The sequence below is a fragment of the Eublepharis macularius genome, chromosome 4 (genome assembly GCF_028583425.1).
Source record: "Eublepharis macularius isolate TG4126 chromosome 4, MPM_Emac_v1.0, whole genome shotgun sequence".
Classification (NCBI taxonomy): domain Eukaryota; kingdom Metazoa; phylum Chordata; class Lepidosauria; order Squamata; family Eublepharidae; genus Eublepharis; species Eublepharis macularius.
Window position 1 is genome coordinate 62220898 of NC_072793.1, and position 72089 is coordinate 62292986.

The following is a 72089-nucleotide window of genomic DNA, read 5'->3' on the forward strand; positions in this document are numbered from 1 at the left end:
ATATATATATATATATATATATAATGTGTGTGTGTGTGTGTGTGAGAGAGAGAGACTAGATTATGTATATATGCAATCCTCTTTGTACAAACCTGAATTGAAAGCAGCTGTTTGTGCAGTCTGAAATCAATGACTCAAAGCAAGTGCAGTTTAGAGGAAGAATTGTAATAGAAACCAAAAGAAGCAATATAATGACTGAAATTCTATATATTTCTCTAGTTACATGGATATTTGACCTGGGACCTTTTCAGACATTCAGTTTATATGCAGCAAATGTGCAGAAATCTTCATTCAAAGAAGCACATCTGTTCATGGGCTCTTGCATTTTCCTGGCTCTCAAACTGCAAATATATTGTTGCTGGGGAAATCCTTATTTTACCAGCTCCGTCCACTCTGTACTGTTATTATATTTTGGGTTGAGTACTATTCCCCAACCTGCGAAGAGAAACATGCATATTAGAAACTGGCCAAAATGGGTAGCCATGTTAGTCTATCTGTAGCAGTGAAAAAGAGCAAGAGTCCAGTAGCACCTATTTTGTTGGGATTAAATTCCAGCATATTCATCCTCATCCATCCCAAACTGCCTCCAGGCACCTTTTCACAGTTTCCACAGCCTCTTTGGGATTTTCTGGTACCACGAGATAGAGCTGAGTGTCATCCACATATTGATGGCAACCCAGCCCAAATTTTGTTAGTCTTATAGGAGAAACTGACCAGTGAATTGTAAATTTGAAACGTCCTAAGTTCCCTCCTGTCTCAAATGTACCTTTCTTGAGCAAGATGATTGAAGGAGTGATGGCTGAAGAGCTCCAGGGATTCCTGAATGAAGCAGATTGTTTGAAGCCATTTCAGTCTGGTTTCAAGGCTGGGACAGAAACAGTCTTGGTTGCTCAGGTGGATGGCGTGCCATGAGATGGACAGGGGTATGCGACCCTATTAATTCTTCTGGATCTCTCAGCAGCTTTTGAAACCAACAATCATGGTACCCTTCTGGATTGTCTTTCGGGATAGAGACTGGGAGGCACTGTTCTGCAATGGTTTCAGTCAAACCCTGAGTGTGGTGCTGGGGGACTGTCCCTTGGCCTCTGGCCTATGGGAAGCCCCAAGGTTCCACACCACCATGCTTTTCAACATCTATGTAAAGCCACAGGGAGAGGTCATCTGGAGATATGGGCTGGGTTGCCATCGATATGTGGATGATACTCAGCTCTGTCTCATGGTATCAGAAAATCCCAAAGGGGCTGTAGAAACTGTGAAAAGGTACCTGGAGGCAGTTTGGGAGTGGATGAGGACTAATATGCTGGAATTTAATCCCAACAAAATGCAGGTGCTATTGGTGGAGAGAAAGTTTGACCCAGGAATTAGGATATCTCCTGTTCTGGATGAGGTTGCACTCCTCCTAAAGGAGCAGGTTCGTAGCTTGAGGATGCTGCTGGACCTGGGCCTCTTGTTGGATAAAAAAGTGGCAGCAGTTGCCAGGGTACCTTTTATCAGCTTTGGCTGGTGAGCCAGCTGCAATCCATCCTGGGTAGGGACGATCTTGCCACTGTAGTGCATGCTATAGTAACATCTGGATTAGATTACTTCAATGCAGTCTACATGGGGCTGCCCTTTAAGACAGTCCAGAAGCTACAATTGGTACAGAATTCTGCAGCCAGAAAGGTGACCAGAGTGAGTTGTATGGACTCTGTCACTCCAGTCTTCTTCCATATTAACAGGCTCCAAATTTGCTTCTGGGCCAAATTCAAGGTGCTGATACTGACCTTTAAGTCCTCATATGGCTTGGGGCAAACATACCTTAAGCACCATCTTCTCCCATATGAATCTACCCATTCATTCCAGTCATCTTCAGAGGTTCTGCTTCAGGTACCCCTGCCATTTGAGGCTAGATAGCTGTGGCACCAAAATTTTGAAACTCCCTCCCCAGGAGATTTGTCTGTCTTCCTCTATTGTTGTCTTCTACCAGCAGGTGAAGACTTTTCAAATGTTGTCTTAAATTTTAAAAAATGTTTTAATGATTACTGCTTTGGGAACCATATTTGGGTGGAAAGACAGCATACAAATGTTTTAGAATGAATGAATGAATGAGTAAAATAATTTCTTTCCCATGCACATTTGGGAAGCAGTCCTCTACTTTGGCCAAGGACTTTGCCATGAGACAAGGATTTTGCCTTGAGACAAATCAGGACCACCACTTGAATGAGTTCTGCCCTTGCAAATAGGTGCCCTCACTCTTTAGATCTAGCCTTTTTTTAAATAAAAGGAGGAGGAGAGACAACACACTGTAGCACAGCTGTACTCATCCACTATACCAGGGAGGCCCATCACAGGGTCCCCAGTGCTGCATGCAGCCCACCAACACATGTGGTGTGGCCTGCAGCTCCCACCACCAGTTTGATGACTCAGTGAGCATTGCTGGACTTCATGTCCCTGGCTGGTTGCAGCCATGAGAAGGGGCCAACTCAGCAGTGGAGGGGGAGTCTGGGACAATGGAACAGCACCAAAAGAGATGGGTGGCAACTCTTAGGCAAACGACCAAGAGGTACAGATGCATGGGGTATTCCTTCCCCTTTAAAATGCTAACAATCGAGCAGATTATCAAATTTTGGATAGTGAAACCAAGTGGAGGTTGAAGGGTTAAACCCCTTCTCTCTTACCTGCACAATCATGAACAACTTGGAGCAGCATGAGCCTGCAATTTTTATACAGAATAAGATGGAGATCCGTCTCATCTTTTTGAACCCTGGTGCTGACAAATTCCTAACATCCCAAACCCTCAAATGAATGGAGTAGCAATGCCCCATGATGACATGGGGTGGGGACTGGTGATTCTGTACTTTCACATCGTGTCTGCTTAGTTCCAGGAAAAAATCAGTTTGGCCCATGTAGCTATTTGTTCACACTTGCTATACAGCAAGGTTATATTTCCTTTACTAAGGCTATTCTCGATCCACTTCATGTGGAACATAATGTTATCTTTATATAATGATGTACAAATAGTGATCAGGTGAAGGCTAAAATGCAATATGAGTACCTATGCATAGAGTTTTTCATTCCTGCCCCATGTTTTTATTCTGTAGAAAAGTATGATTAAAGGTGAAGTAAGAGATTCATTGCTGAAAGATCATTTACTACTTACTGTTTGTACACAGAAACTCATATAACCACCTTGGCTTAGCCTCCAACATACCTTTCACTGGAAGGCTGTTTGGCTGAAAAAGAAAGGTTGTATATAACAAGGTGAACAAATAAATAATTACTCCGTTAACTCATTCTCCCCGCCCTGGAGGAAAAGGCCGCTGTGAAGTGCAATCTGTCTATCACAAAACCAGTGCGGGTGGGGGCAATACTTGGTTCATGACCGGAGGCAGGGTTGCTGGAGGAAAGAGGAAGTTCTCAAGCATAATCTCTAGTTTCCATGTGTTTAAATGTAGTGAAGGGACCTTCCCCTTCATTGGGTGTCATCTTAAGATGGGCAGGCTGATTCCACTTTGTCTAATGGCTGCACGTCTTTCTTTCCCTCCCCCCGAAAACCTGATACACGTTGTTGGAATTTCCTTTAAATCTAAGACATTCATCTGTAACCTAGAATTCCTTTCTAGTTCAAGTGACATTCTAATTGCATAAGTATTAAGTTTTCTGGGAAAGTCTTCTTTCTTACCTGGCAGTCCTTAGATGGGAATGGCTCTATCAACTCATTCACAGGTGCTTAGCCAGAATTGCGTTCCTTCACATTATTCCTTGTGATTGGCTATCTTAACTCTTTCTGTCATTGGCTAAAAAGACATGCTTGTCAGCCAATCCAAAATGTGAGATTTTAGGGCCTAACTGCATAATACATCGCTCCCAGGTCTGTTCCTGGGTTCTACCTGGGGCTTGTCAAGCAGATGTGTGGGAGTTCCCAGGTGAAAGTTAGATTCTCAGAAACATAGGGGCCGATTCAGTGTGGACTGCAATGTGTTGTGGGAAGAGGGGACTTATGCCTGAAATGGCCCCTGGCCAGAAATGGCCCCAGGGAGCTACTATTTGTCCCATTGGGGGCTACTTGTCTACAGATGGTCTCACATAAGTTTCTCTAATGGGGCAAATAGCAGCTTCCTGAGGGCATTTTCAGATCAAGAAAATGGTGTGTGTGTGGTGTTTGTATGGGTGTAAGCTTAAGCCCTCTCTCTCTACACAAAATACTTCCAAATTGGGGTGAACATATACATATAAGAGCCCCATGGTTCAGAGTGGTAAGCTGCAGTACTGCAGCCCAAGCTCTGCTCACGACCTGAGTTTGATCCTGGCGGAAGCCGGGTTCAAGTAGCTGGCTCAAGGTTGACTCAGCCTTCCATCCTTCCAAGGTTGGTAAAATGAGTACCCAGTTTCCTGGGGGTAAAGTGTAGATGACTGGGGAAGGCAATGGCAAACTACCTCATAAAAAGTCTGCCAAGAAAACATCGTGATGCAACATCCCCCCATGAGTAATGACTCAGTGCTTGCCCAGGGGACTACCTTTTTACCATACATATTGGGGTGCTGAATGCCTGGGATTCAGTTTAGGTGACTTTCCTCCCTATTAGGATGTGTTGAGATAGTTTTATTAACTTATAATTGCACGACTGGAAAGTGCGAAGTCCGAATATAGCCCTGACATTTGAAGCACTCAGTTTTATGAGAAGTATTCTTGACCCAGAGAAAACTTGACATGGCTAGTAAAAACCTCACAGAACCCTGCCTATGACATGTTTAGGATGCCAGACAGTCTTGCCATGGCAGACATATTTTATATTTATTCTTTATTTATTGATAGTTATGTATTACCTGCTTGACTTTGGCCTTTGTCTGCCCCTCAGGAAAGCCTCCAGACTTTCCAGCAGCCCAGTGGCCCTAAGAACTTATTGCTTCATCTGTCACATACAATGTGATGGCAAGAGAATGACAGAGTCATCCTAAGAGCAGTCATACTATTCTAAGCCCGTTTGAAGGTAATGAGTTTGTAAGTGTGTAATTCTGCTTAAAATGGCACTGAGAGAGACTGAACTATACTAAAAAAGCAGCATCTTTTGTTGTAATAAATGCCATACATGTTCAAATCAATCTGAGAAAGATTTGATGTGAACTAGCACGTTTTCATCTGTGTGACTGCCTTGACAGAGCTTTCCTTTGTGAATTCACAGGATAAATGCTGTGAGAAATACATTGTGAAGTATGTGGCACAATCAGTCACAGCCACTTTGGATTCCAAATGGGTAATGGTATTAGTCTTTTGTAGCAAAATTTACACAAAGGTCACATAGCATTTTAAAGGCTTACAAAATGTGAGCTTTCATGAGTTAGAGTTCACTTCTTCAGATGCTTGAAGTTTACAACCACTGGGCCAGATTTTATATACTTTGTGTGTAGACTGTGTGTGTGTGTTATAATGCTCTGTACATTGCTTCTTCCCTTTAGCATTTACTGTGTAAAGTGGGAATTGCACATATTCTCTTGTTGTGAGATGTGTGAGCGCCACCTGCACACAAAGCATAGGCTTGCTGTGGGAAGGATGTATGGTCCTCTCTTTGCCCAGAAAGGGTGAAAAAAAGAGCGGATTGCATTCTTAGGAAAAAACTATAACAGGTCAGCATTTTTCTAGTCTCCATTTTGTTTATCATCAGATATATTCCTACAGTCTTATGAAAAGAACACCATTAAAGCTAAAAGCCACACTGATTTAACAACTGGCCTCTGGTTTGTCGCTAGCAATGGTTGTGACAGCTGAGCAGGGAATATGGGTTAAGCATAGGTTGAAATCATTTATGATGTGGGACCATTGGCATCTGGCTTGCATATCACTGTGGGAACATGAGGGCAGCAAGTGGGCAGTTCAACAGCTGGACTTGGAAGGGGATCTTCACTGGATGAATCTAGCAGAGGAAACTGTAGTGTTCTGGCACATAGTTTGCATCTGGCATGACTTCTTCCTAATGTATTAACTTACATAAAACCTTCTCTTCCCTAATACTGTTAAACACTTTGCACATCCGTTCTGTCTTTTCTACACAGACAGGCAGAGTGGGCTTTGCTTACAAAGCGGAATGTGCAGGGTCATATCTGCACAAACAGTTGTATACAACTGAAATGGATACTGCTGCAAGAGCATTCAAGAGAACTTGTTCGTCAATGGACTACGGTAATGATGGCCATCTGGAGGAGATTTGCACATCACTTATCAGCCTTCCCAGTATGTTACCAGCATTGTTTGGTCTGATGATCTAAGTCACCATAAAACCCATTTTGTTGTGATATTGGAAGATGAGCTAAGAGCTCTCATACAAGACTTTGATGCTTTGTCCCATTGAATATGTTTTATCAGCTATTAACACAGAAACTTGTTTTTATCTCTTTCAATAAATGTGTGGACCTTTATTATGTATAATATATTTGCAGTTTACATCATTTTTGGAAGAGCTGAATCAATTGTGTTTTGCCATAATGGTATCTTTGGGACAATTTCCCGAAGAATTTCCCGAAGAAGGCCACAGGCAAAACAAACAATTCTGCATTTATTGTCATGACATAAGGGCCTAACTTGATGTTACATTTTTAAAGTGTGCCTGGTCTGGGATCCCGACCTGACTCGCTTTCCCCACAGCCAGAACACAGGAAAATAAAATTTTTGTTAGCAGAGTAGCATATAAGATGCAAGAATGTGCAGTGAGTGCTAAGGAACAAACTCACACATAAAACATGGTTTAAGTTTTAGAAAGAAATATGAGCTCTTTATTGCAAGAACTCCATTGAAGATAGGAAAGAGTAGAGATAGCTTTTTATTCTATCCATCATAGTCCTGCTCTGAAACATGAGACTAGGAACAGTGTGAAGTCTTACAATGTTTAAGCACCTCAGGTATCCCCTGGTGATTGGCCAACACCAGCAGGCAACCCAAGAAAGTGTGCACCAGGCACATTCTCAGTGAGGCACGATGACATCACTTCCTGAAGTGATGTCATAGCTCCAGCTGAGAGTGTGCTCCTGTGCTTCGCTGGGGTCAATTTTGGCTCCAAACTGGTTGAATTTGCCCCGCGCAAAGCATAGGAGTGTGCCCATGGCCAGTGTGATGATGTCACTTTCTGAAAGACTCTGGGAAGTACGAGAGAAGTTCCAGGTCCCCCTCTCCCTACCCAGGGAACTGAACTTGACTTATTAAAATGTGTAACATCTACTTTGAACCTAAGACAGACATAGTTCGGGACGGGTTCTAAAAGTCTAAGGACCTGGTGATGGGGAAGCTTCCTGGCCTCACAGAATGGTAAACCAGACAAGGTGCTGGAAGAGCTGTGATTAACACAGCTCCTAAGCTGAGTTATACCCTTTTAACTCAGTTGGAGTCAATGGACTTAGAAGGGTTCAGTTCTGCTTAGGATGGCACTATATATCTCCAACATATATATATGCACACTTATATATGCACACTTATATATGTTAAGGTTGCATCTGTAAGAGGCCCCAATTCAGACCAGGCCCAAGGGCAAGGGTGAGAGGCTTAAGGGTGAGAGAAGGTAGGGTGGGGAGGCATGCCTTGAAGGTAGGGTGGGGGGAATGCCTTGAAGGTAGAGTGGGGGGAATGCCTTGAAGGTAGGGTGGGGGAGTGCCTTGAAGGTAGGGTGGGGGAGTGCCTTGAAGAAGGTAGGGTGGGGAGGAATGCCTTGAAGGAAGAGTGGGGAGGAATGACTTGAAGGTAGGGAGGAATGCCTTGATGGTAGAGTGGGGAGAAGCACCTTGAAAGTAGAGTGGAGAGGAATGCCTGGAAGGTAGGGTGGGGAGGGATGCCTCGAGGGTGGGGTGGGGAGGAGTGCCTTGAAGAAGGCAGGGTGGGGAGGAATGCCTTGAAGGTAGGGTGGGGGAGTGCCTTGAAGGTAGATGGGGGGAATGTCTTGAAGGAAGGGTCAGGGGGAATGCCTTGAAGGTAGGGTGGGGGAGAGTGCCTTGAAGGAAGGGTTGGGGGGAATGTCTTGAGGGAAGGGTCAGGGGAATGTCTTGAAGGAAGGGTCAGGGGGAATGCCTTGAAGGTTAGGAAGGGAATGCCTTGAAGGTAGGGCGGGGAGAGTGCCTTGAAGGAAGGGTCAGGGGGAATGCCTTGAAGGTTAAGGGGGAGTGCCTTGAAGGTAGGGTGTGGAGGGAGTGCCTTGAAGGTTAGGGGGGAATGTCTTGAAGGAAGGGTCGTGGGGAATGTCTTGTAGGAAGGGTTAGGGGGAATGCCTTGAAAGTTGGGGGGGGAGTGCCTTGAAGATAGGGTGTGGGGGGGAGTGCCTTGAACGTAGGGTGGGGAGAGTGACTTGAAGAAAGGGTTGGGGGAATGCCTTGAAGGAAGGGTCAGGGGGAATGCCTTGAAGGTTAGGGGGGAGTGCCTTGAAGGTAGGGTGGACTACTGAAAATTCTCCTTTGCTGGAAAGTGGAGAGCGGTGAGATTTTCAACTTTTTGTACTCTTGATCTATTGTGTAAAGTGTAAAAAAAAATGATGTTGGAAACAGATTCTCCAGTTGAATCCTCCTCTTCTTTTAACAATATACAGAATCAAATTGCACCATGAACAAAGCAGTGATAAACAGAAATGATGATAAAATCATTCAACTGGAGGACAACATTGAAGAATTAGATAAATATAGAACATGCCTCAAGTTAAGAGGAATGAAAGAAAATGATGGCCCTAGCTCGCTCAATCTCATCAGGTCTCAAAAGCTAAGCATGCTCTTCCCTGGCTAGTACTTGGAAAGGAATACATTTTTTGGTATTGTAGGCTCTGAATACACTGAAGTAGTGAAATTTAGGGTTAATTCTCATATTACATGAGATAGACAAGTCTGTTGTAACTTTGCTATAGCCTTTGAGTTGGTAGTAACTCCTGAATTAATTCTTGTGAAATTATGAGATGAGCCACTAGAGTTAAGTGGAAGGACTGTACGTGTATTTTCTGACATTTTTTCAGTTACCCTTCAGAAGAGGAGGAACCTAAAATTCTCCACTGATAAACTAAGGAATAATGTAATATCTTATTTATATTGTTTCCCATTTAAATTACATGTTCAATTTAAAGGCAAGAATTACTTTGTGAAAACAGTAGAAGCAGCAAAGGAAGTAATCAAACAGATCGTCTCAACTTCGTTTAATTGCCAGGTTTAGGTGGATTTTTTTAAATAAGGTGATCATGGGATTAATACAAGTCTTTTATCTTAAAGTAAATGGGGTAAATGAATCTTGTAAAAGAAAACAATTTAATTTTTTTTTAAAAAAGAAAAGACCAGTGGTCTCTGTATCATGCATCTAACGAAGAGAACTTGATTCTCGAAAGCTTATGCTACAATAAAATTGGTTAGTCTTAAAGGTGCTACTGGACTCTTTTTGATTTTGCTACCACAGACTAACACGGCTAACTCCTCTGCATCTTTGATTCAGAAGATGCTTATTAAAACCACACAATCCTACAATCAAGAGTTGGAACACTGTATGTATCCTCAGGGCCAAGCTACAAGTGACGAATGACACTTGCCTGGCAAGTGAACAGACTCATGTGTATTCCTCCCTGTTCACTTGCCATTCACTTGCGCTCCACTTGATTAAGTGGAGCGCAAATGAATGGCAAGTGATCAGGGAGGAATACACGTGAGTCTGTTCACTTGTCAGGCAAGTGTCATTCGTCACTTGTAGCTTGGCCCACAGACTCTCAAAAGAACCAGGATGTGGCTGCTTATATTAATAATGAAAATATCAAGATAACTGACACTTGCTCAGATCCAAGAGTTAGACATTTATTTCATAGGGGTACAAAAAATGGACAACTCATTACAATTGGCAATATTTATGATACCACTCACTTTTCTTTTTTAAAAAAGAAGTTATGTTGTCCTTAGCTATTACAAAAATCTTTTGCAGACTACTTCAGTTAGTAATGGATCCTGTGTATCCACACTGGAGGAAAGATCTGGAATTAACATTTCCTGGTTTAGATATCTTCAGTTAAAACGTCTGATCACTAATCAGGTCCAAGGATTTGCTTCGGCCACTAACCCCATTTGAGGAAATAATTTGGAATGGGAATGATGGTAAATGGGGCATAATTTCCACCCTTTATAAACTTTTACTAATGGCAATACATAAGGATCCTTTACCATACCAAAAAAAGTGTCCTGACTCCTTAAAACTGGCCTTTTTGGAATCTGATTGGAAACAGATATGGAATGCCCCCTCCAACAAATCCCATTGTTGGAACATTAAACACCAATTTTACAAGTTGTTGTCCAACTTGTATTCAACACCACACAAATTGAGCCAGATGAACAGGTCTTTGAGCCCATTATGTTGGTGATCTTGTAAGCAGGAAGGCACGGCTCTACATATGTGGTGGGAATGCTATCTGGTTCAGGATTTTTGGAAGGCGGTTCATGAGGAGATATCCAACATGATGGGTCTTTCATTGCCATATTCCCTGGAATTTTTGTTATTAGATTTCTGGGCTGATTCTCTGCTTGATAAAAATACTAAATCTTTGATTTTGATGTTGGTTGCCTCTGCTTGTTTGATTATTGCTAGGAACTGGAAATCCCTCACGGGATCATTGCTCAAAAAATGGTACCAGAAAATCTGGGAGCAATATTTGATGGGTAGGATTGTGCATAATCCGTTCTTTGGGGACTTACATATGGTAGTTCCTTTATTTGAGTATGATAAAATATAGAAACCAGCTCTGGATTTTATATGTGCTAAAGGTGTAATTCCTTCAATGAAACAAAGTTTAGATGTTTGTCCATTGTGATTCTTGGGTTTGTAACAGATTGTGGTTTCTTTTACTGCTTTCCATGGTTTAATTTTATGATTTTTTCCATCTCTGTATCTCATGGTTTTATGGTTCCCTTTGGTTTGTATCATTGTTTATATAATTAAATTAATTTTTAAAAAGTAATGGATTCTGTGTAAACAATCTCAGGCAAAGCAGATACTGCCAGGACACAAATGCCAAAGGAGGATCTCTCTCTCTGGATCCTAAGCACAGTCGCATGGATATAAATTCCAAACAAACAATGGGATCTGGACCTGATTCATCTGTTGGAGGAATGACGCATGTCCTGCTCCCCCTGGCTTCGTCCAACACTATTTCAGCTAACATAACAATTATAAAAAACAATGCAGGATAGTCTGGATGGCATGTGAAAAGACTGGGTTGGAGGCAGGGGGACGATAGATTCCTAGAGGTGGAAGGGCCCTTATAGGCCATCTTACCCCTGCTTAGTGCAGAAAATCCAAATAATTTCTGACTGATGGCTGGACTGTCTCTGGTTGAAGACCTCTAGCAAGAGAGACCCTCCCCCAAGGTAATTGGTTCCACTGTCTATGTCCTTATCATTATAAAGTTTCTCCTTCTGTTCAACCAAAACCTGCCCTTCTGTACCTTCAGCTCAGAGCTAGTCTTGCTGACTGGAACAACATCCTTGTAAAAACTCTTCAGGTATTTGAAAAGCATGATCATGTCTCCTGCAGATTAGCATACCCAGCTCCTTCAAGCTTTCCTAATGTGTTTTTTTAAAATCAGGTGGTTTCTCTATTTTTACATTACAAAGAGTAGAGCTCAATGGGGTGGGATGCGGGCAGGCGGGGGGGGGGGAAACATGCTGCTCATAAGAACTGGGCTGTGTTTTCAAAGAACAGATTTGGAAGCATGATGTTGGCTATGATCTCTTCCCCTACCTTTCATGCTGTAGCTCTTCTGTATGTCTGAAGGATTATTTAACAGGGATTGTCAATTGATAAATGCTTTTCAACGAAGATGACAGGAACATCAGTTTTCCGAACCTGCAGAGAATCAGTCCCTTTATGATGCAAAATAGAACTGTGGATCAGTAGAGCCAGTCTGCATTGTTTACACAAAACATTTGCAGAGTCTGTCTCAACTTAAAGTATTTTTATTATGTTACATAACTTACAAATGTGCTCCAATTCAGCAAGTTTGATTCCAGACATGCTCAGTAGCACAAGCTGCTGGAGGAAAAACAGGCAGACACTAAAAGGGGAGGGGGCACAAACCCTAATCCACAAAGAACAAGAAACAGAACTCTCAAGAAAATAGTACATTTAGGGGGGAAAGAGCCATATTTGATGGTGTTCAGGTCACAGACAGTTCTTCCCTTCTGCAATATGTCTTTCCTGACATAAGTTCTAGAACTTTTTTTCCCAATCCTGATTTTGAAGTTTGCTTGCTTTAAAAAAATTAAATGTTCACAAGGAATATGCGAGAATGTTTGCTTTTGAGTTCCACCTTCATCTTCACTGTTTGCTTTGGACAGCATTATCAATTTCAAAAAATCTACTGAGTTAGACACCATTGAATTTTCAACCCATCCCCTTGGCTATTCTTAAAGCCCAGTTTTCTCCAATACTTTTCACTCTAAAATGACTAGATACAACACTGCTGTTTTAAGTTTGGATTCCTTCCTTATGGCCTATAGCACAAAAGTGCATCTGATGAAGAGGCTGGCTTCTCATCACATTGGTAGCAAACTCATTTGGTCCCACCTGCTGGCAAGTAAAAGTCTCATTTGGAAGAGGGCTGTTTGAGACAGAGTGGATATAGTGGCCCAGCCAAGAACTAGGAAAGCATGAAAAATATGGTTAAAATACTGAGGGCTTGAAAAGTTATCTCTTCAAAACAGCGTCTGTTTTAAGAGGTGGAGTGGGAAAGAGAAAAGCTGTAGCTCATTAAAGGGACTGAGAGTGACATTTGACATTTCTAGGAACAATGCTGATACATTGGAGCACTAGCAGCAGCGCTGGAAGATGTGGTGATGGCTTTGGGTTTCTGCTTGCAGGCCTTCTCCTCATTGTCTATGTACACCAGCTGGCATTGGGCAGGCTTGAGTGGATTCACCAACAGGGTGAGCAGAAGAACCTTGTAGAGGTGCAGGTCAAGCAGCATCTAATGCAGCTGGTACAACCTGGAGTTGACGATGAGGATGCTGTTGATGCTGCCTGTGATGCTTTTTCAGAGGCAGGTGATGGATTTCTGCAATGAAAAAAAGATTCGTGTCAGCAAAAGATTATCTAGGGAAGCTGTATGTAAAAACTGAAGCAGTATGAATTTAATGCCAGGGTAGGGCTGAAAATAGTCTGACAGCTATTAGGAAGGTGGAGAACAGGTCCTGGACCAAGAAAAACAGGCTTTAGACATGCCAGAAATGGAATTGCACCTGGAGGAGAGAGGAATGCATCAGAAAAAAATAAGAGCTACTGCCTACATGAGTGAGAAGAGTCAGGTCTTAGCCTATGGTGGGGCTGGATGTGCCATCACACATAAGCACCTGCACAAGAAAAAGAAGAAAGAAGCTGGGTACTCTTGCAGAATCAGGCCAGTGACACAGACTGAAGAATCCTCCCTGTGCATCTTTTTAAAAAAGGCTGGAATGAAACACAATTTAATCTCAAGTGGCAAAATTCCCCCAAGTACATAGCTCCTGCATTAAAGCCAACTACAGACCAAAGAATCACTTGGTCAAAGTCACTGTGTGTGTTTGTGTTGAAAAAAAATCTATTTTTCAGTCCTGGAGACACTAACATAAGAAGAGCCCTGATGGATCAGACTAGTAGTCCATTTAGTCCAGCATCCTGTCTCACACAGTGACCAACCAGTTACTCTGAGGGCCAACAACTGGGCGTAGAGGCTGAGGCCATTCCCTGAAGTTGCCTCCTGGAGCAGGTATTCAGAGGTTCACTGCCTCTGAATGTGGAAGTTCCCTTTACTCATCATGGCTAGTAGCTACTGGGAGACCTATCCTCCATGGATCCTCTTTTCATTGATCCTCTGGTTGTAAGTTTGCTAAATCTGGCTGGGTCCCTTGACTGTCATGGTTGGGTCCTGGTCTTCAGCTCGCCAAGTTCTTGTTGAATTTTCTGGTACTGATCCTTATCCAAAAGAACCAATGGTGACAAATTTGCAGTGGTTGGTCCCATGTTTTAAAGCCCCAAGGACTCTTCCTCTCACAAATCTCTTCCACCTCATTAGTGGATAAAAAGCAGAACGTTTTAAAAGTTATTGATTTATTTTCTTTTGAATTGATTGATGCACTTTCCTTATATGAAGGTTTCTGATTAGAGATGGGCATGAACCAGGAAAATTCTGAACCATGAGGTTCGTGGTTCCATAGCGTTTCACAAACCACAAACCATGAACTTTCATGACCTTGCCCAAGTTTGTGAACTGGTTTGTTTGGTTTGTGAAAATGTCACTTCTGGGTCGGCAGAAGGTCTGCAGAGACCCCATCCCCCTGTTGCCTAGGAAACTGATTGATCTGCACCAGGCTGTCTGCAGCGACGAACTGAAATACGAAGTAAACAAACTGGGTTAAAATTTGTCACGGTTCATGAGAAATGAGCTTCCACGAACCACTGGTTTGTGAACCATGAACTGGCCTGGTTCATAACAAACTTTGGTTCATATTTCGGTTCATGCCTGCCTCTACCCCTGTTTCACCATGGCCCTTGCTGATTAGTCTTGCAATACAAAGTACATGTGGGCAACTGCACAGCCAATGTATCAAATACAAGCCATTTAAATGATCCCTACTACTGCACAAATGCAAATGGGGAAAACTGAATGATCTGCATGTGTCCATCCTAAAAACACTTTCCTGGGAGTTAACTGCACTAAGTAGACTTCAGTCAGATTTGGAGTAGTACTGCTTAGGATTCTACTGTAAAGATCTTGATTGAACCATGACCCTGAGAGGAGACTGATTTAACCTACAGCTCAGATGCAGAAATGGCCACAAGTCATACAATTTATTTAGCATGGCTATTGCATAGCTGCCCAGCTTGGTGCTTGAGTTGACCAGCAAACAGCAAGGGCACGACAATCTGATCTAAGCTCAATTTGTGAGTCTACTGCAGTGGTCAAATTAAGAATGTTTGCTTGGCAAGCATGTTTGCTGTGAAGTTCTTAGCATACTTATTTCCTATGCAACACTGAAAAGTATACACATAAGTAGCAGACTAATATGGTTGCCTCACTGGAAATTTTAGACATAATATGATTAAGAATGTGTCTTGCGGCAAGCACCAAATTAGTTTCATTTCTGTTTGTGTATTAGAGAGTAGAATTATCCCATTGTCAGGAATTAATTTCTGGACATGTCACCAAAGAGAATCAGCCTTTTTTTTTGAGCATCCTAAACATGTCCCAGAACCTTCATATAACACAATGTCCTTGTGTTATTCTAATAACAGAAAGGCAGAATATACATTCTTTAAAATAATGAATATACTGTGATGTGTGGCAATTTTCTCTTTCATGAGTTGGGTTGCAGGTTTTCCTAACCTAAATCTCATTATTGGTTCAGAGCAGCTTCTGGGAAGTACATTCCCAAATGCCCCAGTTTCATGTGCAAGTCCCCAGGGCTATTGTAGTTCAGGAAAATGGCATCGGTGGCAAGCTGAAGACTTCCTTCCCATGGCCTCAACCTGGATTAGGCCCCTGCAGTGGTTGGGACCTTAGTTCTCAGCTGCCACCATTCATTTATTTTATTCAATTTATACACTGCCCTCCCCACAAATGGGCTCAGGGCGGCTAACAACATTAAAAATACATTAAAATCACAAAAACATAAAATCAACAATAATTTTTAAAAAATCATTAAAGTAGTCCAGGAGCAGGCTATTTAGACAAATATTGGGAGTCCATATACGGGCATAGCAGATGGCCGAGGGCAGCCCCAAAAGAAGTGGTGGTCTTAGATGGAAGAAGGAGGACACCTGCTGGCACTCAGCCAAAGGCCCGGTAGAAGAAATTAAAATGGTAAACTATGAAGAAATTAAAATGGTATTTTTCTGCCAACTTTCATGTATGTTGCCTTAAATCAATTTAAAGAATTTGGTTCTAATATTTAGTATTTCAACTTTGTATTCATCCAAAACGTGTAGATATTTTGGCACCCTCTCTCACTACATTTTTCACAACTGAAACTGAGAATTTGTATGGTAACTATTCAAGTTTCAGGTAAAACTGGGCTGTCTGTTCCTAAGAGAAGATTACTGTCAATTTATGTGTCTAATTTTTTTTTCCATAATGTGAATACATGATAATTTGTTCAGCCTTCTGAACAGAACATATAGTTCTTCTCATTGTGTACTATTGAGTTGTATTGACTACTAGGGATAGGGTGAGTGCTGTTTCGGTACCGGTCAAAAACCAGCCTTCCTAGAGTAAATAAAATTGTAAAAATCTGCCATTGGCATAATGTTTGCGTCAATAAAACCTGATCACTCAAATGTTCATGGCAAAGGAATCTCAATGAAGCTAATCATAGCCAGAACGAATCCATTCAAAAATTCACATGAACATTCACAAGATTTTTTTTGCCCTTTATTCAGACTTTTGAAAACTTTTTTTCTCAAAGAATGAAGAAACACGAATCACTCCAGCAAATGAAAAAATGAAAATTGCTGCTTCATTTCAAAACAGTGTATTAATAAGGTAGTAAATTTTTCTTGTAAGGTAGTACATTCTTCCTTTCCCATACAATTATGGCTAAATGACTTGTGATTCAGGGGATCTGTGACTGTTTCTCTAGAAGTATATTTCAGCTACAAAAATCAGTGTGGGGAGAGGGAAAATACAGTGTGTGGTTGTAGTGCTGGAGAAGGGGGGTTAAATATTCCTTCCCATATCGTTTCCCTGATTCTATATACCTTCCCTGGCTGATTTAAACTTGGGTGGGAGGGGGAGGCACACGATTAGCACCTGTCTTCTTTTCCTCCTAGCATTTAAAGCAACTTGGGGGTGGGGGTGGGGGTGGGGGTGGGGGAATTTCGGCTCAAGTGAATAATGCGGGGGGAAAAGTTAACTACACCCTTTCCCAGCCCTATAGCATCTATCCAGATGGTATGAAGCTCACTCACACATTTGGGGATCCAATATAGATATCTGCATCATGTATAGTTTGGCTTTTAGAGTGCTCCCAACCATCCACACTAATAATATTTGTGAGGCAACAGACAGCATACACATCTTCCATTGCCTTCTATTAGGATCCAACAACTTTTTCAATGCTAGATGAAAAGCAACACAGACTGGGAAAACACTCATATAAATAGGAAAACTTTAAAAATATAAAAATAAACAGGAGTCCTGTGGCACTTTAAAAATGAAAAGGTTTTATTGTAGCTTACACTTTCATGGACTAGGGTCTACTTCATCAGATACATGCAGTGATGAAGAAAAACAGGTATAAACAGTGGTGTGAAAAGCCATGAAATGTAGGAAGTACAAGGTGAGATGCAATTATGCAAAAATCAAACAATCAAGAAAAGTGCAGAGACTATTTACAATAGCAGAAAATGGACATTTCCCTAGTTTTGCTAGTCTAGCTAACACCCGTACAGACTCAGGAATTCCAAGTACTTTTTAAACTCTTGGTAAATGGTATCCAACTTAATGGATTCTGTTTCAACAGTCTTGTGCTGAATTTAACATCTGCATTGGTTCTTTCATTCCATGTTCTGTCCCAGGAATCTGATTTCCCATGTTGTCTCTTGGAGTTCCACCTTTTCTTTTTTCACTTTGAGGATTGCAAAGTTTGTTTTTGATGAGTGAAGAAAAGCAACTGTAAATACATTCCAATAGGCAAAAGTCTTTGATCCCAGACACAATCAACGTTGTGAAGGCAAAGGAAAGAGTAGGGGAAGGCACCAAAGTTCCTAAAATTCACTGCTCTTTTCATACCTGCACTCAAAACAACACACAACCTCAGCTCTGCTGAAGTTACCTGGTAGAATCACAGTGACAGCTCTTTAAAATGAATTGCCTTTAATTAAAAAGCAAGTCTGCATGATTTGTAGTATTATATACTGGAAACTGGGCCAGTGCTGGCTGATTTCATTGCTGGAGAAGAATGTAACTTTAGTTTCTTGCCAGTTTATACCATTCTCCATGTCCAGCCATAGATAATTTCTCATGGCCCCAAAACTTTCAACAATACTCCATTATGTCTCATGACTCATAAAATGGGCCGTTGCCCATGGAAAGCCATGCATCTTAGGGCAGGCTGTACTGCTCCCTCCAGCATGTTTGAACGGGTTGTGCAGCTTTCAAGAGCGAGTGTGGTTTATTATTCTCATGATTCGCGTACTCTCTTTGCTGTCGGTAAGAGCTTATTGCATCAGAAAAGGAAATAAAATTAAAGGCTCTGATGCATCTCAATGGGAAATTAAATGCTCAGTAAAATCTGCCACAAGCAAACGTCAAGCAAATAAAACCTGGATGGAAAACAGTAGAGAAAAAAAACCCACAATCAGTCCTGTAGAGTGTCTTTAATTCCATTTTGTCTCAAGGTACTTTGCTCCCCCCTGATTAGCACAGGTCTCCTTGTATAGGATGAGATTAAACTGAGCTAAGAATAGGTGGCTTTTTTTTGCTTTTATAATCTTGAGCATAAACATGCATCCTGATATTCATCGTTCTTGCAGGATAGCAACTGCAACTGCAACTTAAGATTTCATCATCTGCATATGTATTTAAGGTTGAATTTATGCAAATGATTCCTCTTACAATGAGTAGTTTGGTACATTCAATTTATTTCCCGATGATGATTCTTATGAGTGGTTTGTATATTCAATTTACTTCCTGTTGATTGTGCAAATTAAACTTTGTGACTTAACATCCGCCAGTACAGTAATTGCTGTCACAAAATTTACATTTCAGATACCATAATTTGGCATTTTCTATTCAATATTCTAGACCAATATTCTGTGCAATATTCTAGAAAAGCCCTGTGGCGCAGAGTGGTAAGCTACAGTACTGCAGTCCAAGCTCTGCTCATGACCTGAGTTCAATCCTGGCAGAAGCCAGGTTCAGATAGTTGGCTCAAGGTTGTCTCAGCTTTCCATCCTTCTAAGGTTGGTAAAATGAGTACCCAGTTTCCTGGGGGTAAAGTGTAGATGACTGGGGAAGGCAATGGCAAACCACCCCGTAAAAAGTCTGCCAAGAAAATGTCATGATGTGACATCTTGGGTCAGTAATGACTCGGAACTTACACAGGGAACTACCTATACTTTTTAAAAAAAAATTCTAGAACAACCATCTTCTCATGTTCTTTGCTTGCTTGTTCATTTTGGTTTTTACCCAACCTTTTCCCATGGACTCTAACCAGACAACAGTATATTTTAAAAATGTATCATGGAATTATATTAACGGGTGGAATAAAATTGGAAAGTGTATCTCTTTTCCTAGTATCTCCTGCTAATAATCTTTTATTACATTCCTTCAGACTGGATTATTATATGCCAAGAATTCACCTTCTTGGGACTCCCTTTGACTCTCCCTGGTAAGTGATCAAGAGGGCTTAGTGTTCTGGATGACTCCTGTCAGACCTGATTCAGATATAGGCACGCAGTTAAGAAGCCCAGAAAGTCTAATTAGCCTTCCTATATCAAATAATTTCACGATTATGGAGTCTCTACTTCCTTTTTATTCTTTTATTATTACAACATGCCTAAGTATACTTAATAACAACGTAATCAATAGAAAATTATACCATCCGTTATAACAAAGACCATTAAGGACAGCAATTACATGAGTCCAAAAGGTATCTTACCCAAAGGTAAGAAGGTAACAGACAAGGAGCTCCTTCAATGAAGAAGCTCGTTATCAGATGAGCTTGTCATATTTATAGGGTTTCAGAACCTTTTCTTAACAATAGCTGCCTCAGAAACTCAAATTCTTGGTTATTATCTTATCATTTCATACACCAAACAAGATTATCCATATCTGAAACATCTTGAAACACATAAAAATAGCTAGTTCATTCTTGTTTTTTGTTTTAACAGAGTCTGTGTAGAATTAGTGATTACAAGTTTCTCATACATCAAAGTATCTTTTGGCTCTCCATCAATATGCCTATATTATTGCCAGCTGCTATGAAGTTAGACATTCTTGCCGTTCTCAGATATTCCCTGCACCTGAGCCTTGGTACATTGAATGTGTTAGTATGAGTTAGATGGCTCTTCCAAACTACACATGGCAATACAACTGTGTAACTCTATTGTTTATTTCCCTCTCCAAGGTTGTTTTATTCTAGGCCTCTAGGCGCTTTTGGCTTATCTAATTATGGGGTGGGCTAGCCAACTCCATTAAAGAGATCCTTTCTTTCCTAACCTCCTTGTTGTTAGTCTGTCTGTAGAAGTAGACTAGAGCAAGAGTCTAGTAGTGTCTCCCTGTTGAGGCTAAGAAGCTGTTCTTGGGTAGCCTGCCACCAACTAGAGTCCCTATTTTTGCCCCCCTCCCCCCGTGCTCTGGTTCACTATAGATAGGGTATATGAGAAGTTACTCAAAAGAAGCCAAAAACAGAATAATAAGTAGCTAATCCTAAACTGACCAATGCAGTACCTCAACATTTCTTTCCTAGAAATGGGTGCAAGACAGCAGAAACTTTAATGAAGACTGTTCTCCAACACTGGCACAGGATTCAGTCTTTTGTTCCCCCCAGTTCCTCTCTCTTGGCATGAATTGCAGAGCCTGGCAGATAGTTCTTCTTCAGCTTGGGAGTGTTTTTGTGGATACAATCAGACCATTATGGGTTCAGCTAAATTCTTCCTTCCAAACTACTACCAACCATCATCCCAAAATTGTGATTAGGATTTTTTTGATGCCTGAGCTGGAAATGACAAACTTTCCATCTTGATTCTTGGACAATTTTGGCCCAAAGCCAGTTTGAGCTGCCCAATCCATCCTGTCTCCCAGCTCATCTGTCACTCTAAAATGGTTTCTCTCTTCTTCTCCTTAAATTCCTCCTCATCTCAGTCTCTCCAAGAAGATTGTATGTTATTTCAAGGCATATTTCTTCTTTTTCCATCCTGAGCCTCAGCGAGAAAAGCAGACTAAAAATGCTGTAAATAAACAATAAATATATATAAGACTTGAACTTGTAACCTCGTGGATCACAGCCCATTCTCTTATCTACTATACTACATCAGCTTTGCACTACCAGACTCTTTCAGGGCAATAAAATGCTGCAGGCCTTGGGGGTATTCCTGCAGCCAGCTACGTTCTAATTAGGGGTTTCAATAGATATGTGGCTGCCTTTGCTCTTTGTCGAATACAATTTGAGATGTGATGTCATTGTGCTGTACATTGCCCTGTTCCCTGGCTGTCAGCAAAGAAACTGGGGCAACACAAATTGTGATGATCTTATGTCATACATTGATGCACTCAACAAGACATTACTAGTGTGTGTGTGTGGGGAGAATATACAGAGCAGTAGCTCCTCATCTTATAACATCAAATTAGACCAGTGTTTCCCAATCTTTTTCCAGGGAGGAACCCCCTAAATTAATTTTTTAAATCCTGAGCAACCCCTACCTATGAAAACATTTACAGGCCAGAAAAAGGTGACAGTGGGGAGTGCAATTCAATTACTGCTAAATTGTCATTTACATTGTCAGTTCTCTGTCACAATCCAAACTAACAGAGTTACAATAGAACTAAATATAATTTAATAACCATGATATTGTGAGGGATACATGGAATGTTTCATGGTATTTCAAATTATTTATTCCATGATTTCTCGCAGAACCCCTGACAATCTCCTGAGGAACCCAAGTTCCATAGAACCCTGGTTGGGAACACCAATTTCCTCTTTGCTTCCTGAAGGCTCTGTCAGTTTCACCTCCTGTTCTAGGAGGTGAAGAGGAAATTAACAAACACTCTGAGGAGCAAGCTCCCCTGCTCTGAAGAGAGGGGAAATTGACAAAGCCTTCCGATCTCTTAAAACTCAGCTTCCCGGCTAACATTGCAACTCCCTTCATGTGCAGTCCTTGTGTAATTTGTCATTTGTAGCTGTTAGTCCCTTCAAGATATTTAACATAAACTGAAACTGGTTTGTCTTTGGTGGGAATATGTGTATCCTAGACTACAATTTGTATTTGAGATATTTTCTTTGTTTAACATACTTATTTTGTGTCTTAGCTGGAGTTTAGGAGAGATGTGATTGGCTGCTAACTCACTTGGTATCCTAAGTTAAACTGTGATTGTGCAGGCATGGTGGGAGGCAGCTGGGAGACTTTATTTTTCATTGCCATTGAGCTCAATGAGTGTGCTTATACTTTGGCAAGTGTTTTCACCAAAATTACTTTAGTAAAGGGGCACATGGGCAGGATGTAGTATAAGAAAGTTTAAAATACCAACTCAGCCTTGCCTCTCCCTTGGTGTTGCTTATTTTGGTCTCCTTTATGTGCTGGTGCTGGGTTTACAAAAGTGTGGCACCAGAAGGTTTTTGGTTAGGTTTGCCACCATATCCCTGAATTACAATAACATTGCTATCCTGAGCAGTTCACAGACTGGCTTTAGGATAGCACTGTTAAGTACATAACCATATAAAAATGACTAGCAGTATCTCTTCCACTAGCAAGTCACCTAAGGCAGCAGAAAGGATAAAAGTTATGAAAGAAAAAAAAAGATACAAAGTTCTTTCCAAAACTGGAAAGCTGTGCAGAAAATCTTTCCTTTACCCTGAAATATTAGAGGCTAGCATGACATTTTTATTTCTTGTTCAGATATTTTAATCTGTGGTTTGTTTTTGGTTTCTGCATGACAAAGTAAACACATAAAGAATATTTCTGTTTGTCGTGCATTAAACCAAGAAAATGATCAGGATTATGCGTTGATGAAACCAGCAAGGGAAGCATTACAAAACTATTCCTTAGGACAGGGGTGGGCAAATTGCGGCCCGAGGGCCACATGCGGACCCCTACAGATTTTTTTGTGGCCCGCCAAGACAGTCAGAAAAATCCGCCTTGAACCGAGATTTCCTTCCCGTGCACGACCGAAGATTCGTCTCGTATTTTCCACTAGGACGGCTACGTCAATACGCATGTGCAGTGTAGATACGCGCTTTTCCGGTTGATCAGGTTAATTTGAATTTTGTCTTTGCAACAGTAAATCTATAAATTTCCAACTTTAGTGAAACCATGGACCCTCTGAAAAAATGTAAAATTGGTGATGAATGTCGTGTGTTTAATGAAGAATGGACAAACAAATATTTCTTTGCGGCCCTCTGCTAAAAGGTGCGGCCCTCCGCTAACCTCCGCTCCCACAAAGTGGCCCCCGAGCCAAAACAATTGCCCACCCCTGCCCTAGGACCCTTCTCTTTGTGCCCTTTGCATTCAATTTAAGTCACAGAAGATATCATCATGAAGAAGGCACCCAGGCTTCTCGAGGCAGTGAAATCCTGCAGTAGTACAATTGTTTCAGATTAGAAGTGGGCTCTAATTTTAAATGGTCTCTCGCATAAAGAAAACTTACTGCAAGTAGAAACTAGCAAGACAGTCCTTGGCCAGAAATATCCCCCATGATGCTATGGATTTTAAGTCACATGGAGGTTTTTATGTAGTGAAGCATTAAAAGGAGTGACACCTCAAAGTCTGAAGAGATACAATTCACCCTACAAGCCAGACTAGATAAAAGCCTGTATACACAAGCCGTTTTAGAAACATATACTAACTCAGATTCATGGAAATGTATTTGTATGCTGGAAAACAATGCATCTAACAGATTTGGTACTTTATATTTTTGCAGATCTTTATTTTTTTCTGCTGTCCAAGGAAAACTGCTGGAAACCCAATCTGATCAGCCATTAGCTGTTTTTTTAAAATAAAAACCAAACCCTCTTCTCAGAAAGTTCACAGAAGTAAAGCATGTACAGATCTGTTATGATTGAGAATGAATAATTTGCTTACCTGTGAGCTAATGATTACTTTCAAAATGATGCCTTCTGCCAACTGAAGAAATAGTGTTAGAATCAAATAATCTCATATATACTTTGCAGAAGATTAAAAGATAGGAACCAGTTTATGGCTTGTTCACATAACCTGGAGGTTATAACACCTCAAGATTACAAATAAAGTTATAAACTTTCTCAATATTCATTATTTTTGCATTACCACCAACCAAAGTTAAAAGAAAGTAAAACTTTTGTTTGTTTAATAATAACAACAAAATTCAATGTATATACCACCCTTCTGGACTACTTAATGCCACACTCAGATCAGTATACAAAGTGTGTTCTTATTATCCCCACAACAACAATCACCCTGTGAGGTAGGTGGGGCTGAGAGAGCTCCTAGAAGCTGTGACTGACCCAAGGTCACCCAGCTGCATTCAAGCGGGGGAGTGGGGAATCAAACCCGGTTCTCCAGATTAGAGTTCTGCCACTCATAACCACTACACCAAACTAGAGTATATATATTCATTAGAATAAACATGGGGTTCAAGTTAGGATTGCCATATTCAAGTTCCCCAAATCTAATTTTATGCAAATTATTTGCAAATAATGCAAATCAAGCACATTAATTGCTGCATTATTTACCAGTTGCTCTTGTTAACTATCACAAAAAAAGCTGGGTAAGGACTATATTGAACTTTTCTACCTGACCCTTTGCCTGCCATAAGTTGCTCAAGCTCTCTTCTCCGCTGATACAATAGCAAAGAGAAAGATGGAGAAAGCAACACCTAGTGCCCTCTGGTCTCTGATTTTGCCAGCAGTTCACTACTTTATTTCTGTATAGTTAATGTGCAAGAGAAGTTCCCATGCAGGAATTTTATCTGATTTTCCCCAGAGCTCAAACCCCCGACAGTTAAATTCCACCCCCATCCCACACACATATGAGCTGGTAGCATTTAGCCTTTGTTTGTAGAAATGGAAAAACCTCATAGTCAGCAGAAGATACACTTGGCCTGCTATTCTGTACTGTATTGAATTCAGTGAGATTTCATTTGTTTCTATGAAATATGTTGTCAATATAGTGTGAATGGGACCTGTACAACCCTAAAGCTTAATCTTAATTTACAAGAAAATCCCATTATTTTAAATGGGACAGATTTCCAAACAATTGTGCATAGTATTTACAGGCTTAAATATCTCACATATCTCCCTACAGTTATACTAGCAGCCCAATCCTAACCCCCCAGGCAGCGTCGGTGCTCATGTGCCGGTGGTCCCGGCAGCACCTGAGTGTGGCAACGCGAGATGCAGTGGCCCCTGGGAGGGCCCGCCCACCATTCCCCTGACACCCCCCCACACCAGCCAATGGCCACACCCCTCCCCTGGCATTCAGGTGAGAGGCAACCAGCGGCGCAGTCAATGGGGAGGGCCAGGCTGGTGGCTGCAGCTTGGTGCACCTGCACATACCCACCGCCGCTGCCACCACCAAAAGAAAAAGGTTCCCCCTCCCTGAAAAGTAGGGCCAGATAGTAGGGAGCTGATCTCTGTTGCCTGGAGAGCAGTTGTAATTCTGGGAGACCTCCAGCTACTACCTAGAGACTGGCAACCCTAAATAGTCCCTAGGTTCTGGAGAAGCGGGGAGGGGGGAGGCGGGGCTGTCAATGAGTGACTGGAACACCCATTGGGAACCACGTGGGATGCTAGGAGGCTGTTTGGAAATGCGGGGAATGAAAAGCACACTCAGACTTGCTGCTGCGCAACTTGAACGCATCACTGCATCTCTACAAAGCGAGAATGGGGGGCGGGGGGCGGACCTTGACAGCCATGTCCCAGTACTGAGGAGATGCCCCCCCCCCGAGTGAACTGACAGACCCTCCCCATGCTGAGTCCATCCCTGCTTCCCCAAACACAACCCCCACCCCCTGGCAGCAGCTTTCCACCTGCAGCGACCATCTTCCTGGCTTATCAGATGCCAGCAGCTCATACTATCAGAGAATGAAAGTCCTCAGTGCCTCCCTTCTCCCCGCAGACATTCATGGGCCACAGTTCAATTCCCACCCCTCTGCTTGAAGTTACATTGGGGGGAGGAAGGGGGCAGGGAGATTGGACAAGGTGCCGCTTGATACATTTGTGGGAATGTGTGAGTGGACATGTGTGACAGGGTGTTGAGAGAAGGGCTAATGACAATGTCAGTCAGGCATGCAAACACAGAAGTTTGTTGTTTTTTAACTCATTTTATTAAACTGGAAAAAGTGCCATTGTTTCCAGGCTGGAAAGGGAGCCAAGGCATTTTGCGTAGCCCTCCTTCTGCGCTCCCAGGGGCGAGGCTGAGATGCAGACTGCTTTGAGATATTGCTTCCTGGGCTGGATCTGAATGTCACTCGCAGAGGATTATGGGGGAGGGGGAGGAAGCAGACATGCTCAGGACATGCCTGCAAGAGAAAGACACACATGTGGGCCTTGCCTTGGTCCATGGCCGAGGCAAAGCCCACACTCCAACATCTGAGAAGATGCACATAGTAGAGAGCAGTAGCGGCAGTGACCAGCTGATGCAAGATCCTCTGACGAGGATGTGCTCTGCCTTGGGGTGCTTTTACCTTTAAGGGAGAAAGCGAACAGGTAGTTACAAACACCTGGTCAAGAGTAGTTTTCTGGGCAACTGCCTCTGGGGCAGGCAGGGGCTGCTGCCACCATCCTCTCCCCCGCCAAGGCTAGTGGTCAGGCCAGTTCAGGTGATGGGGCAGCCAGCACAAATCAGCCAACTGGCTTAGCCACTGCCCCATCTCCTTCTTACCAGAAAGTACTACCTCAATCCTTACTGAGATGGAACTTCAGAGTCAGATAACCTACAAGGAAACATGAGTGGCTATTGTTAGTTAGCCAGACAGTCTGGACTTTGCCCTTCTTCCCCTGAGTGAGTGCAAAGTTCTCCCACTGTTCTTGCAAAGTCCCCAAAGTGCACTCAGTGCCTGCCACCGTGGGTACCATCTCTCCCACCTTGTGTTCAAAGTACCCATGACAGAAAGCAAATGGGCAGAGCTTCCAGCCGTGTGCTAACTTACCTGAGGTTGGGCAGTGCGTCCAGATGCTTTAAAGGGTGTGTCTGCAGGTGATTGGGTGCGAGGAGGGGGGCTCATCCATGGCAGAAGCACACTTGGATTGGCCCCAAGGTAGTTCCCATCCTATACTCCTTCAGGCCGGGGGGGGGGGCTGGGTGCTCAGAGAGGGGGCTGAGTTTTCCCCATTCAATGGGTGCCTATGGGCTATGCTTTATTTTTTCTTGGCGTAGCTCTTTTGCGCTGCTGTGGGCATTCCTGCTTTTGGAAGGGCTTAGGAAGCAAACTACCTCTGGTCCCGCCCTCCTCCCCGCCCCCTCCTATGCCGGCATGGGGCCCTGCACCGCTTTTCTGCCTCCATCCGGCCGCCTCTTGCTCCTGGTGGCAGTGGCCCGGCAGTGCTGGTATGCCTTGTGCTGCCGGCGGCGGAAAGGCATTTACACCCACGTAGGAGCCAGTTCTGCTGGTGCAAGCTTTAGTTCGGTCCCTATTCACTCCCCCCCCTTAGGATTGTGCTGCCCGTCTCATTGCCTGCACAATTAAGAAACTGATTATGAAACTCAAGGTTAACGTATCATCAATCCATAGGGCTCAGCCAGACCCCAGAAATTCTGTCATGGCCCCCTTGATATCAACAGGATACTCAATACTCCACCTTAGCAGATCTGATCATAGTTTTTTATTGGCATACCAAACAAAGCATATGAGGAGGAGCATCAGTATACAGAAGATCAGCAAGTAACAGGAATTATAGTCTTTCTTTAACATTTAATATGCAACTAGAAAGAAGAGAGTCCTGCTCTGTAGAAAAGCTAGTACAGACTTCAACTTTTTGTGAGCATTCAGAGGATTTCTGAGTTCTCCCCCATGTTTGAATTTGTACTGTATAAAAAGAAAACAATTGCAAACCAGCCATTTTTATTTTGATTTTAAAATAATCTAAATTTTCTCCCATCGCTATTTTCAAAGACAAAGGCACCTGAAAGATGCATATGCCCACCAACCACTTTGGCTCCTTTTGACTTCTAGGGAACCATCAAATTCTAGGGGACCGATATTTTCCAATTTGGAAACATAAAGGTCACTTTTTCTGTTTCTCTCAATCTTAGAGATTGAAGGAATTGATAAAAACTGCTCTTTTACATTTTTAAAAGGGAGACTCAAATTTTATTTCATTACTGTTGTTATTTGGAATAATTTGGAAATTCACAAGAAGGCATGAGACATTTCCCTTTAAATTTATTTACTTTTAGTGCCAAACTAGATATTGTGGCATCCATGGATCCAATCCATAGATGTTGATGCCATGTTAGTGAAGAATTTGGCCATTTAAGAACGCTGCACTCACAGCGTGGCAGGACTAGGCAATCTTGTCACCTCCTATGCCTTTCAAGTGCTGTATCAGCCTGTTTCAGCACTTGCGAAGGTGTGCAGGGGGGAAACAAGATTGCCTGCTCTTGCAGCATTTTTAAATGGCCAAATTCTTCTCTAAAATGGTGCTGGTGTCCACAGGTTGGACACCTAGATACCATACCTTTGAGTTTGGCCTTTAGAAGCACAAGAAGCAGATCAAAAACACTGGTGCTAGAATTGCCAGCTTTTAAATGGGATCCTGGCAGGAGTAGGGGATCCCCACCCTTGTCTTTTGAGTTCCAGAACAATGGCAGGGAAAAAAAATTAAACTGATTTTGGTCCGACAGCATAATATCACTTCTGAGGAAAGCCCAGAAGTGACAACAGGCCTCTCTAGGAATCTCCAGAAACTATGATTTTACTATAGAATTTCTAGCGATTCCTAGAGCAGCATGCTGTCACTTCTGCGTTTTCCTGGAAATGATGTCCTGCCATCACTGATGGCCACATGCCATGTCCCCCACTACCCCAACCTCCCACTGGAGCAGTTCCTTTATTATCAATTTAATCTACAGCAATTATCAGGTGATGTTACTTAGCTCCATGCCATGAGAAACTTCCTCTGCCCGTTTCTGCATATCAAATCCTATTAAAGGGACAGAATGTTTCTTTTTTTTCTGGCCAGTTGCCAACCTGAGCTGCTGAAGGCCCTCAAGTAATAAAGCAAGCTTAGAAAAAAACTGCTCCTGAGGCAACATTTTCTGCTTGTTTTTCATACCTTTCAATCACAATGATGACTTCCTTCATTGGCTAGAACAAAAGAAATGTGAAATTGGTTTGCTTCCTCCGGGCCAGTTAATGCATAGGGTCTGGAGAAAAATGTCCCATCCCTTTAATAGAGTCTTAATGTGTGGAAATGGAAAGCTGAAGCTTTTCATGGCATGGAAGTAAATAACCTCACCTGGTAAATAACATCCCATCAAATGTCTATTAAAGGTACAATACTTTTTTTTCCCTCCAGGCAGTTATCAAACCTACTAATGTGCTGAAGGAGCATTATTACAACATGAGGTAGACTTTTTAATATTACAGATGGCATGCTCATATTCCAGGTAAAGCCTAGCCAATTGAGTAATATAGCAACTCTAGCTGAAGTTACTCTGTTTTTGCACTCCGAAGAACTCAGCCATGATACAGAAGTACTTGGAAATAGTTTCAAGTGAGTAATGGAGTAAAAGCCAAATTGAGAGAACAATTACTCAGTATTTATTGTTACGTGTGCTCAGCCATCTAGAGTATATTATCTGGGGAATCTCCGTACCATCTATCTACAGTTGCATGTTTTGATATGTACTATTATGGCTCATCTAAAAAGAGCATCTCTCTTTTGGATATACACCTTAACACGGTGAGGGGGTTTGAGTGTGTCAGTGAAACTGAGAGCAACACCGCCAGGAGCACAGGTTTGGTCAAGAGTCTAAACTCCTGGAAGAATCACTCAAGGTGGAATATCAAAGCTGAGACACCAGACTAAGATGAATCTACCCCCCTCGGGAATCAATGGTCAAATCAGCAGAATAGAATTGAATGTTCCAATGGTGATTGGAGTGGAGGAATTTTTGAAAGTTAGCAACTAGGCAACAGCAGTAAAGGACGATGACACTGGCGGAGGATCTTTCACAGACAATGGCAGTGTCACTTCAACTAACCCTGGTTAGTACTGCAAAGCAGAAGAAGGCAATGGTAAACCACTTCTGCTAATCTCTTACCTTGAAAAAACAATCCAAAATGAAAAAAGACATAGTGCTGGAAGATAGGACCCCCAGATCAGATGGCACTCAATTGGCTACTGGGGAAGAGCTGAGGACAAGTATGAATAGTGCTATTCTAAATGAGGGGACTGGATTAAAGCCAAAAGGTCATCGTTGCAGATGTGATTAGATGCAAAAGGAATGCCCAAAGCTGTGCAACACACATAATAGGAACATAGAACATGAGAAGTATGAAGCCAGGTAAGCTAGAAATTGTAAAACAAGAAATGGAACATTTAAACATTGCAGTCCTGGGTGTGAGTGAACTAATGTGGACCGACTCAGAACATTTTCCATCAGAAAATCACACAGTGTTTTACTGCAGAAATGAACTCAAAAGAAATGGTGTTGCTCTAATACTGAGACAAGATATAGCACAAACAGTCAAGAGCTACAACACAAAGTCTAACCGAGTAATAGCAATCAGACTTCAGGGAAAGCCTGTTAACATAATCTTTATTCAAGTTTATGCTCCAACTACAGATTATGAGGAGGAAGAAAAATAAAACTTTTATGCAAGTGTCCAAGAAGAAACTGATCATACACCTAAACAAGATATGCTGATAATCATAGGTGACTGGAATGCAGAAGTAGGATATAAAGCAGAATCAAATATAGTTGGAAAATTTGGACTAGGATCATGAAATGACGCAGGAGAGCGACTCACAGAATTTTGTGAAGCCAACAATCTATTCATTGCTAATACATGCTTCAGGTAACCAAAAGATGATTGTATATGTGGAAATCACTGGGTGACCGATACAAGAACCAAATAGATTACATAATTGGAAGAAGAAGATGGAGAAGCTCTATTCTTTCTGCTAACACAAGACCAGGAGCTGATTGCAATACAGATCATGAGTTGCTAATATAAAAAATTAGTATAAAGCTGAAGAGAAACACTAAAAGAATCATAGTGACAAAATACAATCTAAATAATATTCCTGAAGAATTTAAAGACCAGGTAAGGAACAGATTTGCAATACTAAGTTTAATTGATTGTCAGCCAGAAGAATTATGGGCTGAACCAGAGATATTATCAAGGAAGAATGTGCAAAGACTATTCCTGTAGCCAAAAGAAAGGAGAAGCCTAAATGGACGACTGAGGAAACTTTTAAAATTGCTAAAGATAGATGAGATGCAAAAGGTGACAGAAATAGGGTCAAAATTCTAAATGCAGCTTTTCAGCGACTTGCACGCAGAGAAAAAGAAATCTATTATAACAACCAGTGCAAAGAAATAAAAGATAACAACAAAAAAGGAAGAATAAGAGATCTGTTTCATAAGATCTGAGATATCAAAGGGAAATTCAAGCCATGGCTTTGGATGCTGAAAGATCAACATGGAAATACAGTATCTGATCAGGACAAAAGAAAGAAAAGATGGAAACAATACACTGAAGAACTATACAAAAGAGATAGAAAGATGACAGATACTTTCGACGAAGAATCTTTTGATGAAGAACCAGAAATCCTAGAAAGTGAAGTAAAAGCTGCACTCAAAGCAATTGGGAGACACAAAGCACCTAGAGTAGATGGAATACCAATAGAGCTACTTCAAGCTACAGAAATGGAGTCCATCAGAATCTTAACAAGAATCTGTTAACAAATATGGAAAACAAAACAATGGCCCATGGACTGGAAACACTCAGTCTACGTTCCAATTCCAAAAAAAGAGGATGCCAAAGAGTACAGCAACTATCGGACTATCGCGTTAATTTCCTATGCTAGCAAAGTGACGCTCAAAGTTCTACAGCAAAGACACAATATATGGAATGAGAAATGCTAGATGTTCAAGCTGGATTCAGAAAAGGAAGAAGCGCCAGAGATCACACTGCAAACTTACGATGGCTAATGGAACATACCAGAGAATTTCAGAAGAAAATCAGCCTTTGTTTTATAGATTCCAGCAAAGCTTTTGACTGTGTGGATCATGAAAAGCTATGGAGAGTCTTAAAAGAAATGGGGAGTGCCACAACATCTGATTGTTTTGATGTGCAACCTGTACTCTGGAAAGAGGCTACTGTCAGAAAGAGGCTACTGTCAGACTCAATGCCCTGCACATTGGGACTACATCACACTATTAGGAATTTGGGGGCTGTACCCCCCTCCACGTTACTTCCAAGAAACTCCTCTGCTGGTAAAACAACAAGAAACAGGAGAAAGGTTAGTTGCTCTCAACCATTCCCCTTCCCATTGATGGCTGTCACAAGCACCCACTACTTAAAGTTTGGTATGGAAATGCTTCTAGCTGGCAGAGAACCTGCAAAGAGCCATCATACATCCTGGCAGGAATGTGATGCTCAGTCAGAGGTGTGGGGAGGCCAAATACTAGATTTATCTCTTCTTAGGAATAACAGGAAGAGAGGGACTGACCAACAGAGGGTGGGCAAACAGAAGAAATAAAGCCCCTAGACACAAGGTGAAGAGAGTCTGTTTTGGACTGCTTCCATCTGGAGGTAACTTATAGGAAGGAGCTCTTACACCTAGGCTCCATCTTGATGGCTCCCATTACCATATGGAGATGACAAAGGGCAAGCAGTCTGGACTAAGACTCAAAGTAATGAATGACTGATAGAATGCTGTAACTTCAAGAGTAAGTTGCCTATCCTAGAATAACAGAAAAGAGGAGGGCTCCTCTGAGTCTGGAAAGCTACCCAATTACAAAGAGAAAAACCTTGGAGGTACACTGGAAATTAAATTAATAAATTTTTATAAATTTTTTTGTGCAGAGTGCAAAGTGCCAAAGTGTTAACATATAATTCCTAATAAATATATATAAATATCCAATATATAAATATCCAATAAATACATACAAAATGCATATACATTCAATCAAGAGTCCAACTGGTAGTTTCTCCACTAAGGTGATGAAGTAAAACCTCCAGACATGTAGTTCATAATGTTAAATCTTTTGTAGAACCGTTGATTCCCATGTGGAATTTCCTCAAAAGACAACATAGTCTAGTGGTTACAGTCGAAGGCCAAGAATTATGGCTAAAGAGCCTGATGGGTTCTGCCAGCCTGCTATCCCATTTCAGCAAAATGCTTTTTCAAAGGCTCATAAATACATTTTATACTGTAAATTAAGTTATAATAAATAATTAAATATGATAAAATACGTTGTCTTTTTGTGTTATTACTAGTATTTCAAGAATAACTACTCACAATTACTCCAACACCATAACGTTCATCTCGATGTAGATATGAAATCCAACAGACCACTGCTGTGAAGTGATAATTAACATTCCAACTTTTAAACTGTTTGCTGCCGCCCAAAGATTCAGATTTAAAGAGACAGTGTTGCTTACATTACAGATAACAAGAATATTCAGTGTTATTATTTAAACCGTGTGGGTATAATGTATTCAGTTTAAATATCCATTCTGATTCTTTCTGCAATAACCTCTGTTGCACATCATAATTCAAAGATTTAAATACAGTAAGAACAGACACTTTAAAATCCCTTTCATTATGGTAACATTCACTTTGTATTCTTGCTTGATCCCTTACTGTGTAGAGTACGTGTGTAGACATTTATTAAATTTCTTATTATTTTGAATGTTCTCTGTAACCACATTAAGCTCCACTAAGACATTTTACTAAATGGGTAGGGAGATGGTTCAATAGATTGCTAGATCCCCAGGAATGTGCAAATACAATTAGCTGTCCCTGCGGTACCAAACTGAACAAAGTCGGAGATGCAGACACTAGGCCGAGCCTGTAAACGTTGAACTGGGTGGAGTGCTCGGAGTGCTGGCGCTCCTAGTGAGAGATACACTAAATGACCAGCTGGTGGCAGCATGGATACCCAGAGAGAAGCAAGGAATCCCTCCAGGAGTCAAGCGGTCTCAGGAGAGTGCTATGTTGCCAGGCAGAGACCCAGGACAGCTGCCGAGTGTCTTGACCTCTCAGAGGACCCAAAATGGAATGGTGCTCATGGGTCATTAGGGCCATTCTGCAACAGCTGGTAAAAGTAAAGGGAGATTTTCCCAACTTCTCTCCATAGGGAACATAATTGCTAACAAAGTGTGTACGTGTGAAGATTTTTTCTCCCAGACTTTTTCTTTGTGTGTAATGGGCAGTACCAATAAGGAGCTCCAACTCAATTGTTTACCAGTTAAAGATGTTACCAAATAGCTTCCTGGAGCCTTTATGGATTCAACAATATTAACATGAGGGCACATGGGAATAGGCTGGATAATAATAACTATCTGTTTGCTCGGCTATGATTGATTAATATTTTTCTCCTTTGAGTTTAGTCTGTAACAATAGTAATCATATTTTAAGTAGCAATCATATTTTAAGTAGCACTGCTACTTCTTCCTTCATTTCAGTGGGATGGTAATAAAGAGCAAAAAAGGAATTAGATTCACAAGATGATTTAACGATACTGTCATTTCATTGAGACCTGCACTTCAACAACTTTTGAATGGCTCCATTTAAGAAATTGCAAGCCAAGTCACAAACTTGCAAAAGTGGGTGTAGACAAGGATGCTAGCAGAACAAAGTCAGCCAAATAGACTAGTGCAATTGTATCTAAGAATAGAGCTACCTGCGTCATGTTGAAAACTGGCGTGTATTTCTAGCCTTCCTTGGTACAGAAATCAAAGTGCAGATGTTTGGTCGGCACTGAACACATGAAACCAAAAAGTCATGCAGATTCCAAGAAGCAGGAGTCCCAACTGCTGGAAACTGAAGTCAACGTCTTAGGTGGCATGGTGAGCAGTGCTAGCCAGACCTACCCTATTGAAAACAGGGCAACTCCCTGCCACATTGCATGGCAAATTATCAGGAGAAAATGCAGATCTGTAATCAGGGTATTTTGAGAAATATTTTAGAATGGAGATGGTGATATAAATGCTTGAGCAAATTTCAGAAAGGCAAGCTCCAGCATACGACAAAGGGGCAGAAGATAAATATAGCAGAATGTGGTAACCTGGCCACAATACTTATTTGCAAAAATATACTCTGGCAAAGTGCTCTGTGCCTGCACATGGCATTACTTAGGAACATATCTGCCAAGCAGTTACTTGCGGAATCAGATGTGCTCACACAGTACATCTGATTCCTGCAATCAACTTGTGCCAGGGCTTCAACTCAGGTTGCTCCACTATCCATCGATGTGACTTAGGGGGATGACTGGTTGGTTGGTTCCCCATAACTATCAGAATTGTCTCAGGGAAATGGATATTATCTTTTTGAGCCTTTAGAAGTTTTGTTAGAATTTGCCTGACGGAAATTTCTGTTAAACCCAACCATTTGCTTACTTTCCAATAACAGAATTTTTGCCAAATAAGATAAGGTTCAAGGACCTTAGAGGACCTCCAGTCCTCAATTTTGATGAGCCAGCTTACGTTCAAGTTGAATTCAGCTTGATTCCCATTATCCTTTGCAAATGGCCAGATATTGGATTGAGTGAAACCATACACAACTTGCCTGATTACGCAAGAGCAGACTTTGATTTTGATTTGAATGCAGTGAAAGTTTATAATATTTTAACCTGGGCCGTTTCCACACTACTCACCTTCATCTGGAACGCTGGGGAATGTCGTGAAAAAAACGTGGAAGATAGTGTCTTCTCGTGCGAGTTTTGCACAACATCGTGCAAAACTCACGCGAGAAGACGCTATCTTCCGCGTTTTTTTCGTGACGTTCCGCAGTGTTCCGAATGAAAGTGAGTAGTGTGGAAACAGCCCTTAACTCACTACAAATGGACCAGTAGCTGTAGCATAGTGGTTAAGTAACTGGGCAGTGAATAAACACTCAGCCCCAGCCCCCCAGGTGTATTATGGAGATAATAACGACACTGACTTTGTTCACCACTCTGAGTGGGGCTTTAATCTGTCTTGAAGAGTGACATTTAAAACTGTGTTTATTAACTGTGTTATATAACACAGTTTTACTACCACCACCTCCACCACCAGGGCAGAGTCATTAGATGTCCAGATTGGCATGTGGCTGAATTGAATAAAGACAGATTTAACTAAATTATTTTATATCTAAGCCATTTGTCCTCAGTTGTATTTCCCAGAGATAGCGGTTACATCTTTAAATGCTCTGAGGTACAGCGCAAAGCTGTAGATGTGGTGCATTTTGGCTGGTTTATTCTCTAGTTCTCTTGTCCACTTTATTCCCTACCTGCTGTAGCCAGTAAGACTCCACTTTTGCCTATTATTGGATGGATGCATGAAATGAATCCTGAAGGAACAGAGTGCTTGCTCAGCATTGTTCCTGGATAACAACCTGGCATCTCTCCTTTCACCAAACCGTTATGAAAATCTGGCCTCCTTAAATTGATGCCTAAATACAATTGTCCTTGAGGTCCTGCTGGCTTATACGGCTAGCTGTTATATTAGCAACCCACACATAAGAAGAGAGATTTCCCTAGAGAGCTTTGGTCATCTAGTTCTTTGGACTTTAGTAGAGGTAGCCTAAATCATTTCCACGGTTTTTTCAAAATGTCTCCCTGAGGGATCTTTCTCCCTCACACAATCATTTTATAGACTCCAGAAGAGCAGCTGTGCTAGTCTGTTGCCACCAAACAGAAAAAGCCTTGTGTCACCTGAAAGGCCTCAAGTTGATTGTCACCTGAGCTTTCCTGGACTACGGCCCACTTCCTCAGATGCAAGGAGTGTGACATTGCTCCAGCAATTATCAACCGTTTGTGAAATTCAGCCATTGGAGGGCGGTGTTTCGCTATTGGAGGCCCTTTCCTTACCATGGGGTCGGCAGGGTGCATTGATGCCTTCACTTTTTGCCTGAGGTTCCAGGAGATATTTTGTGGTCTTAAAGGTGCTACTGGACTCTTTATCATTTTGCTACTACAGACTAACACGGCTAACTCCTCTGGATCTATGACTTTTGTGGGTTTCCCTAATCCCAGTGTCACTGTAACAGCTCCAGCATCATTTACTTTCATTCCTAGGGTAATAAGGCATTCAAGATGTAACATGTCCATTTTGTGAAGTCTGGATTTACCCTTGAAAGTTCTCATATCAGAAGTTATTTTTTTTTAGTTGTGTGACCTGAGTTATTGATATAGGCCCATTTTGTTATAGTAAAACCAGTGTTTGAGAGTGTATTCCAGTGTTTGCATAGAGAAGCACAGGCTGATAAGGTAGTTTAAAAAAAACCTTTCTAAGACTGCTTCCATTTGGAAAGAGCTGTTTGAGCTTCCAAATTTCCTGTTAGCTCATTTCTTCCATGTCTTTTTTTGCTTTGCCTATGTCTTTCTGATTAATTTGAATATATTGGCCATCCATTTTACGATCTGTTTTGATCTTTTTACTTCCCATTAGAAGGATGTGGTATGCCTCAAAATAGCAGATCAGTAAAAGTCAATAATAGATGCTTGGCAGGTCCAAAGGCAGAGTGGCAGAAGTGATTTTTTTTTTAAAGGAAGGAGGTAGCTAATAATACAGAGGAAATGACAACAGGAAAACCAAGCCAGCTTGTGCTGTGTTCCTTACGTGAAACTGTTTCACAGAAAAGTGTGACCCTTCCCATGAGGCTTTCACAGACGTCAAAGCCACTGAGAACATTATGGAAGTTTTTCAATTCCAAAACATTGTAATGATCATCCCTTAGGACCAACAGTCCCATAATCCTCTTCTAGCAAGTGCACTGGAACATAATGTTCTTCTCAGTACACTGATACAAGTGAACAGAAGAGAGACAACCTTTGCCCTGCAGGGAGGAAAAGTTACTTTTATAGGACACAGCAATCCACCAATGATGACTGATCAGAAAGCATCATTTCAAATGCTGTGTCTGCATGCAGCCTCCAACTCTGTTCCACTGTATCCTTTGTACTTTATCTTCTAGACTGCTGCAATATACTCTAGGGAGTTGGTATGGAATAAGCAGTTTGAAGCCTGGAATGTAAATATATGCATGTTTGCACATGAAGCCCTAAACACAGTTAGGAGGAAACCAGTAAAATGCGAGTTAAAAACTAGTTCAGTTTATGGTTGTTGTGGGTTTTCCGGGCTGTATTGCCGTGGTCTCGGCATTGTAGTTCCTGACGTTTCGCCAGCAGCTGTGGCTGGCATCTTCAGAGGTGTAGCACCAAAAGACAGAGATCTCTCAGTGTCACAGTGTGGAAAAGATGTTGGCAGGTCATTTGTATCTACTCAGGAGGGGTGGGGTTGAGCTGAGTCATCCTGTAAGAGTTTCCCAGGGTGTGGAATGCTAATGGCGGGAGGCTTCACTGTATCCTGAGGAGGTTCTTTTGCATATGGATTGGTGCTTGATGTGCTAATCTTCTCTGCAGGGCTATTGTCGAGTATAGAGTGTTTTGTTAGCCTGGTGTTTTTCAGAACTGAAAACCATGCTCTGTCCATTCTTAAGGTTTCTTCTTTCCTGTTGAAGTTTTGCTTATGCTTGTGAATTTCAATGGCTTCCCTGTGCAGTCTGACAAAGTAGTTGGAAGTGTTGTCGAGTATTTTGGTGTCCTGGAATAAGATACTGTGCCCTGTTTGAGTTAGGCTATGTTCAGCCACTGCTGATTTTTCAGGTTGTCCAAGTCTGCAGGGTCTTTCATGTTCTTTTATTCTTGTCTGGATGCTACGCTTTGTGGTCCCGATGTAAACTTGTCCACAGCTGCAGGGTATACGGTATACTCCTGCAGAGGTGAGGGGGTCTCTACTGTCTTTTGCTGATCATAGCATCTGTTGTATTTTTCGGGTGGGTCTGAATACTGCTTGAAGGTTATGCTTTTTCATAAGCTTTCCCATCTGATCAGTAATTCCTTTGATATATGGCAAAAACACTTTTCCTGTAGGAGACTGTTTTTCCTTGGTTGTTTGATTCATCCTGGGTTTGATTGCTCTTCGGATTTCATTTCTGGAGTAGCCATTTGCCTGAAGTGCGTGGTTTAGATGATTAATTTCCTCATTGAGAAAGTGCGGCTCACATATCCGTCTTGCACGATCCACTAATGTTTTCATTATGCCTCTTTTCTGTCGGGGGTGGTGATTGGAGTTTTTGTGTAAGTACCGATCAGTGTGAGTTGGTTTCCTGTAGACCTTGTGACCTAACTGAAAGTTTGCTTTGTGGATGACCAAGGTATCCAGAAGTGGGAGTTTTCCCTCGATTTCTTTCTCCATTGTGAATTGTATGTTCCGGTGGATGTTGTTGAGATGATTCAAAAACCCCATCAATGCCAAGACCGCGGCAATACAGCCCGGAAAACCCACAACAACCATTGTTCTCTGGCTGTGAAAGCCTTCGACAATACATAGTTCAGTTTAGTTTATAGTACATCAGAGTAACCCTGTTTGCAACTTTAATACTAAGAGTGCCCTCTGGAACTCTCACAAAGGCAACATTAGCAGAGAAGCCATCAACAAATCCAGAAAGAGCTTAGCTGAACCACCATGGAAGAGAAACTTTCTACTAAAAATGTATTAATGCCTTGACTCTCCTGTGATTCATTTTGTAGAAATATAGCCAATAGGTATCAATTCTCTTGGGCTGGTCCAGTGATCTTTTAAACCCTTCTCACAAAGCACATTTGCAACACTGAAAGTGTTCAGGTCAAGCCAATAAAAACTCTTACAGTTCATAATAGCAGAATAACAGCAACCTGTATATCCTCTGTCATCCTATTACCTTCCCATCTCCTGAAAATGGCTCTTCTATATATACTGCCAGTCAAAATGTGATTTGTTCTAATGGGAAAATACAGAAAACAAACTTAGGCTTCAGGCCCATTCTCTTTTAGGGCAGATATGCACATCAATTTTATTTTACCTGTCATGAGTTCCACCAGGGATTATAGTTTGATGAAGTGCCAAGAATTTACTGCAGCTCCATGGAAAGAGGGAATAACCATCAAACTAGACTATAACATAGAAACTGTCTTTTTATTTCTTATGACACAAATACTTTCTAAACATTTAAAAATTAAGAGTTACACACTGGGATTTAATTGTCATGGTCTTCTAATGGTTAGGGTTGTGTAAGCTTAGAGCTGACTGGAGAAAAAAAAGTCCAATCCCTTTAACAGAGGCTGACTGGATGTTACTTTCAGGTGATTTTATTTACTTCCATGCCATGAAATGCTTCAGCTGCTTATTTTTACTAAAGGACAAGATGGTTTTCTCCAGTCCTGTTGGTAACTATCCACCTTCTCTAACAATCCTGGGAGTTGTAACGGAGAATTCACTATTGCTGAATATTGTGTTATTGTAATAATTCACCTTTGGATATTCCAAAGAAAATCCAGGATATGAATTATTACCATAACATAATTGTTATCACAGCGTTCTATTTTCCAGAATACCTTAGGTAAAGGGAATGACTGTTAAACCAGTACACATTTATTATACAACATGTGTTGATGTTTATTATAGGTTCCTTTGGCTATCTGAAATTACTACATTGGGTTCCCTTTATCTGGAATTGCCAGCTGACTGCAGAAAAAACTTCCTCTTACCTTGGACAACAGTTTGACCTGCAGAAATCAGCAGGGGAAGCTTTTTATGACATATAGATAAGCATTAGGACATTACTACGGGAAGATCAAGCTACTTTTAGTCATAAGAGCATGGGGTGGTAGAAAAGTTGGCAACCCAACAGTGGTAACTGTTCAGGGCAGGCTTTCTAGTGCTTATGTCTTTCAGTAGGAGAGCTGCATCAGAATAAGATTATAACAGTAGTAATAGCACTGCTATGTAAGGGTCAAACGATATCTGTAAAAATCAGTCTTATCTGATGGATTCTGCTAAACTTGTAAGGAAGGAAAGAAAAAAGCTCCTCAATTACCTTCTTGATGCCTGCAAAGAGTTGCTGCTGCACTGGTACATGACCCATTCCAAGACGGCATATTTATGCCTTGTGATTGCAAAATGACGCTGGAGGTAAGGTTGAGTGGATGGCAGTTCATATAGACAGGTTGGTGTTTACTGTTGCATGTTCTCTCTTTCTTCAAATTCTTCTATGGTGCAATTTGCTGTCAAATGAGGAATTATGAAGGGATGGGCAACAATTTGAATCCTGAAGAATTCCCCAGTGCTACCTACATTTATAAATATCACTGCAACTAATAAATGGTCATTCTTATTGTTTTGATTGTGGTGTTTATAAATCACGTCAGACACTGGGCATGGGTGAGCAAATTTTTCAGTTGAAGCCCCACATCTGGGTTCTGCCTGCTTTTGAGAGCTCTTGGATAGATACTGAGTATGAGCCAGAGACTAAGCTGGGACCCTTCAGAAGTGGAAGGACACTTTCTCGCTCTGCTACTTTTAATATTGTTAACACATACCTTAAGGACTGACTTTGCCCATATGAACCTACATGTCCACTCTGGTCATCTGCAGAGGCCTTGCTTCAGGCTAGGGATGCCAGGCCCCTTCAATCTCCTGGCAGGAGACAGGGACCTGGCACTGATCTCTGGGAAGAGGGGTGTGCGCGTGCGCTCTGCACACATGCGCGCCCCCACAGGCGTGATGATGTCACTTCAGGGGTGACGTCATCGTGTGGCCTCAGGTGCTGCAGAACGCGCCTGATATGGGCCGTTCTGCTGCGGATCGGGCCTGTTTTTGAGGTGCTGCGGAGTGCAGGAATGCTCCTGTGCTCTGCAGTGCCTCAAAACGGGCCCGATCCGTGGCAGAACGGGCCTGTTTTGGGGAGCTGTGGAGCGCGCTCCTGTGCTACGCAGCTGCTGGAAACAGACCCATTTGCCATGGATTGGGCCCGTTTTGAGCATGGCAGAGCGCAGGAGCGCTCCTGTGCTCCACAGTGGCCCCAATCTGGGCCAAAATGGGCCCGGTCCTGGTGGCTGTGGTGCAAGGGAGTGCGCTGTGAAGCGGGGGAGAGTGCACAAGGAGGGTGCGTGCCCCCCGCTGCTCAGGTAAGTGGGGGCGGGGTGTGGGGAGCGGGAGTGGTTTTAAAGTTGAAATGTTTTAATATTTGATGTTCACTGCCTTGAGGAAAGATGGGGTAGAAAGGTGGAATAGAAATGCTTTAAATAAAATAAATAAATAAAACTGGTTTACTGACAGCTAAACATTTCTGTTATTGTTGGTATAGTAGTTCCCTCAGGCCAGGAAAAGTTACAGTCACTACCATAAGAATGAATCCAGAGACAAAGAGAGGTAGACAAACAGTGCAGCTAGCTACCTAATTTGATTATAAGAACATAAGAAGAAGAGCCCTACTGGATCAGACTGGTGGTTCCTTTAGTCCAATATCCTGTTTCCCACAGTGGCTAACTTGATGCCCCTAAAGGCCTACAAGCAGGCATGGAGGCCAAATTCTCTCCCTTTTGATGCCCATGGGCTCCGATTTTCAGAGGGTTATCTGGCACCATGACGAATAGTCACTGATGGAGCTGGGCTCTGTGATTTCCCCCCCTGATCCCCTACATTTCCCATACTGGTAGAACTCGAACCTTTTCTAAGGATGAATTTTTCAAAAAGATGAAGGGAGCTGAGTTGATAGGGAGTGTAACACCTTTAAAAACCTTCTCCAGCAATGAAAAAAAAAAGGCGGGGGATTATAGACAATTTCCTGTCACCAAACAGTCCCTCCTGCACTTCTCTATGTATCTTTTCTTCACCCCGTGTTCCCCGACAGAGAGGAGTCTGGTAAAATAGATGGAGCCCTGCGACTCTTGCAAAGAAAAAGGAAACTACAATGATTCAGCAGTTCCAGAAGAGCCAGAACAGGACCTTTTAAAACAGGCATCCTGGTTGAAGAAATTTGTCTTTTTTATTAAAGTTCTGATACTGCAGCTGTTACAGGAATGATTTCAGGATCTGATAGCACCTACAGCTGTGCAATTGGCTGCTATCAACTTCCCCACTGGGACACGGCACTCCTATCCGATTTCTGTTCCAAGATACCAAATGAAAGTCTCCACAAATCCCCTAAGCAAATTGTTCCACTGTGACAAATTCCAGAAGAATGAGCCTATTGCAGCCCCAACAAGATAAAGTCTTGTGGCACCTTTAAGACTTGTTTTATTGTGACATAAACTGTCAAGAACACCTGAAGAAGTGGGCTCTGGCTCATGAAGATATGCCACCACGAATACAGTGATCTTTCACGTGCCACGAGACTCCTTATGCCCAAGGGAACAATGTTCTGCCCACAGTGTTTGTTCTGGAAAGGTCTTCCTTCTTGAGGGGACCAACGTGCAGGTCTCAGGACGAAAAGTACTTCCAGACACCAAAAAAGCCATTTTAAAACCACACCTTGGCTGCCCCTACATGGAGGTTATGCACTACCTTGCTTCCCCAACTACAGTGTTATGTTTTTTAAAGTATCTGCGTGGCATCATCATGCAACTGTCCAGCTTTTGCTTTTCTTCCTGCTTCACTATGATCTTTTCCAAAGCCACTTTGGTATGATTTTTCTAAAAAGATCAACGCCAAACAATCTGGCTTACCATGTGGGCAGGATTTTCGAATTTTCCCACGCCACTCTGTAGTAAAGCTAACCTATTCTATTCCGATGATATATTAGCTGATTCTGCATCGGTCTATTTTGCCAGTTCAGTTCCCATACTGCAGCATTTTCCCTGACCCTCTGCATCAGATTTGCCACCAGGAGTAGTAACTCCAGCCACTATGTGGCTTTTCTGCAGCTTTCCTGGGAGTGCTTATATCCTGACTTTTTAAAAAAAATCCACTTTGCAGTCTACATACTCTTTATTCCGTTTTTGGGTATTCCACTCTGTTCTCCCCTTTCCTGCCCCCTGCCATCCCACTTCATTCTGTTTGGCTACTCTCCTCTATCCAGCCACTCCCTCTCTCCTCCTTTCCATTCCCTCTCCCCTTTCCCCACTTTTTTTTTTTTTTTAAAAATTAAGTCCAGTGCATGATGGATGAATCACTGGTTTGAAAGCACGCAGGTGGAAGTTCCCTTTTTATTCTTTTTGCTTTGGCATGGGTGGGAATATTTTATAGAGGGCTACATATTTGGGTATCAGAAATAAAAATTTTAATATTGAGTTTTAGATTCTCTTTTTATCCCAAGGTGGAGAAATAGATGCTTGGAGTAAACAGAGAAGGAGGCAGGAATGGAGATTTGCTAGTGATTCATCATTACTCCAATGAGATGATCACTTCAAAATAAAATTCCTTTTTAAAAATAATATTTGTTTTTGTTTCTGAGAAAAAAACATTTCCTTGTTCACGTGTGTGATACAAGCTCATGTGTGAATCATCCCCCATTGTTTCCACTGTTTGGCTGGTCAATAGACAATTCTCACAGCCAATCCTTTTTTCCTTAAAAGGAAAAAAAAGCACAGGCAAATCAGCCAATCAGGATCAACAAAGGGAGGGGTGGAGACTTCCGGTTTGGCTTTGATGGTGGACTGATGTAGCCCGGGGAGCTGGGCGATCAAAGTGGCTGTTTGTGAGGCTTGCGAGGTGCTGGATCACCTGCGGCCACCCCCTTCAGGCAGAAGGGGGGCTAGTAAGCTCTGCGGTCCCAAGAGTGAGAGATCTCGGCTGGGGGGGGGTTCTGAATTAAGGACGCTCCCCCAGCCTTGCGATCCCCTCGAAGAAGGACGGGCAAAAATCTCTGCAGCCGCTTTGAGTCATTTAGTTGGCATAAGTTCGCTATGGCCAAGCTTCGTGATCAACTTAAATTGGATATTAGAGGAATTGGGTGTGAAGAAGCAGCAATTGGACCCCGAAAAAGAACGACAAAGGTAAAGATTTTAATCTACATTGGACGTTTAAAATACAAGCGGAAGACCAAGCTAAATTTTGAAGCAACAAACAGAAAGTATTAAAAGTGTGAACTTTAATTAGCGGGAGAATTTTGAAACGCCATAAGGAGAGAGTTAAAGCTTAAAATTGAAGAAAACGAAAATTGTTTACATACCTGTGGTTTCGGCGTGGGGGCAGGAAGAGGAAAGCGTGAGAAAGAAAAGTTTCAAGTATCGCGAGAAACAACGGGAGAGTGGGAGACCATAGAGACAGAGATGGTAGAGGGGAAGAGAACAACAAGGGAAGACCCGGAAGCAAAATAATACGAAAAGCTGCGAGAGGATCGACAGAAGAAGAGCAAAGAAGACAGGAAGTAGGACATTTTGTTTAAGGGAAAGGGCAGAGACTTCAGTGTTTTTACCATAGAGTAATAGCGCCCGACATTTTGGATCGGACTTTTCTTTAATCTACGGATTTCGGGCGAGTTTTGAGTGAAATTGACGGCGGATTATTGTGAGGGTGATAAGAAGGAGCTGGACGGCAGGCACAATTCAAGTTAAATAGGGAGGTTGAAGACGGAGCTCCAGAGAAGAGCGGAAACCTGGGGGGGGGGGGTTCTAAACCTAGCCCAGGATCACGGCAAAGCCCAGTCATGGCGAAGAAAGTGGATAAGGAATGGCAAACGAATATGGAAACAGCTATGGAAACATTGGAAAAGAAAATAACCGAAGGAAATAAAGAGTTAAATGATGCAATACAAAAATCTCAGTTGGCCCTTCTTAAAGAGATAAAGGAGTCTATAGGTGCAGAAATAGCAGAAATGGCCAAGAATATTGAGACAATTAAGACAGAGCTTCAGACAACAAATAAGAAGGTGGAAGAGATGGAAAAGAAAAATGAGGACCTAGCATCGAATTTAAAGCTGGAAAATTTGGATTTAAAGGCAAGATTGACGACAATTGAATGTAAAAGTACAGACAAGCAACTAAGAATAAGAGGGATCCCGGAATCTGAAAGTCAAACACCCCAAGAACAAGTAACAGAAATACTAGCGGAATTTCTGGATAAACAGCCAGAGGAAATTGCAAATAATTTGGATCTAGTGTACAGAGTTAATTTGAGTTATGCTCAACAGAAAGGCTTACCGAGAGATGTAATAGTGCAGCTGGTAACTAAAAGGCTAAAAGAAGAGATACTTAAAAGTCACTATGAGAAACCTCTGTCAGTGAGTGGGAACAAAGTCAGAATCATGAAAGAAATCCCAAAGAGAGTATTACAAGAGAGAAAGAAATACCAAGAGCTAGCCCAAAGACTTAGAGTGATGAATGTAAGATACAGATGGGAATTACCAGAAGGGTTGAGCTTTGAATTTAAGACTAAGAGGATTGTTATTAGAACGAGGCATGATATGGATGTGTTTCTGTTTGACAACGATAAGGACTTACCAAAATTAAGCAGAAAATGAACATGGAATTTAAGTTGATCTCATGGAACGTGAATGGATTAAATTCACCACAGAAACGAAAAACAGTATTTTACTGGCTGGAAAAACAAAATTGTAATATAATTTGTCTTCAAGAAACCCATATTAAAAATCAAGATATAAAATATCTAAAGAACGGAAAATTGGGTCAAGAATTTATCACTGCAGCCAAGCAAAAGAAAAGAGGGGTAGTGATGTACATTAAGGAACAGTTACAACCAAAACTAACTTTCAAAGATGTTAATGGGAGATATTTGGCTGTAGAAATTATGATGAATATGAAAAAGACATTACTTTTGGGAATATACGCACCAAATGGTGCGAAAGAAGAATTTTTTAAAGAAATCATAACCTAATTGTATCAATGTATATATGACCAAATGGTATTGGTTGGAGATTTTAACGGAGTGGTAGATTTAAAAATGGACAAGAAATCAGACTTGATTAAATCTAAAACAGGAAAGTTACCAAAATCTTTTTTTGAAATGATTAAACAAGAAGAATTAGAAGATATCTGGAGAACGAAGAATTTAAAGGCGAAAGATTATACGTATTTTTCACCAAGACATCAATCACTTTCACGGATTGACATGATTTGGGTATCTAAGGAAATAGTTGTATGGACTAAGCAAGTAGAAATTATGCCAAGAATAAGATCAGACCACAGCCCCATGTTAATGAAACTCTCAATGGGAAAGAAAAAATGGAGATGGAGAATAAATGAAGAGCTTTTGCAAAAGCAGGAAAATGTAGAATATCTACAAAAAGAAACAAAATGTTTCATCCAACTTAATTCAAATCAAGATGTTCAATTTAAGAATGTTTGGGATGCCTATAAAGCAGTTGTAAGAGGCCTACTTATGGATTTAAATGCGAGAGAGAAAAGACACAAAGAGGCCAAAACCAAAGAAATATTAGAGAAATTGGCAGAGAAGGAACGAGCCTTAAAGAAGAAACCTGGGGGAAAAAAATTACAACAGGAGATAAGATTGTTACAAGAACAAATAAAAGTGTTGGAGAATAAAGAATTGGAGTGGAAATTAAAGTTATTAAAATAGAAAGTGTTTGATGGAGCTAATAAGCCAGGGAAGTATTTGGCCTGGCAATTGAAGAAGAAGAGAGAAAAGAAAATTATAAATAGGATAATAGACGATGGAAAAGGATTAATACAACAACAACAGATAGAGAGAGCCTTTTACAAATACTTTGTGAAGTTATTCCAGAAGAAGGAGCATGACTCGGTTGAAATTGACAAATATTTGCAATCAGTTAACTTACCTAGGGTTCCGATAGAAATTAAAAAGAAGCTTAATGCAGAGATAACGGAAGAAGAAATTATCAGAGCCATTGAAACAACGAAGCTAGGGAAAGCACCAGGTCTAGATGGGATAACGGCCAAGTTTTATAAAGTGCTTAAGTTTGACCTGGTGAAGACTTTACAAAAATTGATGAATGGAATATTAAAGGGAGAAGAAATGCCGGACACGTGGAGAGACGCCTGTATTTCATTGATACCTAAAGAACATCAGGATTTGACAGATGTAAAAAGTTACAGACCAATCTCTCTTTTGAACAATGATTATAAGATTTTTGCTAAGATTTTGGCAGAGTGACTTAAAATATGGTTGACGGAATTGATAGATGAGGAACAAGCAGGCTTTTTACCAGGGAGACAAATTAAAGACAATTTAAGAGTAGTTTTGAATGCAATAGAGTATTATGATAAACATCCAGAAAAGGAAGTGGCCTTCTTCTTTGTGGATGCGGAGAAGGCCTTTGACAACTTAAATTGCAATTTATGCTTGCAGTGATGGAGAAAATGGACATGGGACAAGATATTATACAAGCTGTAGCGGCAATATATAAAGACCAAAGTGCGATAATATGTATCGATGATAGAACAACGTAAAGATTTAAAATAAGGAAAGGCACAAGACAAGGATGTCCACTTTCACCATTATTGTTTGTCATGGTCCTGGAAGTGCTATTAAGGCAAGTAAGGCATGATCAGGATATCAGAGGATTAAAAGTGAAAGAATTTTCATATACATTAAGAGCATTTGCGGATGACGTGATGTTTATAGCAGAAGATCCGGTCCAAATAATGCCAAAGTTACTGTATAAAATTAAACAATTTGGAGACCTAGCAGGTTTTTATTTAAACAAAAAGAAATCCAAATTAATATGTAAAAACATGATAAAGAAGAAACAACAGCAGTTATCTGAAATAATAGAATGTGAAGTAGTTCAAAAAATGAGATATTTGGGAATAGAAATAACAGCAAAGAACATTGATCTGTTTAAGAATAACTATGAAAAACTGTGGACAGAAATAGAGAAAGACATGATAAAATGGAATAAGTTAAATTTGTCATGGCTAGGGAGGATTGCAGTAATTAAAATGAACGTGTTGGCAAGAATGATATTTTTACTACAAACAATCCCAATAGTCAAGGACCAAAAGCAATTCCAGAAATGGCAGAGGAAGATATCGGAGTTTGTATGGGCAGGCAAGAAGCCCAGGGTCAAGATGAAAGTGTTGTATGATGCGAAAGAAAGAGGGGGCATGCAGTTGCCAAATCTACATTATATCATGATGCAGTGTGCTTTACGTGGCTAAGGGATTGGATGATATTGAAAAATCATAAATTGTTAATATTAGAGGGACATAATAATTTATTTGGATGGCATGCCTATCTATGGTACGACAAAGTTAAAGCTGATGCAATGTTTCAACATCATTTTGTGAAACAAAGCCTCTTTAAGATGTGGACAAAATATAAGAAATATTTGAGTGAAGAAACACCACTGTGGATTATACCAGCAGAAGTTGTAAATCCAGAGCTGGTATATAAAGGTGAGCAGTGGGTTGCCTACAAAGACATTTTAAAAACAGACCAGGCTGGAAGACATTGGATCAAATTGAGCGAAGAATTGCCCTTTCAATATGGTTGGTTTCAATATATGCAAATTAAAGGTTTATATGAGATGGACCGTAGAAAGACAGGTTTTAGAAACAAGAACTCTGAAATTGAAGAAATATTGTTAGAAGGAGGGAAGAAAATGATTGCAAGAATTTATAAACTCTTTTTAAAATGGTTTACGGAAGAGGAAACAGTGAAGGTTCAGATGGTCAAGTGGGCAATAAACTGTAACCGAGATATTGGGATTGAGACATGGGAGTATTTGTGGAAACATACTATGAAAATATCAACTTGTATTACAATAAGAGAAAATGTGTTTAAAATGATGTATAGGTGGTATTTGACTCCCAAGAAACTAGCGATCAACAATAGTCGAATGTCGGATAAATGTTGGAAATGTAAGCGGCATGAAGGTTCCTTTTACCATATGTGGTGGACATGTGACAAAGCTAAGGCTTTTTGGTCAAAAAAAGTAGAGATAATGTCAGAAATTTTACAAAAGAAAATTAACTTAAATCCAGAGGTGTTATTATTATGTTTGAACTTAGAAAAATATGACTGTAACGATAGAGTGTTGATTTTTTATATGACGACAGCAGCAAGAATATTATATGCGCAGTATTGGAAAAAGGAAGAAATACCAGAAGTAGAAGAGTGGATTCAGAAGATTATGAATGTGGCAGAAATGGACAAAATGACACGCAAATTGAAAGAAGAAGACCCTGAAGGATTCGTGAAGACTTGGGGGAAAGTTAAAAACTATTTAGAGAAAAAAATGGGACCTAAGGGGAAAGCTATGGTCGTTGGAGAATTATTAAAATGAGAAGTTAAAAATATCTTTACCGGTGGATAAAGGGGATCATAAAGATAAAAGTGGTAGGGGATATAAGTAAACAAAGAGTAGCTGGGGGGAATACAAAGCTGTTGGAAGTCAATTATGGAAAGGGAGATTAGGGGTGGGTGGGTATAGGAAATAGACAGAATTGGGGATAATGAGTAAATAATTATGTACTGGACAATTAATGATATTGTAAAATAATATGAAATTGTATAAGATGTGATACCCACCAATAAAATTTTATAAAAAAACAAAAACAAAGGGAGGGGTGGAAAGGTGGTGAGGATGAAATCCAAGAAATATGTTGATCCAGCCCTCCTGCAATGCATCGATTCAGTGCATGCAGAAAAAAAGGGGGTGCTGGCACTGTGATGCATCATTGTCTACAATGTGAGCAGTCATGGTCCCGACTCATTTTGACATCTTGTGGACTAAAAATAAAACTGGGGCCATGCGGACCAAACATGAGAGGTGCAAACAGCCACACACAAGCCGATTCCATGCCTTTCAGTTTGACTTCAGGGATAGTGAGGAGTTATGTCCCCAGTTCAGAAGGGGATATTATCTCTGCCCACAAGCTGGCTAGTTAAAAATACCCAAGTTAGTATTTTTGGTTTCTGGCTGGCAGCCCTTTCATCTACCCACTCCTTTCACTCTCTCCTCCCACTCCTGTTGCTGCTCCAAGGAGAAGGGCTTTTTACAAAAAAACAAACAAAAAACAAAGGGGAATGAAATGGCAATTGAACTGGTGTTTTCAGAGGAGGTGTGTGGTTTTACTGCACCACTCCTGGTCTGATTAGAACAGGTAAGGCCTGAGGTATTTTTTTGGTACTTTTAAACAGTGGGCTGTTTTGCCTGGCTTATAACTTATCCCTCAGGTCATGTAGAGTGGGAAAGGTTATGCCTGTCTGGCAAGAGGCTCCAGAGGGCTCAGATTCCAAGCACTGGATGGTGCTGGAATGGAGAGCCATCTTGCATCATTACAATAAGGGCAGATTGCACTACCCATGATCCTCCTGGTACATATGGCAGCCATTCATGGGTCCTCCTGACTTCTTGTTAGCTGCTCTGCACTCACACCAGACAGACAGACAGCAGCTTGGTGACTGCTACAAAGGGACAGGGACCTCTGCCTATCTGTCACAGGAACAAATTAGATTAGTCCACTCTTAGAAGCTGGTTGCTCTGGAGCCCCCATATGGCATGAGGGTTGCTTCTGTCGATGTCCTAGTCCATCTATGGAATACTAAGATGACTTGAGTAGTTGACATAATTGTTATTTAGGTGCCTTCTCTCACCTTCTCCTGCTTGTCATGACCTGATAACTAGCTACTGGTGAATGGGTATTGGTGATGATGATTAGCTTGGTAAATGTTTATTTTAACTTCTAGGTTTTCCATTTATTGCAAATAAACAAAAATATGAGATCACAATAATTAAAATGCATAAAAATTAAACAATGGTAGCATAAAAATAAATTACAATTTGTTAAAACATCCTAAGTGCAGTGCACATATTGCACAATCCCATCTCCATTCATTAGGGCCCATGGGACAGGGTGGCCAACCACTGAATCAACAACAGAACCAAGGGGGCACATGCCTCCTCTTGGCAGGAGGCCGGCTGGGTGATTCGCCTGCCTCAGCCAACATAAGCTTGGAGGAACATCTCTGTCTTACAGGCCCAGCAGAACTGTAACAGGTCCTGCTGGGCCTGAGTTTCCACAGACAGAGAATTCCACCAGGTTGGTGCCAGGGCCAAAAAAACTCTGGCCCTGGTCAAGGCAAGGTGAACCTCTTTAGGACCAGAGATCACTAGCATGTGTTTATCTGCTGAGAGGAGCAACCTCCGGGGAATATAGGGTGAGAGGCGGTCCTGCAGGTATGCCGGTCCCAGTCCACTAAGGGCCTTAGAGGTTAAGACCAAAACTTTGAGCCTGATCCAGAACTCCACCGGAAGTCAATGCAGCTGGCACAAGACAGGTGTTATTTGTGAGCAGAACTGAGTCCTGGTCAAAACACACACCACTGCATTTTGGACCAGTTGTAACTTCTGGAGCAGGCCCAAGGGAAGCTGAGCGTAGATCCAGCCTGGAGGTGACCGTTGCATGGATTACTGTCACTAGGTCATGGGTCAAAAGGTAGGGGGCAAGTTGCCTAATTGGATGCAGACAGAATAACGCTGACTTGACAACCACTGTGATCTGGGCCTCCATTGATAAGGAGGTATCCAAGACTATGCCCAGACTCCTCACCATCGGAGCAGGTGTGAGTGGTGGCCCATCTAGGGTCAGGAGCTGTATCCCTAAACCCGACCGTCTATGACCCAGGTGCAGGGCCTCTGTATTCATGGGATTCAGGTTCAGTTGGCTCTGTTTTAACCATCCATTCATGGCCTCCAAAACCCTGGTTATATTGTCCCTTAACTGGCCCAGCATTTTCACACCACCAGATTTCCCTCTACCTGTCACTATATTACTACATGTTGCTCCCCATCACATAGCATACACAAGCTGAGGGCCTACTGTAATCACTGGTACTGCAAGCAAGTCTTTAATATGGGACACACTAGCTGAAGCATTAACAGTCAGCATACAACATCATACATCCAGAGATTATGGTATTTTACAGAGGCATTACACAGGGCCGGATCTAGGGTTGCCAGTGCCCAGGGCAAGTCAAGTCCCACGTGCGCTCCTGGCGCTGTGTGATGTCACTTCCATGACATCATCACTCAGGGTGAAGTGTGCCACCCATATGGCAAGCCAGGTGCCTCGGCGTGCCGCGGAGTTGGTGGAGGCAGCGTGGGGGGCTGGGAAGTTGCCTGCACCATTCGCCTGCCCCGCAGGACAGGGGGCAGCCAGCCACCCCCTGTCCTGCAGGGCAGGCGAATGGCGTGGGCAGCCTCCCAGCTCCCCACACTGCCTTTTGCCTGCCCCGCAGGACAGGGGGCGCACAGCAAGCTGCCCCCTGTCCTGCGGGGCAGGCGAAAGGCAGAGCGGGGGGCGGGGGGGCTGGGAGGCTGCCCACGATGCCGCCCGCGTGCTCCCAGCAGTTGGCAGCTGCGCCTGGCACCCCCTCCTTGGTGGCACTGGGGGCAGACTACCCCTCCTGCCCCCCCCCCCTCAATCCAGCCCTGGCATTACATGACTATTGCCATTAGATAAAAAAGTCTATTTAAGACGGAGGTGTCAGTCGGTGTTTATGAGTCTCTGGAATAAAACTTCTCCCAAAAAAGTGGAACTTGTATTTGATATAATTATTGCATTCATTTACTATTGATTATAAGAGGAAAGTAATATTTTTGGTGTGGCTTGCACCCAATTTAGACTGGAAGAAGGAGTTAATAGGCACAATTTTAGTTTTAGCTATCGGATCATTATGTGAGAATCTATCTGCCAACTCCTTCCTAAAATATCCTTTGACGCTTGTGGCTAGACCATTCTGGGAACACGGGGTCTCTGTTTTTCTCCCTTGAATAATCTTCCTTATATCAAACATGCATATTCCTTACATGGTAAGGAACGTCTCTCCTATATCATCCAGGCTTCCTGCATGTAATTGAATTCTTGCCCTAGATGCAGCATATGTTTATGCCCGTGCCACTTAGCAGGCAGTAGATTTGCAGCTGAACACATGCTAGACAGAGGAGTGTTTTCTGTAGCATCTTCATCCTTTACTGGGAAATGAATCTCAAATGTCTTCTGGAGACTCTTGAATGTAATCATTTGCAGGGAGAACAAACATGAGATATTATAAAAAACGCTTGCTGCATGACTCAGGGACAAGAATTACAGCATGCTGTGTTGTAAGAATTCTAAAGCTCCCATAACGAAGATTTTCCATTTTATAATTTACAGAAAGTAAAGGAGTGATCTATCAGCCTGAGCTATGATGAGGAAGGCTGGTCACGCTGCAAAACTCCTGTTTAAACCTCCAGAGATGACGAAGACGGCCATCTGGAAATGATAGCTCAGTTTAAAAACCAGCAAGCTAATTTCAAGGGGACAACCTGAAGTTTGTGCTCGGAACAAAAGAATGGCTGATAAGTTCTTGTCTATGAGAAAGTATACAGGGTCTGATTTTGACTTTCTTTAGACCGTGTGCAGATATTTCTACGTCAAATGTCATCGTATTCAGTCAGGCCTAGATACACAGCCATGAAAAGCTGCCCATTTCTACAAATTAAGCCTCTGTTAAAGGGATAGAATATTTTCCTCCAGGCCCATTGGAAACCCTCCTTGGGCATGTAGTCTTCCTTCCATCCTACCCAAGCGCATGGGTCCTATAGAGGAATGAGTCTTGCCTTACAACAGCTACTGCTGCCCACCCCCCAAATACATGGATGAAATATCTTTGAGCAGCTGGGTGCTCATTCCCATCAGCATAAAAACTTGGTTATTTGTGGTGTCGATTCACTGTAGCTGATGTGTTCTGGTCCCTGCTCTATATCTCCCTGTCCACCTTGCAACAAGAACAAAGTGTGGTAGCATAAGGGAAGGGCTCGAAGTAGTTGTAGTAAACTAATACCAAAAATGGTAGGTACCTTTTAAATATGCCCATTTTGCTGGGGTCCCACCTAGCTTAGTAAACAAGCATCAAAACTTGGCTGTTACTGGATCTAACCGTGTCTTAAGCTTCATGAGATTTCATTCACAATAGCTAATGTTCAAGTGGTTTACAGACTTATATCACATTCAAGAACCCTGAACATTTTCACGATGCCTAACAGGAAATGCTAATTCCCTGCTGAAATGTTTATTTGCAGTACAATTATTTATTCAATGCTCTCCTTGGCATTCCTAAGAATTGTTCTCAGAGTTCCCAATTTTATTTACTGCTTAATCGGTCAGAGTAAGATCTAGTTCACTGCACAATCATTTGGCATTACTGTTTGATTTTTTTCTCTTCCAGCAAAACTAAATATCTATCCCTGTCATCCAAGCTACAGCATAACTGAATTTTCCTTAGATCTTTGGATCCAACGTTAACATAATTCAAAGACCTAAATCTTCATAGAAAATCCTGGCTGCTTTTGTGAGCATTACAAAGAAAGAGTACTTCTGGGGATGCTGTGAACCCCAAAATGCATGAAAAACAAAGTGTTGGAATAGTTTCAGGTGGGTAGCTGTGTAGTCTGTAATAGTAGAACCAAACTCAAGTCCATTAGCACATTCAAGTCCCCAAAACATTTTTCCAGGGTATGAGCCAAAGCTCACTTCAACAGATACAAGCTCATTTCATTGATACAGTGTTTGTATCTGACGAAGTAATCTTTGGCCCATGAAAGCTTATACCCTGGAAGCTTTTTTTTGGACTTTAAGGTCCTATTGGTCTCAAATTTTATTGTATTGGAATAAAACAGTAATCACATGACAGCTCTGTACTTTTGCTAAGAAGCAACAAAGGCAGGAGATTGAATGTCAGTGGTGTTTGAGCTGTGGCTCAACAGTAAAGCATTTGCTTTGCAGAAGAAGATCATATGTTCAACCTTTGGCATTTCCAGTTAAAGGATCTTGGACAGCAGATGCTGGAAAGGATCTTTTCTCTGCCTGTGTAGACCAATGATATTCAATCTTTCAAGACTTTTATCCTCTAGGTGGCAGTATGGGCAAACCAGAGTTGTGGCCTTACAAGTGTCAAGGCTGGTAGGCAACAGACCAAGAAAGCCAGGGACGGGAAGTCGAAAGACCAGAAGGTGTACCATAGTGAAGAACAAGCCAAGAATTAAAACCATGGATGGATACTTTCCACCTCTGAATGACCTCATCTTGTTATCCTGTGGCTCTTTTCAGCTTGCAAGCAAAGAAAGCTAGGAAGTGTGGCCCCACTGCTCTCTGTACATATGCACTAGCAACAGGTGCTTCAAGAAACAGGGGATAATGGTGAATATGTGGGAGCTGGCAGCCACCTGAGGGCCAAGCTACACATGACGAATGACACTTGAACAGCAAGTGGATTGAGTGGAGGGCAAGTGAACAGGGAGAAATACACTTGCTGTTCAAGTGTCATTCATCATGTGTAGCTTGGCCCTGAGGTCTCTTATCCATGGGCTGAAGACCAATGGTGCAAACAATATCAAACTAGATTTACCAATGTTCTGACAGATATGGTAAACTGAAAGAAAATGAGGTTCAACTAATAATAAAAGGTTCAGCGTTATGCATTTTAAAAATATTTTCCCTTCACTTCCTTTATCCTCGTATACAGCATTTCAGGATTTTCTGTCCTTGGCATTTTGTAGTGCACTATGGAGTTAGCTGCCCTTATTCTATATATCATGTAGTTCTACAAGTGCACAGAGGCTGGCAAAAATTGAGCTTTAATTAAACGTTAGCCTTTTTATTTTAAAGAATTATTATGGTTGTGTTTGAAGTCAGAGTTGAGAGGCGGGGTGGGGGGGAGGTCAGTGGGTACAGTTTTATTAAGCAGTCACAGTGGCCCAGAAAGTTCGTGGCTCAGGCTCTTTGTTTCCATTTTAAAAGGTGTGGCTAATGGACGGTACATGCAAAAGGTTGCAAGTTTAGTTCCTGTCAGTTAAAAGGAGAACAAGTAGTAGATATTCTCTGCCTGAGAGCTCGGGAGGAGATGCTGTTGCACTGGACAATACTAAACATGGCCAATGGTCTGACTCGGCAAAAGGCAGCTTCGTGTGTGTGTGCGCGCGCGCGCGCGCGCGCGCACACACACACACAGAGAGAGAGAGAGAGAGAGAGAGAGAGTCTAAAAGAACTTGGGAGCTCACTTCATGTCCCCCTGTAACTCCTTCCACACACTATTTCCTCTTTCTCTCCTCCTGGTAGCCCCCATATCCTCTCCCTTTCCCCTGCTTTCTTCCTTCCTACTCACCAATCAGACTTTCTTTTATCTGTCCCCCCAAGTCTTCAGCTTTATTATTTGTTTACTTCATTTATACCCCACCTTTCTCTCTAATAGGAACCCCAAACACCTTACATCATTCTCCTGCCCTCCATTTATCCTCACAACATCCCTGAGAGTGTGTTTTCCAAGTTCCATGGCAGAATGGGGATTTGAACCTGGGTCTCCCAGATCCTACTCTGACACTCGAACCACATTAGCTCTCTGCTTTCCCTCATTCCTTCTCCCTGACAGCTTCTCCCTGGGAAAAGTCTGGCAATGCTGCAAAAATTGCATGGTAGCAAGTTGCTCAGGTGAGTTGTGTGTTGGCCACTGCCAGGCCCAGTCAAGTTGTGCAATTTGTATGGAGGCTGCTGCTGGGCTCAGACAAAATGTGTGGCATCAAGTTGTAGCCACCACTGCAGCAGGATAAGTTGTGCAAATTGCATGGCAGCAAAGTGCCTAGTAGTTGCTGCTGGAAAGTGAAGTGACCCTGATGAGTCCTGCTCTAGGGTAGGACAGAGGAAAGCAGGGATGGACTGGAAGGCCAAAAAAATCCTGGAGAGTGCCCTGCTCCTCCCCCCCTACCTTTTACTGACAGAAACCAAGTTTGAAGGAGGGTAATATTGTTGTGGTTGCTTAGCAATCTCCAAAATGGCCACTGAAATAGTCAATTTCTTAAATCACAGGTGCTACTTCTATTGGGCCGAATCCACACTCACTCACCATCCGCTTATCTTGCACAGTCATGGCAATTGGGTTCATTCCGCTACCATGCTGTGCATCATCACATTCACCCTTCCAGTGCGTCTTCATGGCACAATCATTTCTCCACACACCACTGAGTAAAGCGTTACAGTGGGCGGTTCCATCCTCCGCCATCAGAATTGATGGCGCACGTCACTTCCCTTTTTTTTTTTAAAAAAAAGGTCAATTTTCCGGTATACCGATATTCCGACTTTTAAGAAATGGCAATGTACCCTCCCCCTCATCTTTGATTGGCTCATTTTTTGCTCGTCACAGACCAGTTTCTAACAATTGGCTGGTTGGTATGGCGGGCAAATTTGAAATTAGATTGTCACATTAAAGGCATTATCTGGAAATTCTGCTGCTCAGAGTGGTTTTCTGCTTTTAGTAGTAAACAACATGGATGCTCAGAGTGTGATATTTGTGATGATGGCTCAGATTGTGGTTGGCATGCTTCGCAGCACAGCTATGCGACACCACGAGATGATGCATTCTATCTTTTGCACATGGTAGAATCTCCCACCTGCGTCCTAAGCTTTCAGGAATATATTTGTTTTCCGCACCTGCAGTTTACTGGAGACGATCGTTGTGGGAAATACAGGATTGCTCGGCTTGGCTCCTTACACTCTTAAAAATGGTGGGATACAGTAGGGAAACGGTCCCCGTGTGACATGTGCATGCTCCGGTGACAGTTTCTTTTCCCATGCAAACTGCTGCTCAGCTCACTACAGTTGGTTTACCGGTATACCGACCTTTCTGCACTGCAAAAAAAAAAAAAAAAAAAAAAAGGTGGGGAGAAAACAGATTTCTGCCACTATCATGTGGTTTGGAAGGAAGGCGCAATTGTGGCGCGGTGATGGCGGGGAACACGCGGAATGGGAAAGCGTGTGAGTATCTGCATGAACAGTGCACCGCTTGCGAAAAAGGCGCAGAAACAAAAAGGAAGTGTGGATTCGGCCTTGGTTTGGAAGGGTTTAACCCCCTCCAGTGTATTTTTTTCCAGATTTCAGATTTTGCTGCAAACCTGGAGATTTTCTTAGGTTTGTAGAATGATCAGTCTTATCTATTCATGGTTCAGTTTCTGGATTTAAGTGTCCAAAGATGGAGCCATGTTGAGAATTAGATATTCTGAGAAGTGGGTACTCACGAGACTCACGGGGGAGGATCCCATCAGCTTCCTGTGTAGTTCACCTCTATCCCCCCTCCTCTCACCCACAAGAGTTTTGTGTGTGGGGAATTTCACTTGGCCATCCCCCTCCCCCACCAAGTGCTGAGGCTCCCCCTCCTCTTTGCCTACCTGTCTGCCCCCAGCACTGCTACCTCAGTGGAGGTTGCTGAGGTGGAGATGGGAGTGGTGGAGGCTCCTCCTCTGTCTTACCCACCTGCCCACCTCCAGCACTGCAGCTTCAGTGGTGGTTTTTCAACAAGGGTGGTCTGTTGGGTGGCCGTGGTTCCTACACCTCTGCATCCACTCATAGCACCACCACCTCATTGGTGGCGGGAAAGGCTCCCACTCCTCTCCTCACCTGTTGGCCAGTCTCTAGTGGACAGGCAGGAGTGGGCTGCATCAGGGAATGCATCACGTCTCCTCTTTTCCTCCCTGAGGCTGCTAAGGCAATGTGTGTACTTGCATAGATGTGTTCCTCTGTTTGGGGTGTTTGTAAACCCTCTTTCCTTAAAAAAGAAATTCTGATTTTTCTGCAAACGGGGTGGTGGGGTGGGGAAAGTTTGCTGAAAAGTCTTCCTTTTGTTTTCATGGCCATGATTCATAGATTAAAGTATCTGCAGATGGGGCCATGTTGAGAATTAGATATACTGATAGCTCTTCCCCATGTAACTTGCGTTAGTAGGCTTGGCATAAGGCAATTCTGTGTACTTCCGCATTGGAAGCTGTAATGAGCAGCCTTTATGCAATCTCATGAGTACTGAGGTCTGAGCAAGACCCAAGCAAAAGTCCAAGTAGGGATCCAGTTAGAGAGTCAGGGAAAGAACACATGGTATCTGTCATGCAAGGCAGCACTGAGTATAGTAAGGGAGCAAAAACTTAGAGTATGTGGTAGACTGGAAAGCAGCAAAAATTGGGTGCCAGGCAAAATTGGGGGATGAATGTAGTTTCAACTGTACAGGTTGAACTGAACTGAAATAGGATGCAAAGGATTTGATTTTCCTGGGCTTGTGGAGGGACAGAGAATGCCAGTGAGTTCAAGAGTTAAGCCTTCTCATCAGGTAAGGGTGTGCTGGAGGGAGTTCCTGGACCCTGAGAATGTCTCCAAATAAGGAAAGAAAGGGAAGGCATGGGGTGGGAAGCAGGTATGTTAGGAGTGACTTCAGCTACATATCATTAAAGGAAAAACACTAGAAATACAGGCCAGCTACAAGTCATGTGAAGGAGAAAGCTTCAATAGTTAATTTTCTTTGCTAGGAAGGAATGTGATGGTGACAAAAGACTATTGTGCCAAGAGCATCTTGACTGAGAGTCAAAATACTTTGAACAGTATCCTGAACTTATCACAGTACCAGTGAATTTATCTCTGGGTTTGCCATTGTATATTGGGTTGTAACGCCATGAGGTTGAGTGTCTCCGTTCCTGCCTCATCTTCTGCCATCTTGAACTCTTTCTTCTGTAAGTGCCCAAAAATGCATTTCATGGACTCCCCATGAACAACAAGAAAAGTTGGTCACGGAAGTGTGATGGGATACAGAGAGGCCAACATATCAAAGGCTTGATAGCAGCATGGGTCTGGACAGTGAATGGATAGGAGACCTCTTAGGCGCTCTATGTACACTCCTCTGGGTTCTATGATGGGAAAATGAAGGATATTTATGTATTAAATAGATACGTCAAATGGTTAGAATGCTCCCACCCTCCTAGTGGGCAAGGAGGTTGGGTCTCCCGATGCCTGCTCTCTGGCATTTGGTGAGTAGTTGTTTTAGCTGTTTTTAGTCCTTGCTTCTAGCCTGAGGACTCTTTATGGTTTTAATTTCAGGATGCTTCATGTTTATTTATGATTTTATTGTATTGTTTTTAATGTGCAAATTGCTTCAAGCAAGTCTCTGAAGAGGTGGCTCATACATCTACTAACTAAATAGTTGCTTCCTGCTTGGTTTAATTTTAAAAGTTACACAAGCAGCATCGTTGAAAACTTTCTCTTGGATTACTTCTTTGAAGTTTTTTGAGGTGCCTGTTTTTGGGTTTTTTTAAAAAAACCTTTTGGTTAGAGACAGGGTTTTTTTGTTTGTTTGTTTTACTTTTAGTTTGCAGTTACCATGACCAGCCTCCTGGTTTAATTTTACAGTGGAAAGGTTTTTGTCTTGCCTTGCTTTGGTACCTTTGAGGCAACAAGCCATTCTGAAAAGTGCAAAGTTTATAGAAGTCCCTACCTTGGGCAGCAATTCATGATTGCTTTTTTGCTGAAGAGAGGACTGGGTCCTCATTTTTACCAGTTCTTCAGCCAGCCTCACAGGAAATGCTCAGGACGGAGTCAACACTCTGCTCTGGAAACTCTCTTTAGCACCTCCGCTTTGAACATGGCTCTGGTGGGGAAGCACAGCCACTCTTCTATGGAGAGCCCCCATCTCTCTTCTGCAGTGACTGCTTCAGTTGTGTCTCATCCTCCGTATTATTTCACCTTGGTACCAGAAAAACAAAGCATACTAAGTGCCCCAAAGAGCTCTCTAAGGTTAGTTCTGCATGGAGCTTTTGCTCAATAAGCCACCACACCACCCTGGCAAAACCACAGCAGGCTTTGGGGGGGGGGGGGGGGCTTCTGCATGGTGTTGTCATGGTTTTGCCAACGTTTTCCAAAATAGCAAGTGGGGAGGGGGCCCTGTTTTTGCTGCTCCACCTGGAGTACTCTGTGCATGTGGAGCAGTAAAAACAGGGAAATACCCTCCCCTTGTGCTATTTTAACATGGGGGAATGGCTTGGGGGGGGTGGGGTTGGAGTTCTTCTTTCCTTTGTGTTGGGGTTCTGAAGTGTCTGGGCTCTCCTTTATTTTTTAACAGCCTTTCCTCATTGCTGCTGTGTGGCTGCAGGAAACCCAAGCTGGGTCTGGGGAACCTGGACCCAATTCTTTAAAAACCTGCTCATCTAGTTTGACCCTCAGGGCCAAGCTACAAGTGACGAATGACACTTGAATGGCAAGTGTATTTCTCCCTGTTCACTTGCCCTCCACTCAATCCACTTGCCATTCAAGTGTCATTCGTCACTTGTAGCTTGGCCCTAAGTTTAGCCTGGATAGGAATTTAAGTCTACGTATGGATGAATGGGCAAGCACTTTGGGTAAGAAAGTTTGGTCTGAGATCTTAAAAAAGGGGAAGGAGTCTTTATTTACTACCATACAACTTGATTTTTCTGTAAAATGTTACAGAAACTAATGAAAAGGAAAAAAAACAAGAAGCTAACAAGGTTTTAACGAGGTCCATTCTGAGGAATGGACACAAGCAAAGCTGGAATTTTGAAACAGAAATTGGTCAAGGCAGACTTCACTCTATTTCTTGCCAGTCCCCATAAGGTTACTTCAGAACACCACAATTACTTGGTATTTACTTAGGTGGATCTTGCAGACAAAAGGTACAAGGCTTGTGTACCTTTCCCATTGTGTGTGTTAACCTTTTGTACTCTTTCCCTCCCACCTGGGAGGGTTTCTTCCTGACCTATCCTAGAACTGGGTTTGAGTTCCCATGTGTGCTTCCCTGCACCTTTCCCTAACATAACAAGGCATACAACCTCAACCTTTATGGACCAAGCTCAGGATATCCAAAACAACAATCTATCTCTCTTCTTCCTAGCAGGTGGTCAAATGGTCATCTCCAACTTGCCCATTCAAAGAGAAACCATTTCCTCGTCTCAGCGTGAAATCCAGGTGTGTATTGTTTCGTTTCCAGAAAAGCAGATGGCCTCTCTGGAGGCCCAGTGCATCTTGTGTGTCATCCTGCATTTCTAGGGTTGACAGTCCTCCTGGCAACTGCCAGGAGGTTGAGAGGGCAGGGAGCATGAGTACTTAATTCTGCCTTAGCATTTTGGGCCAATTTTTGAATAATTGTCCCTGGCCAAGCTGACACTACTTCTAGGGTAATTAGAAGTGACACCATCATGCTGGGGCTGCCTGCTGATGGTGGGCAATCTTTGGGTGGCTTGCCACTGCATTGCCACTGCACTGTATTTTTACTTACATAAAACTATTTTTGCATTGTTTAACATGTCATGTTTAATGTTCATGCTTTGTTTCAGATTTCTGCAATCCCAATTCTATTACATTGCCTGTTAGTAGGATTTGAGTCCAGTGGCACCTTAGAGACCAACAAAATTTCCAGGGTATAAACTTTTGAGAGTCAAAACTCCCTTCTTCTTGTATCTGAAAATCTTATTGGTCTCTAAGGTGCACCAGACTCAAATCCTGCTGTTCTACTGGAGACCAACATGGCAACCTAGGATCAAAGATATATTTTGATGGCATTATCCCAGGCATGGGGGTTGCTGGTATGGCAACACCATAGGACTAAGCTGTATGTTACTGCCAGGAGCTGCTGCTTCTACCCTCATAAGAAAGCAAGTGTTGCCTGAAAGGAGTAGCAGGGCTGAGAAACTTTCCCAGTTTGGCTCACTACCCAGTTGTTTTAGCTTTATTGCTGAAGTGGCCCTTGTATTAAAAGGCCATATTTATATACTTTTGTACTCTCACACAATGAGCACAGCAGTTCAAAATTCACTCTCTTACATTCACTACAGGCTGTATATTCAAGGGGAAAACCTTGTCTGTACTACTTACTAGCCATGGCTTACTCTTAGTAAACTGACATTTATTAACTAATACAAAGTTGCAAGGATGTACAAACATAGCTAAACAAAAGGCCCCAGTGTTGAGGTGAAATCAAGGTCCTAAATCATGAGCCATGGGCCATTTTCACAGTGCTTACCAGCCACGGAACAGCGTCTTCCTGGCGTGATTTTGGGAGCTCGGCGCAATGTTCCGTGGCCGGTAAGCAGTGTGAAAACGGCCATGGTGTGACAAACTGCACAGCCTTTGCCAGTACTTTTAAAATAGGTCTTTCTTGCCAGGCTGAGAATCCATAGAGCCTAGCCAAAGAAAACAGTGAGTGGGAGCCAGGGTTCTCCCAAGTCTTGGCATCAAGTCAATAATAGTAGCTTTGGCCGAGATCCATGGAACTGAGCACATGTTCCATAAGGTCACTTCAGAACACCACAATTACTTGGTATTTACTTAGGTGGGTCTTACAGACAAAAATAATAAGAGACAGCAGCACAACTCAGGGATCAGATCACAACCCTTTGCCTTCTCTCTCCCTGGGGACATGAGTCCATCACAGTCAGGCTGGGGAGGTAACTGACTCTTGAAGTTCTTTATGTAGCAAAGCAATTTAGTAAGGGCCTTCCCAGAGAATAAGACTGTACCACAACAAAGATAGTTGTTCATTCATTACACGTGATCCAGACTTTGCCCCTTGAATTTCTGTTTTGAGCATATTGCATTTTGACTGGAGACTCCAGCTGGATTTACTTGCCAAGGTAAAGCCAACAAGAAGATTCTCTAAATTTTATCTTAAGAGTAGTGGGCTTCAGTTCCCTTGTGAGTGCCTAGTCAACAGGTCCATCGCTTCCTGGCTTGTTGCTCCCCCCACCCAGTTTTTCCTGAAGCAATGCTAGCCCTCTTGTTTCTGTTACATACAGATCTGAGACTGTGATTTTCTTTGAACTGGACATGTATGGCTCTTTGCAGTAGGGCTGTGGTTTTAAACTGATTGTATTGATAAGCTGTAAATGAAAGAAAATAATCTGGTGAGATTTGGGAATACTTTCTGCAGTATTTAAAGTTAGCCCTCTAGGAGCAGAAGTGATATAGTATGACAGAATCCTGCATTAACGTGGCTTTTGTGGAGTTGCTGTATGATTTGCATCTGCTGTGTTAATCCTTTCCTTCATCTCCTGTGCACAAGATTTCCAAAGGTTCCATGCAGATGTGGCCCATAGAAACAGTCAGTTTTGTACCATGGCCAGTTGAAATGAGTTAGTTTACTTTACAGAATCATAGAATTGAAAGCATTGAAGATATTTTAAAAGATTAATTTACAAACCATCTAATTTGGCTGTCTCCACTAGATTAAAATATGTCCCTTATACAAACAATTCCAACTGATTAGCTAAAAGAGTGGAACAAATGTGCATTTATGTACTCTCCCACTATTAGAAACAAGCAGCCCTCTTGCCAGGCAGGTAAAAACAGTGAGAGACATGAAAACCCAAATTATGCTCCCTGGATCATATCTCTCATATTGCTGGAGTTTCTCTCTTTGACAACCTGGTGTTTCATTTTCTTTGCAAAACTACAGATGTTAGCATGCCCTATAGTTGTCAGCATCTGGTGGCTGTCGATGAGATTTCAAAATCCACATAAATCTGGATATTAATGTTGTATTTTAGGTCCATTTGTCTTGTAGATAATTCTAAATTTAATGGTTGTCTATGCAGCAGTCACTGGGCAGGTATCAAGAAACTGATTTCTTTTTCTTATCTGTGTTGCCTCTGTGTCCATGAATAAATCTGACACAGCTTTTTGGTCTTTGGGGCTGACAAACTGGCATCTTGCATCAAAGTGCAATGTATATTATTTCACAGGGGCAGCACTAGACATTATAGAAAACATGAAGATACTATCCCATAACTGTTTTTTTACTCTTTTCTGGTAACATGGAGTATGACATCACTGAACTGTGCATTTCCTTGCCTTTTGTGACATCCCAGAATTTATTAGACCTATTAGGACTGCAGAGAAGAGACCAGATTGATTTATAAATTATGGCAAGTTCATCCAAGTTTCTAAGGGTGCATAGAGCAAACTAGGAACTAAGAAGAGGCTGTTACCATCTTGGCCTGAAAACTGTCATTTTTTCCTTATTTTTATCTCAATAGGTATTTTCTGGGGGTGTAGTAGTTACCTCCAAGATCAATTTCTGCTGTAGAGATTTTTCCCCCTGCAATTGTTAAAACAAATTTTTAAGGTCTGAGGGATGTCAAGAAGTTCAGAGTTTTGTTATAATTGGTACATGAGTAATTGATGTCTTGATATAGTTGGATTTTGAGTGATCATACTCTTGTTTTATATTTTAAAATTAGTAAGCAACTTTGAATTCTATGTTCTAGGAGAAAGCAGCATATACATTTATTATAAACAAACTGCCTAAAGCTACCAGCTGAGATTTTTGTGGATCTAAAACCAGCAGATTACAAGAGCTGTCTTCTAGGCATTTCAGTCCTAATTGACGTAATGAGTACAGGTGATGTCATTCACCAAATTCAGGAAAGAGGTGCTGTATTGATGTGTCAAATCAAAAAATCAGAGCATAAAGATGTATGTGCATAACTAGTTGGCTGCAAGCTGAAAATCAGCTCAGGCTAAATTTTCACAATATCAGACACTGACTTTGGGTTGGATCCAGCACAAAATCCCTGTTTTTTTTGGTTTTTTAAAAACATTTCATGTAAAACAGCCAACTTTTAGAGAACTAGCTGTAGCCACCAGAAGTTATAGTTGTTATGGCTATAAGATGATACTGAAATCTTAAATGTATAAATCGCATTTGTATCCCAACCTTCTTCTAAGGCAGCAAACATGAAGTTATCCCACTATATGAACACACAAGCAAGTACCTTACTCTGACTCAGATCATTGGTCTATCAAGGTTAGTATTTTCTACTCTAACTGGCAATGGGTCTCCAGGAGGACGTCAGGTCTTTCATATTACCAACTACCAGAGCTTTCTAAACTACAGATTTCAAGGACCGAATCTGGGACTTTCTAAATATAAAGCAGATGCTCTACAACTGAGCCACAGGTGGAGAAAGTATGACTGACCCAATGCCACCCCATACACTTTGTTTGAACCTGTCTTCCCAACAGACTGGCTATATATTTCATATATGTGTAGCCTATAAAACAAACCTTTTGCTTTAATGTTTATGTATTTTATAATACATGTGTATGGGAAGAGGAAAAAAGGTTTATAGGTAGTGTTATAGCATACTGTGGTCTCAGGGAAAGAAAAGGAAATAGAGTTTTATGAAGGGAAAAGGACATATCTGAAGGTTACGTGGTATTTAGTAGGTTACGTGGTGATATATCTGCCTGGAACTGGTAGTCAGGGCTGTGGAATCGTGATGGACCTTCAGGAGGTTCGTCCTTTCTCCTGGTACTCTGTAGATCAAAGCCAAAACTTTTGAATGTTTGCCTGACACAATCTGTGGATTCTAATGATTATTGTAGTTTTTGTTGATGGTGTTTGGTTTTTTTGTAAGCTGCCTTGGCCATGTTGTGGAAAGATGGGATACAAATATTTTAAATAAATAGCAGTCCCACAGTGCCACAGCCAGGAATAAAAATTCAAGATTCTTCAGCATCTCAAATTAACAGTGAATTAGGATCTGTGCAAAGGAGTGGATTGTCAACAGGTTTTTTTGACCACCATACTTACAATGCTGCTTCATTTCTATGCTGTATATTGCTACAGTCTAGAAAGGGTTAATGAAAGCTCTCTACAACATGTGATTTCCATATGTGGCTGTTGCATCTCTTTTTCCCAGATGTGATGAGTGACAGGGAAGCATGCAGTGGGAAACAAAGCAAAGGATCCAGATGAGAAAGCTAAAAAGTAGCATGAAATTGACCTCTGCTCTCTGTGAGTGCAGGAAGAGACATGAGCAGGTGTTTTTAAGGAGAGAAGGGCATGAATTGAAGTACCAGAAGCCCACATCCTGCCCGAGTGAGCCTCAGAGCTAGTGTTTAATTCTGTGGTGATTCTGATGAACCTGGTTCTTGGTGCTAACCTTCAGCTCAAATACACATTTCGAATATTTGCACATCAGTAAATAATGAATGATAGCAATTACATGTCCTTGCAAAAAAACAAAGAATCAGGTTTATCATGGCTGGCAAGAAGTGGTACTCAGCAGGACTCTATAGCAGCTGGGCTAAGCAACCAGATGCTACCCTGTAATGCTTGCAACCAGTTTCTTCAGAGCTTTCAAACTTGATCCTGTCCCATCTGTAAACATTACTTGAGGAAAATATCTCGGTGAAAGAAGGTCTCCTTAATGTGTACAGAAGGAAAACCAGATGGACAGGCAGCTCTTCAGGGCCTCAGCATCAACAAAGAACCCAGCTTCAGTTTCAGCAGAAATCAGGCCTTGCATAGACAAGTTTCCAGTTCTAGCTATATTTCCCAATAGGTATTGCTCATCATGTTAATGGCATCTTAAAAACCAAAGTGGTCTCATATCTTTTATTTCCAAGATAATTTGGGTGATACTTATAATGCTGCTCCAGGGAGCAGCTTAGGACAGCACACATGCTTCTCCGCTTCTCCATTTTATCTATATAGCAAAGAGAGATGGGCACGAACCGGAAAAAAACAAACCATGTGGTTCGTAGCATTTCACGAACCATGAACTTTCACGAACCTGCTCCGGTTCATGAACCGGTTCATTTGGTTCATGAAAACGTCACATCCAGGTCAGCAAATCATCACTTCTGGGTCAGCAGAAGGCCACTTCTGGGCCAGCAGAAGGTCTGCAGGAAGTCCATCCCCTGTTGCCTAGGAAATTGATTGATCGGTGCCAGGCTGTCTGCAGTGACGAACCAAAAAATGAACCAAATGAACCATCCTAAAGTTTGTGGCGGTTAGTCAGAAATGGGCTCTGATGAACCACCGGTTCGTGAAACACGAACCGGCCTGGTTCGTCATGAACTTTGGTTCATATTTCACTTCGTGCCCATCTCTAATAGCAAACCTGTAAGGAACGTGAAACTGATAGTCGCTCTAACTCCATGCCATCCTTTGAACTTCATGGGATATTAGGGATAAGGACTCATTTCCCCTTTCCTAGTCTGAAGTCTGAAACAATAACCTGTCTTTAAGAACAACAACAACAAAATATCAAGATCTAAGATCTGAAGTTCAGCGATTCTGGGAGAAACATACAGTGGTTATTCCTGTAGTGATAGGAGCACTAGCTGCAATTCCAAAAGGACTAACTAAACATATAGATGATATCGGCATAGACAGGATAACAACCGGACAGTTGAAAACAGCCTGACTACTTGGAATATGCCACATGCTTAAGGTGATACAAGTCAGTGAAGGACCCAAAAATTCCAACCCAAATATCTGGTGGACTGTGATAACAACAACAACAACAACAACATTTGATTCATACACCGCCGTTCAGGACAACTTAATGCCCACTCAGAGCAGTTTACAAAGTATGTTATATTATCCCCACAATTATTACCCTGTGAGGTGGGTGGGGCTGAGAGAGCTCTGGAAGAGCTGTGACTGACCCAAGGTCACCCAGCTGGCTTCAAGTGGAGGAGTGGGGAATCAAACCCGGTTCTCCAGATTAGAGTCCCACCACTCTTAACCGTTACACCTAACTAGCTTTCAAGTGCCATTAAGTTGCAACCAACTTTTGGCAACCCCTCGTTATTTTCAAGGCAAGAGAGGAACAAAGGTTGATTGCTACTGACTGCCTTTGTATAACAACCTTGGTCTTCCTTGATGGTCTCCCATGGTCTCCAATCCAAGTACTAACTATGGCCATCTCCTGTACTGATTACCAGTTATACTGCTTGATACCAGTTCATACATTAGGAGAGGACCATCGTGATCTAACAGAGGTACACAATATGCTCATCAGGAACAGAGATAATTTTCTTCAGCCGTGGGGAAATTGTGAAAAATTAAGCTTTCATCAAATAGAGCGCTACCCTGTTTGCCAGTCACATTTCACTCAACCCTGTCACAGCTGTAAGTGTACTAGTGGTTGTACAGTTTTTTGCGGAGGCGGGGGGGGGGAGAAACTTCAAACCCTGGCCTCTTGTAATTAAGGGTGCCATGTCTCACACTATAAGAACATAAGAACATAAGCAAAGCCATGTTGGATCAGGCCAGTGGCCCATCCAGTCCAACATTCTGTCACACACAGTGGCTAGAAATCCAGTGCCATCTAAAGGACTGTCAGTGAGGCCAGGACACCAGAAGCCCTCCCACTGCCTTCCTTCCAGCACCAAGACAACAGAGCACCACCTCCCCACAAAGAGAATACCATCTATAGTGGGATTCCTCCCAACCTCAAACCTACCCCCCCCCCATTCTCCGCTGCTGCTTGAAAGGCTGGCACAAGGGGAAATGTGATTATCTCCTTGATGTGACACCTTTTCCATTGCAAAACCAGAAATGATGTCATTGATTTGGGGTGAAGCTCTAAGATTTGCCCCAAACTCTTCTTGCTCCCCTTATTTCTCCCATCAGGTTGCCAGCCATAGCTGGCAACCCAATTTAGCTACAGTTTTAGATGACTCCAGGATGGGCATGACTTAGCCTCCTACCTCTGTCTGACCCTCCCATGCTCCCTATGCCGGGACTTTTCCATCTGTGGCTACTTGCCTCTCTGTGGCTACTTGCTTGGCTGGGGAGGGCAGTCTAGTCTCTAATTCTGAATTGCTTTGCTTACCTTCTCCAGAGTGACTCATGTTATGACCCCAGGTAGAATCTCTCTAGCCAACTGGCTGCTTGCCTGCCCTTTCGCCCAGGCACTTGCTTGGGGGAACTTTCTAGCCAAGTGCAAAATGCTGCAGTAACTCTTTTAAAACTTTCATTATATCTGAAGCTCCAGAACAGCTACAAGATGAATAGTGCATATTCTTGAAATCAATCTGGTAACTGAGCAGGAGATAGTTGAGGGAATCAGGATCCACACAGAGAAGGCCTGGAGTCTATCAGTTTTGACTGGAGGCAATGGAGGGAAAGTAAGGTTTCAGAACTTCTGCCTCAGAAGAAATGTTTAGGTAATTGGTTGGATCCAGACTAAATTTTCTGCTTGTGCAAAGCACTTCTGTCAATAGAATAGAATGCTCCTGCTCCTCCCTCCCACTGCCACCCAGTGATCTCCCCCAAATGCTGCTTCTGGGGGACAGAAATAACTCAGGAATAGCATGAGAGAATAATTGGCAGCCTGCATCAGGAAGTGATGTCACATTGCCTACATGGTAATGCTCTAGAATTTGGACAAAACTCTATGCTGCTCCTGGGGGATGGGAGACCACCAGGAATAGCATGAGAGAAAAATTGGGAGTTTGCATCAGGAAGCAATTTAACTTGGCCAGTGTGGCACCCAATTTTTTTGCCCAAATCCTACAGCATCACCTCAATAGCACACCATCAACATGACATCACTTTCAGTATTCACTGGAAGTGATGTTGCACCACCAGCATGGTGCCATTTCTGCCCATTCCTGTGTCCCTGCCCTCCGACTGGTTGCTAGCCATTTGTAGCACAGCAATTCTCAAACTTTATGAATAATTTAATTTAGATAATGTTCCCAGCTAGGGTTACCATTTCCACCCTTTATGGAGCACAAGGACTCATTCAGCTATGATATTAATCAACCTTGGTGAGTGCAGAGTTATAATAGTAAGACTGCAAAATGTGATCTAAAGACTGAGAAACAAGGAAAATACATTAATAGATAACGATTTGTGACTGTGAGACACTTTTTACATTACAAGAATTGGCAATATCTGGGATAGAACTTTTTTCTTGCAGTCCACCTATTAGGGTTCTCTTGAAGTTACAAACACAGGGCTTTTGAGCATAGAAAGTAGGGTTGCCAGCCCCCTTGCCTCAGAAGTAGAAGACAGGGCGTTGCAAGGCAGGTGTGGGGCCCCAATCCAGGTTCCTCACTCGTGTGTGAAGCTCATGTGCTCCCTGGAGACCCTGATGGCATCAATTTCAGTTGAAAACTGAAAGCTACAGGGTCTTAGGGGAGCCAAAATCAGCTCCAAACATAGCATTTTTGCTTTGTTTGGGGCCAATTTGGCCCCACTAAGACCCTGTTGCTTCCTGTTTTCCACTGGAAGCGGGCCTCCAAAGTACACATATGCAATTTCATGGTGTGCTCTGGTGGCTCTTTGCCTGCCTCCTGCTGGCCAGATGAACGAGATTGGAGGGCAAAAGAAGGGGGCAGGTCATCCTCTGTCCCCACTAGGGGGCTGGCATCCTTAATAGAAAGAGTAGCAAGTCCATGTGTCATTGTTGTGCTGGCTTCTCATACTGGGGTAGGCCTTTTCAAACTTATGCATACTTACATGGAGCAATGTGTATGTGTGTGTCTTGGCGTGCATATGTTCATGCAGTCTCCATGCCCTTTGCTCACATCATCCTGATAGCAAGGAAATAAATGGTTCCTAGTCCATTTAAATCCTAGAGGTATGTTCTAGTTTGGTAATGCTAATAATTTATTACTTGTTTGTCCTGTGCATTTCAGTCCACCTGCCCATGCATGGATTTCACACACATTTCAGACAATGATTTATAAGTGTAAGTAATGGAGCTTTAGGCCAATTGTCGCTTAATTTGGTTGCCTAAATTTACCCTCCCCAGGATCTGTTTGCGCAATTTATTTAATCCTCACTGGCACTGTGGCGCAAGACTGTTTTGGTGCAATGGGTTTATGCACAGAGCCTTGCCAAGGCTTAATCAACAATCAGAAATGTGAAGGGAAGGGACCTTCAAAGTGCTATTTACGGCTGTTACTGCTGCTGTTCTCAGAAATGTCC

The 72089-nt window shown here is 42.2% G+C and overlaps 1 long non-coding RNA gene across 1 annotated transcript; it reads right to left on the reverse strand.

Moving 5' to 3' along the window:
• Window positions 1-17201: 17201 nt before the first annotated feature.
• LOC129328811 (uncharacterized) lies at window positions 17202-40737 on the reverse strand. Its single transcript, XR_008596893.1, has 3 exons — window positions 40711-40737; window positions 33109-33167; window positions 17202-20890 (listed from the first exon to the last, which is right to left on the reverse strand). It is a non-coding gene; the product is annotated as an uncharacterized LOC129328811 (long non-coding RNA).
• Between the last annotated feature and the right edge of the window lie 31352 nt (window positions 40738-72089).